The 72089-nt window shown below is 38.4% G+C and overlaps 1 protein-coding gene, 1 long non-coding RNA gene and 1 pseudogene across 2 annotated transcripts; 1 reads left to right on the top strand and 2 right to left on the bottom strand.

Annotated features, from left to right (window-relative positions):
• Positions 1 to 23876: 23876 nt before the first annotated feature.
• Positions 23877 to 28960, bottom strand: LOC132059715 (protein SIEVE ELEMENT OCCLUSION B-like). The gene is made up of 7 exons (XM_059452449.1): positions 28452 to 28960; positions 28236 to 28352; positions 27496 to 27944; positions 27004 to 27113; positions 26756 to 26898; positions 25320 to 25814; positions 23877 to 24729 (listed from the first exon to the last, which is right to left on the bottom strand). The coding sequence occupies exons 1-7, from the start codon at positions 28797 to 28799 to the stop codon at positions 24112 to 24114; spliced, it is 2280 nt and encodes a 759-aa protein (XP_059308432.1). The 5' UTR covers positions 28800 to 28960; the 3' UTR covers positions 23877 to 24111.
• A 9877-nt stretch (positions 28961 to 38837) lies between these two features.
• Positions 38838 to 44230, top strand: LOC132061317 (uncharacterized; annotated as a pseudogene).
• Positions 44231 to 44692: 462 nt separating this feature from the next.
• On the bottom strand, positions 44693 to 46839 carry LOC132060778 (uncharacterized). Its single transcript, XR_009416021.1, has 3 exons — positions 46688 to 46839; positions 46397 to 46448; positions 44693 to 45053 (listed from the first exon to the last, which is right to left on the bottom strand). It is a non-coding gene; the product is annotated as an uncharacterized LOC132060778 (long non-coding RNA).
• Between the last annotated feature and the right edge of the window lie 25250 nt (positions 46840 to 72089).

Genomic DNA, 72089 nt, shown 5'->3' with positions numbered 1-72089 from the left:
ATGTTATACCCCGCGTTTTCAGAGCATGAGTTTGACATGTACCTCATCGTAGTAATGGGATGTTTTGAAAGGCACAAGCAATGGAGAGTACGTAACAACGAAGAAAAAGGGTGAATTACGATCTCGTAAGTCGTAATCGGGAAAGAATATTTTGAAACATGGGAACATGGCCATTATTAGTGTAATCCATTATTAGTGTAATAAGTGATAAATATCATGTATGGAGAATTTCGGAAAATTTCGGGATTGAGCAAATTGAAGAAAATAAGTTCAACGAAAATTTGAGAAACGCGGGATGGATTTTAGTCAACTTTGGAGGCGCACATCTCATAGTATATATGGAGTTTTAAGGTGTTTCAAAATCCTAAAATGAAGTTCGTCGAGTCTAGTTTGTAATGCAACAAACCGTTCATTGATAGGACATCGGAGTAGAGAATTATAGACGTTACAAACTGAACTGTCGACGCAGAAACAGCATTCCCGCGGTACCGCTACAGTACTGTAGCTACAGTAAAACCGACTTCAGCATTCCGTTTTAAGGGACAAAAATCTCATTTTTTCAGCACAAAAGTTCCCAATATTTCCAGAAAATTCAGCCATCAAAAGGGCCTCTCATGCCACCTAAAATTGAGGATTTTGAGTGAAATTTCAAGCTACGAAGTACTAATCGGCCTTGCAACGCATAGTCACGAATATAATTTCATTTGGAATTAGAGGAGCATGGGAACAAGAAAAAGTTGAAGAACTAAGTGAAGAAGGTAAGTTTTAATCCTCTTTTCATATGTTACGGATGGTTTATATGTGTTGTGGTGTGTGAAAATTCATGAAATATGGTATGTTGAAGTGAAGCCGTGTAGGTGTTGGTTATGTTGGAGTGATGAACTAATTTTTATTTAATATTTTGGTTGTTGTTGATATGGATTCCATAATGAAAATGATGGTTTAATGATTTAAATGAAAGTTGGAGTCGTTTGTAAGTTGTTAGAGAAGATAATGTGATTTTAATGTAGTTTCTTGAATTTATGAAAATGATGTCGTTAACGTGTGGATTATGGGTATAGTTGGTGAATTTGGAAGGAAGAAATGTGTTATTGTTGGTCTTGTTGAATTTGGGAAGTTTCGGGTGGTGTTGCCCATTGGTTGGGCCGTGTGAATGTTGTGTGGATTGTTTGAAATATTCTTGAGTTTTGTTTGAATAGTTTCGGATCGGTATTTGGATGTATGAGCATTGAAGTTGGCTTATTGGTATGTGTTGATTTGAGTGAAAATGGAATATCGTCGAATTGTATAGAAAAGAGTTACTAATGTTAGAATGCGTTTTGAATTCATTATTGATGTTGTTGGAATGGTTGTTGGTATTGTTGTTGAAGATTTGGCCGAGTTAAATTCTCGGGGTTGTTGACTTTATAGGGGAAATGCTGCCCAAATTTCTGTAAATAAAGAGTTGGCTTAGAATTGGATTCCTAAGTGCCTATGGCTAATGTTTGGTGCCCAATGTCCTTATTGTAGATCTTGGAAGGTCCGAGACTTAAATTTGGATTAGCTTTGAGAGCGATCGAGGTATGTAAAGCTTACCTTTCCTTCTTTTGGCATGTCTTAGATGTGGTTAAGCTATGATATGTTACGAGCCTTGGGGGTAATTCTATTCTTAAAGTCCGAGCATGTTTACGATGCTTATTTGCTTTTTGATGTTGGCATCCTTATATGGTCAAGCTATGGTTTATATGTCTTTGTATGATTGGTTTTCAAATGTTGCATAAAAAGTTTTGTTTTCAAAAGAGTTTTGTAACTACGAACGTCCGTAACTTTCACAGACAGAACCGGATGGCTTTGATATGCTCGTAAATGATTCTATAACGTATAATGAGTTTAATTTTCATAGGCGGGCTCGGATTGGGTTGACGCTCGTCCGTGGGTCCCGCGACTTTCCTTTGTATAGTGCTTACGACTTTTTGAAAGAACTTAATATGACTATCTTTCCGAACCCCGAATATGATTACTTATTTATCTGTTGGGTCTGAAATAAGGATTTTTATGTATGTGATTTTGATACGTGACTATGGTTTCGAAGTTCGGTTTGATATGTTCCGAGTAATATTCGGAAGAAAATCGATTTGGCTATTATCTTGGTTTGTAAATAATAGTTCGCTTTGATTATCTTTGTTGGGTCTTTGTAAGTGTTTGTATTGCACGTGATTTCCCACGATTCTGCTCGTGCATTCGTTATTACCTCTTTCGCGAGTCCCCCGGGTATGTTATCGTGCGCACTATGCTATATTATGAAGTATGATGTGATATGATATATGATGTGATACGAAGTATGATGTGTTTTTCGAAGTATGATGTGATATGATATATGATGTGATACGGAGTATGATGTGTTCGGAGGTATACAATATTCCGAAGTATGATGTGTTGTGGCGCCCAGATGGAGTGGTGACCACGTTCGTCCATGGGGTCCCATTACGGACCATATGTGATATGATATGATATGTGATGATCGATAATATGATATGATATGTGATATGATATGTGATAATATGACGATATGATTTGATTTACTGAGTCCCTCACTAGAGGGTCGGGTACAGTATATATATGATTATTATATTATATATGGATCGGGCCGTACATTCCTCGGCATTATTATATTATATATGGATCGGGCCGTACGTTCCTCGGCATTATTATATTATATATGGATCGGGCCCGTACGTTCCTTGGCATTATTGTATTATATATGGATCGGGCCGTACGTTCCTGCGATTATTATATTATATATGGATCGGGCGACGTTCCTCGGCATTATTATATTATATATGGATCGGGCCGACGTTCCTCGACATTATTATATTATATATGGATCGGGCCGTACGTTCCTAACATTATTATATTATATATGGATCGGGCGTGACGTTTCTCGGCATTATTATATTATATACGGATCGGGCCGTACGTTCCTCGGCATTATCGTATTATTTATGGATCGGGCCGTACGTTCCTCGGCATTTGGTTAATGTCAGCTCATATAAGATGTTTGATTTTCCGTATATATGAGACAGAAATGTTTTTCAGAGAAAGCGAAGCATTTTGGCATTTTGATTATTATATTTGTCTTCTGTACCTCTTATGTATGATTTGTATGTCAGATGCAAGCACTTTGGTATTCGGGCTATTGTGCTCACCTTCATACATGCTCCGTACTTCGGTTATGACCTCGTTTTTTCGTATGCTATGCTTTTCATGCTCGGTACGTATTCGTCATCGACCCCTTTCTTCGGGTCGCGTTTCATGCCGCGGTATATACGGATGAGTAGAAGAGGTTCCACTGGATTGGCGAGCTCCATTTCCCCTGAGTGTTGCCGAGTCGAGTGCTTTTGTTATGGTATCCGGAGTTATGGTAGAACCTTGCGGACGATGTCGTGTGTATAAGACGTCGTTTGTAAGCGGCCGTATAAGCGGTGTATTATTATGCATTATGTTACGATTTGTTTGGCAAGCGGCTATATAAGCCGAAGTATTGTTGTGCATTATATTACAGATTTCATACGATTGCAGACTTTATTTGATTTGAAAAAGATGAAAAGCATGTTTGTTTCCGAATTTTTTTTTATTATGTACTTATGTCATGTTTTGCGGGCCCAGTATGGTTATGAGTATTACGAGAGTCAGCGGGTTCGGTCGACCGTAAGTAAGGGTCGGGTGCCCATCACGCCCTATCGGAAATTAGGGTGTGACAGTAGAAGAGGCTCACATTAGACGGAGATGGCAATCATATTTCCACAAACTCTTGAATGAAGAAGGGGACAGGGACATTGTGTTAGGAGATTTGGAACATACAGGGAGGCGTCACAATTTTGGGTATTGCAGGAGTATTAAGGTTGAGGAGGTTAAGGGTGATGTTCGTAGGATGCTCAAGGGAAGAGCGACAGGACCTGACGAGATTCTTGGAGAATTTTGGAAGATTGCGGGCTCGGCAGGTTTAGAGTGGCTGACTAGGTTGTTTAATGTCATCTTTAAGACAGCAATGATGCCCGAAGAATGGAGGTCGAGTGTAATGATCCCTCTATACAAGAACAAGGGTGATATCCAGAGTTGCAACAACTATAGAGGTACCAAACTGCTAAGCCATACTATGAAAGTGTGGGAAAGGGTGGTGGAGATGAGGGTAAGGAAAGGCGTATCTATTTCAGAGAACCAGTTTGGATTCATGCAGCCATCCATCTTGTAAGGAGACTGGTGGAGCAGTATAGGGAGAGGAAGAGGGACTTACACATGGTATTCATCGACCTAGAAAAGGCTTACGACAAAGTTCCAAGGAGATCTATGGAGATGCTTGGAAGCTAAAGGTGCACTGTGGCGTACATTAGGGTGATCAAGGACATGTATGAGGGAGCCAAGACGAGTGGTAAGGACAGTAGGAGGAGACTCAGAGCACTTCCCAGTTGTGATGGGGTTGCATCAAGGATCAGCTCTTAGTTCGTTTTTATTTGCCTTGGCGATGGATGAATTGACGCGGCATATTCAAGGTGAGGTGTCATGGTGTATGCTTTTCGCGGATGACACAGTCTTGATCGACGAGACTCGTAGCGGAGTCAACTCTAAGCTGGAGGGTTGGCGTCAGACGCGGGAGTCTAAAGGATTCAAACTGAGTAGGACCAAGGCAGTGTACATGGAGTGCAAGTTCAGTGAAGCACCTCAAGAGGCTGGCGTGGAAGTGAGGCTTGGTATCCAGGTCATCCAGAAGACAAGTAGTTTCAAGTATCTTGGGTCTATTATACAAGGCAGTGGGGAGATTGATGATGATGTCACACATTGTATTAGGGCAAGGTGGATGAAATGGAGGCTCGCTTCCGGAGTGCTATGTGATAAGAAGGTGCCACCACAACTTAAGGGCAAGTTCTATAAAGTGGTGGTTAGACCGACTATGTTTTATGAGGCGGCGTGTTGGCCAGTTAAGATCTCTCACGTTCAAAAGAAGAAAGTTGCCGATATGAGAATGTTGAGATAGATGTGTGGGTACACTAGGAGTGACAGGATTAGGAATGAAGCTATCCGGGACAAGGTGGGAGTGGCCTCGTTCGAAGACAAGATGCGGGAAGCGAGACTGATATGGTTTGGACATGTGAAGAGGAGAGACACAGATGCCCCAGTGCGGAGGTGTGAGAGGTTGGCCATGGATGGTTTCAGAAGAGGTAGGGGTAGGCCGAAGAAGTATTGAGGAGAGGTGATTAGACAGGATATAGCGCAGTTACAGCTTACCGAGGACATGACCTTAGATAGGAGGGTATGGAGGACTCAGATTAGGGTAGAAGGCTAGTAGATAGTAGCGTTTATCCTTTCATATTAGTAGTCACATTATCGCGATATAAGTTCTTGTGCTTTGATTTCTGCTACTATTTGCTATTCTGTACTTTGATTATCTTATTTTATCTGTGATAGCTACTGCTCCTTTACAAACTGCTTCATCATGGCTTAGTCGCTTTAGTTATTTGCATTTCCATATCGCTTTGAATCTCTTGGCCTTATCTGACCTCTTTTTATGCTTTTATGCTTTCTATTGAGCCGAGGGTCTTTCGGAAACAGCCGTCCTACCTTGGTAGGAGTCAGGTCTGCGTACACTCTACCCTCCCCAGACCTCACGTTGTGGGATTTCACTTTGGGTTGTTGTTGTTGTTGTTGTATATGTCAATATATATATATATATATATATATATATATATATATATATATATATATATATATATATATATGTGTGTGTGTGTGTGTGTGTGTGTGTGTGTGTGTGTGTGTGTGTGTGTGTGTATCTATATATACATACATATATGTATATATGTATATATATACATATGTATGGATATATATAGGTATATACATACATATATAAATATATCTATATACATATGTATGTATCTATATATACATACATGTATGTATGTATGTATCTATATATATATACATATATGTATGTAGTATATAGATATATATGTATGTATCTATATATACATACATGTATGTATGTATGTATCTATATATACATACATGTATATATGTATGTATGTATACATACATACATGTACATACATATATATACATGTCTCTATATATACATACATATATGTATGTAGTATATAGATACATACATACATACATACATGTATGTAGTATATAGATACATACATATGTATATAGATATATGTATGTATATACCTATATATATCCATACATATGTACACACACACACACACACACACACACACACACATATATATATATATATATACATATGTATAAAAGTTCCCAGATGGGACTATTAAATTAAGATTTCATGAACCCCTACCTTTATTAGACCAAGCTGAAAATTATAGTACCAATAGTAGATCTAGACTAGCTAGATCAAATTCTTCATGTCATTCTTATATTTCACCAGTTGATTATATTGTCAAATCTCCATCTAGAGCTTCTACTTCTCAGATTAGAGAAACTAACACTAATAGAGTCAGCGGTCTTAAGATTGACCAAGATAATATTTTTACTAGTATTCCAGACATAGAATTGACTGCGTCTGAAATGGAATTTAAAGATATTTAATGGATCAAGATCAAAAAATTGATTTTAGTCGGGGGTCACCCGCAAGACTGAAAATTAGCAATGAATTTTATACGCCCATATGGGAGCCATTTAGGAAATGGTTTTTTGCAAGTTTTACTAATAGTGAAACGACAAGTTTTCAAAATGAATTTTATAAAGATCTTTGTCGGATTAACCAAATAATATTTTTTGTTCCTTGGTTTATATACAAATATGTTGACAATTATATCTCTGTTTTGGAGCGCAAGTACGAACTGACTAATGGAGAAGTGGTTAGTGCAGTATTTCCTCCACAACAATCTTTTCAAATTAGTAAAGATGATAAGAATCTTCATTTTGCAGCATTTTCAAAATTATTTGAAAATGATACTTTACAAGTAATTGTTAAGCATCTTAATAATATGCTTAAACCCCAAAACTATGCTAATATTTACATAACTATCTTGGGTGAACAGATTCTTTCACTAAATGATAGAATTGATAAACTATTTTCTCAAATAGAGACATTACAAAGTTCCACCCTTAATAAAGGGAAAAAGCAGGAAGTTGTTGCTACTCCAAGTATACAGCCTCAACCTGAAATAAAGGATTTTAAATTAAAACCTTTTTCAGAATTATCTCAAATGCTTGATGAGAAATTTAAAGATTTCCATATCAGTCCTTTAATAGCTGAGGATGATGATTATAAGGTCAAAATAGCAGCAGATATAAATAAAATAGATGAGTATTATGTTGTTAAGCCATATCAAAGGATGATTTATTATCCTAGGCCTACTCCCCAAGATGTCTTAATAGAAGAAGAGCAACAAGTTAATAATACAAGCTATAGTGGAAAAGAAATCTATGAATGGAACATAGATGGTTACAGTGAAAGGCAAATCTATTGTACAATACATAGAATGTTGATGTATAGTACGATTAGTAAAGTTAATAAAAATAGTGAGTGTACTATCGCAGATATGATTATAGCAGGTTTCACTGGCCAATTAAAAGGTTGGTGGGACAATTATCTTACCCAAGAACGGCGTGGAAGTATTCTTAATGCTATCAAAAGAGAACCAGGAGAGAACCAAGAAATAGTCTTAGTTTCGACTGTTGTTTATATACTAGTTCTTAATATTATTGAGCATTTTTCAGGACGATGGTCAGATAATAATGAGACCATTAGGATATTACTCCAAATCTGAGATGTAAAACTCTTACTTCATTCAGATGGTATAAGGATATATTCCTTTGTCGGGTTATGGAATTACCCGAATGCAATGATAACCATTGGAAGTCCAAATTTATAGATGGATTACCATCCCTTTTTGCAGAAAGAGTAAGGAAAGCTCTTAGGAAAGGGGAAACAAGTATAAATTATAGCAATTACACTTATGGGAGTCTAATAGGCACATGTATGCAAGAAGGCTTGGCTTTATGTAATGCGATTAAGCTAAACCAGAAAATTAAGAAACATGGTCTTATCGAAAGACAACAATTAGGAGAATTTTCGGATTAGAAATGCCACAAACAAAAAAGCCTCATAGGCATAGAAAGAAAAAAGATTTCCAGGCATGGAAAGAAAAACGCTTGAAAAAGAAATCCAAGAGAAAGAAAGATTTCAAACAGAGGAAGGATTTTATTAAATCCAAAAATCCTAAGGCCTGTTATAAGTGTGGTAGAGTTGGTCATTTTTATAAAGATTGCAAAGTCAAGGAAAAGATTAAGAACCTTGATGTTGATAATGACTTAAAGGAATCATTATATAAGATCTTGTTGAATTCAGAAACAGAAAATTCAGGTTTTGAGTCATATGAATCATGCGACTCTTCATCAGATGAAGATATTAGAGTTCTTGACAATGAAAGTTATATTTCAATCAGTTCAGATGATGAATGTCTTCCTTGTCAAATAGGACAACCTTGTACTAGCAAGGGAAAAGAAGAGGATGAGTTTTATAATCTCTTTTCACAATTTCAGGAAACCAGTATTAATGTCTTGGATGGTAATAACCTTGTGAATTTATTAAAAATTATCAAAGATCCAGAGCTTCGGTCTCAAATCATTGATAAACTTGATGAAGCACCTAAGGAACCAGAAATCCAACCTAGTATCCAAATAAGAGAATCAACAGGTCCATACACCATGGCATAAGTTAAAAGACATCTCAGGGAAAGGAGAAATATCATATCTGCTCCTGCTACAATCCAAGATTTGGAAAAAGAGATTTCTAACCTCAAACAAGAAATCTCTAGTCTCAGACATCATTATAGAATCCTAGATGAAAGGATTCCTAAGATTGAGGACAAAGGAAAACACATCATACAAACTCCAATCAATCACACCATGGAAACAGCTGTGGAAGGAGAAACTCCCGAAGCAACTCAAGGAGGAAATTTCCTCACAACTATGGAAATAATTACTTCCCAAAATTTTTTCATAAAGGTTACTCTTTTAATTGATTACAATTTCAAAAAGGAATATCTTTGCTCTTGTTGATAGTGGAGCTGATTTAAATTGTATTCAAGAAGGACTAATTCCTTCAAAATATTTTTATAAAACTACTCATAGTTTAAGATCTGCTAATGGGCAGAAAATGGGTATTGCTTTTAAATTACCAAAAGCCTATATTTGTCAAGACAGAGTTTGTATACCACAAAGTTTTATCTTAGTAAAATATATTTCAAATAAAATTATTTTGGGAACCCCATTTTTTCAAAAAATATTTCCTATCCAAAAATGGGATACTAAAGGTATTATAGGAACCTTTGAAGGAAAACCATTGAATTCCAGTTTATAACCGAACCATTTTCCAGAATTATAAATGAGATAAAAGATAGGTTGATGAATAAACATCAACAAATCAGTTTTCTAAAACAAGAAATCTATACTCTTAATGTTGAAGAGATTTTGCAAAATCCTAAATTACAGCAAAAAATAGATTTCTTAAAAAACCAATTTTCATTACAAATTTGTAGTGATCATCCTAATGCTTTTTGGGAAAGGAAAAAACATATTGTTTCTCTTCCATATGAGGAAACTTTTCTCTGAAGAAAATATTCCTACTAAAGCAAGGCCATGTCAAATGAATTATGAATATTTGGAATTATGTAAAAATGAGATTTCTTCTTTATTACACAAGGGTCTCATCAGATCTTAGAAATCTCCATGGTCATGTACAGCTTTTTATGTTAATAAACATGCTGAACAGGAACGAGGAGTTCCTAGATTGGTTATTAATTATAAACCCCTTAATAAGGTTTTGAAATGGATTCGATAACCAATCCCTAATAAAAAGGATTTATTGGATCGACTCCACAATGCTATTATATTTTCCAAATTTAATTTAAAATCGAGATATTGGCAAATTCAAATTGCCGAAGCAGATAAATATAAAACTACTTTTAATGTCCCTATTGGGCAATTCGAATGGAATGTCATGCCATTTGATCAAAAAATGCCCCTTCAGAATTTCAAAAATCATGAATGATATTTTCATGCCTTATAGTAATTTTATCATTGTTCATATTGATGATATTTTAGTATTTTCGAATACTCAAGAAATGCATTTTAAACATCTTGATGTATTCAAGAATGTAATTATACAAAATGGATTGGTTATATCCAAACCAAAGATGTCTCTTTTTCAAACCAAAGTTACATTTTTGGGTCATAATATTGAAAAAAGAAAAATTATTCCTATTAATAGAAGTTTAGAATTTGTTTCTAAATTTCCTGATATTATTACTAATAAGACTCAACTTCAACGATTTCTTATAAATTTAAATTATATTTCACCATTTTATAAAGATTTAGCAAAAGATACATCTATTTTATATGATAGATTAAAAAAGATTCCAAAACCATGGACTGATGATCATACTCAAGCAATTCGCAGGATTAAGGAAAAAGTTCATAATCTTCCTTGTCTTACTTTAGCCAATCCTACTTGGCAAAAAATTATTGAAACAGATGCTTCTGATATTGGCTATGGAGGAATATTGAAACAGTATTCCCTAGAAGATAAACATGAGTATTTAATACAATTTTATTCTGGTAAATGGAATAATAGCCAGAAGAACTATGCTATCGTGGCTAAGGAAATCCTTGCTATAGTAAAATGTGTTCTTAAATTTCAAGGAGATTTATATAATCAAAAGTTTTTAATAAAAACTTATAGCCAAGCTGCAAAATTTATGTTTTCTAAAGACTGCAAGTATAATGTTTCTAAACAAATGTTTGCAAGGTGGCAAGCATTATTAGCTCCATTTGATTTTGAAATTCATTATAAGAAAGGGACAGATAATAGTCTCCCTGATTTCCTAACAAGGGAATATTAGAGTTCATAACTCTTATTCATCTTATTTGCAGGATGAGGCCACAATTTAACCCCAACTCTAATAGAGGATGGGGAGGAAGAGGATCCACATCAAAAGGAACAGGTCGTGGTACTGTTCTTGCTCAAATGGGCAACCAAAGGCTAATAGCCGCCAATATTGCAGAATCTTCTAGTAATACTAAGGAAGAAATCACATACCAACAATATTTGGATTTAATAAAATCCCAAAAACAGAAGGATAATATGCCTCCATCATACTCTAGTGCCCTTGCAGATGATGATCACGAGGACACGGATTCATATGAACAAAATGATAGCCGAGAATTAATAATTCTCATAGAAAATGATGATCTCCAATGGAGAAATGAACCTTGGCAAATAATGCAAAGGTATTTTGATCAAGCATCATATGGTACGATTACTTATAAATATCGTATGAATTATGAGATGGTCCTTTCATCTTTAGGATTAGCAGAATTTTTGCATTTTTATCCTGCTACTAGCAAAAAAGTTTATAACTTTTCCAAAATTATTATAAAAAAGATTTTATCTCCCAATGAATGGGGATTAAGTACTTTAAAGGAAAAGGATTATACCCATCCTGAACAAAAAGTTCCAGTTAAATTTAACTACTGGGATTATGTTGAAGCTTTTAATAAAGTCTTTTTATACGAAAATCCTAATAGAAAGCATTCTTGGTTTATAAAGGTCTGTGCCATTGTTTATAAACAAGGCATCCCGAATTGGTTTTGTCAATGGTGAATTAATTATGGTCCAACCATAAAGATTTTACCCGAACCACTCAAAAGTCTATATACTGAATGAGTTGAAGTCTCTCCAAAAATCATAAATTTGGAAACTAATAATATTTTCTTTGAAGGAATTGCTAATATGTATTTCTTCATTGAATTATCTATTCGGTGGATAATGAAATGGTCTGTGGAAGTGGGTCATACCCCGTACAATATCCCTTGTCTTCATAGGATTTTTTGTACAAAATTCTGGAAGAAATTGATCCAAAAATCAAATGATAGAACCATTCCAGGACAAGAGTTAATAAACCAGATTGAAACTACCATTGCTAGTTATCGGGAATCAAATAATTTCAGACAAAGGGAAGTTCCTAGCCTTTTTCAGCACATTGCGCGCAGAATGCAGATGAAAAAAGGGATTATATCCCAAGAAGAAATGATAGCTCTTTATATGGAAGAATTTAAAAGGGACTTATCCAAGAATCTTGGAATAGATATCTCTCAAATTTCGCCAGACATATCTATGGCATCGGTTGGTCATACCACCGACAATGAGAAAATGAGGAAGAAGATGAAGAAGCAGGTGATAGCCATGTTTTAGCTAGAGAATCTCAAAGTCCTGATCATACGGAGGACTTTTCACAGTTTTTGGCACAATTCAACAACCAAAAGGAAGAATCTTCCAGCACCGCAAAAGACAAAGGCAAGACTAAAATGAAGTGATAAGGTGGACCCTGCCACATAAAATTAGCTTTTATAAAAGCACAGCTTTAATAAAGCAAAGTAGTTTGTTTTATTTAATTATTGTACTTTTTACTTTATTAAAGATAGCTTTTTCTTTTTCTTTGTCGGCCAAACTTGTCGGCCATTTTTATCTTTGTTTTTTGTCGTTTTGTCTTATGATCCATTATAAAAGGATCACTTGTAATTGAGAAGAGGAAAGCTTTCATACACTGCCTTCTCTCTCTTGTAAAAAAATCTACTAAAGAAAAGTTTGAAGTTTGCTACATCTCTCTCTTCTGGTTACGACACAACTCACTTAGGTAATTTCCTTTTCTTTTCTTTTCTTTTATTTCATTTAAACATTTCCTATATTATCTTTAGCCTAAATGATAGGCTAAACATCTTGTGTTGAACTATATCACACTAGACTACTAAGTATTATGGTGAAGATCTATAATTAGTTAGAATTCACCAAGGGTGGTGTTGAGGTCAGGCAGATAATATCCCAGGCGGACTGTTCAAATTCAGGCGGTGGTCCTGTTGTTGTGCCCGTTTAGCCGAGGTGACGTTTAGGGCTGTTTTTGGACTTATTCTGAGATTGGACAAACCCATCGCGCAGTTATTAACCTATAAAAGATCTTCTATAGCGCCATCCCAAAGTGTGATCCTGCTATTTATATATGTATGCATGTATGTATCCATATAGATACATATATATATATATATATATACATGCATACATATGTGTATGTATGTGTATATATATATATATAATATATATAATATGTACATATATACATATGTATGGATATATATATAGATATATGTGTATATGTATGTATATACCTATATATATCCATACATATGTATATATGTACATATTATATCTATATATATGTATGTATTCCAGTCCATTTAAAAAATATTTTTCCATAAGAGTATTCTCTTTGTAATTGGGTCTACTTCTCCGGCACTTGAGCCGAGAAGCCAAACTGCAGTAGTTAAATCTGTTCAATTCATATAGCTTTTGGTAATCCATTTCACCAAATTCTTATTTACTAGAAGCACGATATATGCACTTTTCCTTAAGGAAAGATTATTGATTTTAGTATTTTACTCAATAAAGTTCATATTTTCTTCCATCTTTTTATGGATCAAGGTATGATTTTCCAAGTCAATTGCTTAACATATATTGTTAGGTAGTTCTTGTATTATTTTGCATAGCTTTTGAAATTGGAGTTTTGTTTCTTTTCTTGTTGTAGTGCCTTATTCTTGTCATATGCTTTATAGTCTAGAAAAAGCGAAATGTAACGGCTATTTTAGGTCGGAGATAATAATATTATGTAGTTTTACAAAATTTGAACTACTTGATATGGGATAATTCAATAAACATGTACTTTTATTTCAACATATCCAATATAATCGATGTACAACGGAGACAACAAGATGGAAAAATAAATGACAAAGGAAGAAGAGACGAAGGTGCTTTTTCAGATGAATAAAGGAGATAATTGGTTATAGTGTTTGGCTATATATATATATATATATATATATAAACTGGCCAAAATCATTCGCCCATTAATACCTTAGACATTAAAAACCTACTACTTAGAAATAAAAAAATTTGTAGTAATAAAACAAACTACTACAGTACTAAACAACAACTTGAAAACTAATTAGAAATAAGCTAGATGTAAGAGTTGTTGGGACGTCTAAAATAATTGCTGGAACAACTTAAGAAGTTGTTGGGACAACTACGAAAGTTGTTGGGACAACTATTATAATTGGTGGAACAACTTAAGCATTAGATGGGACAACTGAAGTAATTGTTGAGCAACTACATAATTTGTAGGAATAATTAAAGTAGTTGTTGGGACAAGTACGAAAAAAATTATAACAACTAAGTCAAAAATCAACAAAAGAACTAGTTGTCCATTAACCAAAATGTCCATTAAATCAAGTACTAAGAACAACCCCATACACAACCAATCCCCTAAGGTTTCAATTCCTTCTCAAGCACTGCAACAACATATCTTACCTAAAATTGTCCACCGCATTGTCATTGAGTTGTTATATCAGAACAGGTAAGAATGTGATCAATAAATGTATAAGAGTATGGTCCACCAGCCTTACTAGACATGTTTCTTGGGACATCCTTTAGACGCTCATATGAATCAAGGCAAGAAGTTCACTTGAATTCCACAAATGAATAATCTTCATGAATTCATTGGAAATAAAAGGTTCTACAACCAACAATGAAATCCACCATCATATGACTAAACTAACATTAGATTCTACCTAAAAATCTATCACTCAAAATATGAGTATCTCTCAAATATTCATCAGCAAAGTCTAAGTGTAAATGAGGGTCATCCTCCTACTTATACTTCTAAGAAATAAGAAGAAACCTAACTATTACATTATTGCCCTTAATGAGGCAAGATCCTTGTTTGGCTAGTTGGATGTTGGCTTAAAACTTGAAAAGACTCCGTCTTCCACATATAGCCATCATCCAATCCTCAAAGCTTGCAATTGTGACCATTTGCATCTATGCCCCTTCTTTTGCACGTCTAGCCACATTTGCATTTCTACCCCTTTGCACTTCTAGCCACTTTTGAGTTCTAGGCCTCCTTTCTAGTAGCTTCTTCTCCAAGCCTCGCCCAAGCTACCTTCCACACATCGTAAGCCATCTTGTGTGGCTTGTAGGAGCCTCCAAAGGCCTTCCATTCCATCCTTGTCATCCACGCCGCTTGTAGAGTTTGAAGTTCCATGACTTGGCCTCAGGTTTATGTCTTGAAATGAAGTGTGCCAAATAGGATCATATCATCCTCCCCTACTTCAAAAGGATTCGTCCTCAAATTCGAACCTAGCAAAACCCAAGGGAAGACATACGAAAATATACTCCTCAAGGATTGAGGGTTAGCACACAAAGCAATAATCACATATTCATGCCAAGGATGAACAAACTTGTGGTACAACCACACATCTATGACAATCATGACTAACATTTTCACACATGAGGTATCAAGAAGTTGATTCCTCCAAGGTTCATGACATAAGGATAGAGTAATAAAACCAATGGATTCAAAATACGAAGTATGCAACTCGACATTGGTTCTATTTGACATTTAGCACAATGTCCAAACAAGGACACTCTCATTTTTCAAACAAGGACTCCCCCAAGATAGTGCTCTCAAATCACACAAGGTGTCACCCGATCAAATGGGAAGAACATCCACTTAGTATGGTAAAGAACACAATCCGCTAGATCATAAGAGCCTTCTCCCACATAAGATGCACTCCCCATATGCTCAAGAATGTCATTATATGCAAATAAGAAGTAGAGAAAGGTATCACGTAAATTAACTTCCTCATCAATATCACTTTCCAATGTAACCTCACCATATGGTTCAAGGACAAGATTATCCAATAGGCTACTATGACATTGAACATGAAAGGAAGAATTAGTTATTTCTAGACAAGACTCACCTTCCTTTGCAACACTTTCCCTCCCCATAAGTGGGTTACAACCCCTCAAGGGAAGATTTCCATCATATGGAAGAGTGTCGTCATCCCATAGTGGGTTACATATCACATTATAGTCTCCAAAGGAAACCAAACGTTCAACATTACCAAACACTCCACTAGGTTCATCACTCTTAATAGTCATGTCAATTTCAAATAACACATTATCTATAAAGAGAGAAGAATCAAGAATCAATGAACAATGAAGGATCAAAGCATGTAATCTCACTCTAAAAAAGACAAAGGTCATTTTTCAAGGCATTTTCATTCTCATGACTAACTACATGACATATAACACCATTAAAAGCTTGAGTCTCCACAAATGACAAGTCAAGGTGGGACTCATCTCCATATGTATCAAACACGGGTGGTGTGTCATATTCAAATTCACTATCAACTTAGTCAAAGTTATCACTAAATTGAGATTCATTAGGCACATCACAACATTTCTCAATTAGTGGACTATCAATACAAGCAAGCTGACTAATACCATCACCCATACTAGTTGGACACAAATCGATCTTGCTAGAAGATTCAATTCGGTCGTCGCTAGGATCAACTAGTGGGTGCACTATCAATTCACATGACAATGTACTAACATGCATATCAAGAGGATCAACACTAGGTGGACACAACTTGAACTCAAAAGAAGAGTCAAGATAGTCATCAATAGGATCAACTAGTGTTGGATCATCCATTTCAACTACATTGTCAATTGTCATTATAGCACTAAGCTCATCACAAGGCAAAGACTCATTAAGCTCATTTATGGAAAAGCTATCATTCACACTCATTTCAACAACATAGTCATTCACATTACTTAGAGAGTTAAGATTAGCTATTGTACCTTGAAATCCGCATTCATTTTCTTTGCCTCGGGTTTTAACTTTGGAGCTCGTTTGCTCCTCCGAAGAGCTCACAACTACCTCAAGAACCTTCAAAGGTTGAGGTTCATCATCCGGCTTGCTCCCGAGAATACCTGCACTATCATCAAGACCACTAGAAAAGAAAGGAAAGTTACAAGGGTTAGATAGAGTTTGTGACAACTCTCTCACAACCTCTCTTTTTTCCTCTCTAGAGTTGTCACTTTTCGCTCCCTTACTCCTCTCAATCTTTTCTCTTTCAATTTCATTGGAGTTGGGACAAGTGCCAAGTATTTCTTTAAAAAGGTTGGGAAAACTCTCCACCTCATTCTCTTCCTCTTCACAAGGGTTGGGTTCATCTTCCTCCCAGCGTCCCAACATTATGCGGTGCATTTCTTCTAATTTCTCCTTGAGCCTTAGTGAAGGGTTGGACCCTCCACCTATAGCAAGTACGGTTGGAAAGAGAGGCATTCCTTCATTGTCCACTACAAACTCATGCCACCTTCGCCCAAACGAAACCCTATGCTTTTGGAACCAAGGATTACCCAAACACATGTGACAATCGTCTAGTGGGAGTATATCACACCAAACCTCTTCTTCATGGTAGTCGCCACGAGTAAAGAACACCTTCGCGCTCCTATCAACTAAGAACCCTCGTGAATCATAGTAAGGGTCTTGTTTCATCATACACTCTATACCCAATTGTGCAACCGCTTGAGGTGCAAAGTAATTTCCATAGCTCCAATAATCCAACACAAAAACATACCCCGAACTACCAAGCAAAGTGATTTTTATCTCAAGTATTCACCTCTCCGGGTCATTTCTAACTTGAGATCTTGCATTTTCCCTACTTCCTCCGCCTCTCCTTACATCACCCCTACCTTTCATACCATGACCATATTTGACACATGGTAACTACAGATTAGGATAAGAGTAATGATTCGATGTATTTCTTGGTGTGGGGAATGTCTGCTCTCTTCTCCTCTTCTCCTTCTAGGAGGACTTCTACTCGGCCCAAACCACACACTTATACCATTTTTCTTGGAATGGAAAGTATTACAAGGTGATGTACGTGAATATTGACTAGAAGACCCCTTATAAGAACCATATGCAACTTCATTGTCTTCACAAACATATTCACCATGAAATGCATAGCCACTAGGCTCATCATCACCACATTCTTCCCACTCTTGCAAGTTCCCGCCAATTGGTTCATATCGAAAGTGTGAGAAAGGAGCATACCTCAATTCGCCCCCATGTCCATGGCGTGTAGGATGAGACTCTTCATGCTTGTATCCACCATAGGACTCTTTGTCATACTCATCTACTCCTTCTTCTTCATAAGCCTCATGAGGTGTTGCCTCACAATTGCCCTCGGAGTAGTATTCTTTACCCTCATACTAGTTATGATCATATTGACCATATTCTTCATTCGGTCTATAAGCACCATCATATTCATTATAAGAATAGCAATGCCCATCATCATGGTCATACCTCTCGTCAACTCCCTCAAAGCCTCCGTCACCCTCATAGTCATACCCTCTATTGCTATAGGCATAACCTTCAAAATCATCTCCACAAGACTTGAAAGCTATGGATGACATCCTTATCTCTCCTTCTCCTTATGTCTCCTCTTCGTGTACCTACAAAATGAGCAAACAAGATTAGTAGCAAAAGCTCCTCACGTCACTCGTATTTGCACTCAAACTTACCTCTCAACCTAAGCTTCTTCCAAGGTTGGTTAAGAACCCTTTGAATCCAGATAAATTCACAAGATTCCTAACGGACTTTCGATAAAGGAAAAGACTTGTTAATCGAAAGATCGATGATATCAAAAAGAGAAAAGCTTAAAGAATTGGCACGAAAATTCAACGAGGTTAAAATCGAAAAAAAATCTTGAAAGAGTTGGTACGAAAAGAATTAGCTTGGAAGATCAAGAAAAAGTTAGCAACTAAATAAGATCGATTACTAGTTGTTAAATAGTTGAAGAATCAAAGAGAAGAGATTTTGGGAAAGATTGGGTGGAATTGGGCAGGTTAGAAAAATTTCTAATTTTTTTTTTTTTGATCAAGTGTTGGCCACGCGTCGCTGGCCCAACACGCAAAATGCATTTTATGCCTTATTCCGAACTTGTGCTCCAAACTCGAGGCGCGAGCAAGGTGAAAATGTGGCCGCCACTTGTGGCTCACACGATGCATGTGCAACGCACGTATCGTGACGTTTTGCCGAACTTTGGGCCGGATTTTCGACCTTGTTGAACAATGAGCAAGGGAGAATGTGGCCAAACTCAACCTTGGATCTTTAAGTTGAGAATGCGGAAAATAACTTTTCACAACTTGGGTGAATTTCTTTGGATCAAACTCCCTTTTTGGTCTTCTTCTTCACTATGAAGATATGAAGATGCTCAAGAATATGAAGAACATCCAAAATCCAATCCACCTCCAAATCAACTTATTTTTCCTCCAATTTTCAGATCTAAGTTCCTTTTGATATGGAGAGCAAAGCCCACTAACCAATTAGCTTCAATTTCAACTCAATCATCAAGACCCACTTTCAAGTTCTTCAAGTCCTTCAAACCTTCAAATCCCCAAAATGGTAGATCCTTCAAATAAGCTCCAAATTAACTCAAATTTTGGATCTAAATTCTCCATGATGTGGGGAACAAAACCCAATAGGTTTCAACCTCCTTCAACAAAACCCAAACTTGTTCTTCAAGCTTGAAGCTCCAACAATGATGAAATTCTCAAAACACCTTCAAACTCCGCCAAACTTCGGATTTAGATGTATTCCACCTCAACAAACTCAAATCCAACTTCAAAAACAACCAAATCAAACCACAAAAACAATTTTCGAATATTTTTTGAATTTTTGGTTTTTTTTTTTTTTTTGAGATTTTCGAAATACGAACCTAGGATTAATGATTGTGGAAATAAACCTATAGCCTAAGCTCAGATACGAAATGATAACGAATCGATTTGGGGATGAAGCTAAATCAATTCAAACGCGAAAAATTAAAGGTTACAAAAAAAAGGGATGAGAAATAGAGGGATAGATATTTGACCTGAATGGGGGAACCCTATAGACAATCTAGGTATTAAACCTAAACCCTTCTAATTTGAATTCAAACACCCAAAAGAACCAAAGCAATATGAATCAAGGGAAGAAGTTCACTTGAATTCCACAAATGAACAAACTTTATGAATTCATTGGAAATAAAAGGTTCTACAACCAACAATGGAATTCACCATCATATGACTAAACTAACACTATATTCTACCTAATAATCTATCACTCAAAATTTGAGTATCTCTCAAATATTCATCATCGAAGTCTAAGTGTAAATGAGGGTCATCCTCCAACTTATACTTCTAGGAAATGAGAAGAAACCTAACTATTACATTATTGCCCTTAATGAGTAAGGGCCTTGTTTGGCTAGTTTTCTTAGTGTGGATTCAAGGCTTGAAACTTGAAAGGACTCTGTCTTGCACATATAGCTATCATCCAATCCTCAAAGCTTTCAATTGTGACCATTTGCATCTATGCCCCTTCTTTTGCATGTCTAGCCACATTTGCATTTCTACCCCTTTGCACTTCTAGCCACTTTTGAGTTCTAGGCCTCCTTTCTAGTAGCTTCTTCTCCAAGCCTTGCTCAAGCTACCTTCCACACATCGTAAGCCATATTGTGTGGCTTGTAGTAAGAGCCTCCAAAGACCTTCCATGCCATCCTTGTCATCCACGCCGCTTGTAAAGTTTGAAGTTCCATAACTTGGCCTCGGGTGGATGTCTTGAAGTGAAGTGTGCCAAGTAGGATCATATTAGAGGTCAATACATTATACCTGAAATATAAAAGCAAAAAATTATTAAGAATTTAGAATACAAAAGACTGCAGGTTTTCCAAACAAGTATTGCAATTTCTGGAACAAATGTCTTTAATTATCCATAACTACTGCAGTTGTTGGAACAATTGTTGGAACAACTATTTAAATTGTTCCACTAACTGCAATAATTGTTCGGGACCTGCAATATTTGAATTTGAAACCAATAAGAAAGTCAACCTGTTTCTTGGGAAGTATGCTCTACCCTTTTTATGAAAGTCAACATTCTCAGAATAATCGGTGACTCCTACATTGATATATATGATTTGTTCAAAATAGTCATTGAACACATCTCTCCGGTATGCTTTTGTTGCATGACAAAAATGTCCAAGGAAATCTGCACAATGAAAATTTTATTTTGCATTTTCAGCAAGATGCCTCCTGCAAAATCCGTTGTGTGCTTTTGAGTAAAACTTTGATATCGTTTTTCCTATAGTTGGATGTCTATCAGAAATGATGCACAACTCTGTAGTATTGGGGACTATGTCTAGCAATTTCTTAAAAAAAGTATTGACTTGAAGCATCACACTCCTTGTCTACTTCACAAAATGCAACAAGACAAATATGACTCTCCGTATCTTGTGCCATAGCAGACAACAAAACTCCCTCGTAAGGGCCCCTTAAAAATGTCCCCTCAGCGGTTAAGACTTTTCTCATATGCATAAATCCCCTAATCCAAGCTCCATAAGATACGAAAAAACCATTTGAAACATGTCTTTGTCATCAAGCTCCAACGATGTCTTGCTTCCTTCATTTCCAATAACTAATCTTACAACCTAGTTCTACTTGAATTGTATTTTTCTTTTTCTTTTTTTATCTCTTTTGTGGATGGGCCTTTTCCATTCAAGAAGCTATGTTACATGTATTGTCCTATGACATCCGCGCTGAAGCATGTGGATGATGGCTTGTAGGATGTTGTGCCGCGCTTGGGTGAGTGTTGCTGTAAATGACAATTTCAAACCTATTGCAACTTTTAAGCTTCGTAGCTCCCAACCACCAATCACCATCCAGATCTCTACATCCAACACAATACAATCCCGAGCATTCTTCACTGGTTTGAATCTTTGATCTTTCTTCAGGGAAAGCTTCTACACACTAATTAATTGGTGTTTGTCCCTGAAAGTTTTAACCTTATAAAAACTTGTGCCTTCATCATTTACGTGGCTGCCTTGCATTGGTATAGGATGCTGTGTAGCTTCCTCATTTATCGGAATACTCATATTGACAAGATGCTCTTCATCATTTGTTCCACTTGGACTGAATCCATTTCCTATACCATCTTTTCAACCAAAATTGTCAAGTTTTATATACTTAAATGACTAAAATTGATAAGTGCATGTTTAGAGAGCCATCATAAATCTACCTTCAAAGATAAGAGACCATTTTTGTCAGTTTTGTCAGCTATATTACTTGTCCAATATTCTGGAACATCATTGGGCTCATACTCCGCAAATCAAGCAGTCTAGATTTCAAGTCAAATATGGAGATACTCATGACAACTAGAACGCCAAATCTATTTTGATGTTTCAGGAAAACACTAATCTTAACAAACTAGTCAGTAATAGCAATCAAAATTGTTGTAAGAAATGTTTCAGAACAGAAGCAAAAGTAGACATTGGCGCCCAAATCCGTTGAGTGGTATATGAACCTTGACGAGTGAGTAGCACCAATATCAGGTCTACCGTGCTTGACAGGCTTATATGAGATAGAGAACTCGGCCAGATAGCTATTTCCAGATATCTTGGCTAGTTGGAAGTAGCTATTTCCAACTAGCCTTCCATTCAGAGTTAGCTCCGCAGTCCAGCATTTTCATCCTCTGAGTTATAAATATATGATCAAAGTCAAGATTTTCTTTTTTATCCCGCTAATTCAGCAAAAGTAGCTATTACGTTCAACAAGGGTCAACTTCCTGCATGGTCATGCCACGAAAGTGATGTCTTTCTCCAATTGAAGCTAATATAGTACACCACACATCCTGATTGTCTTATTCTTGTTATCCCATCTCTCAAGTTTATTTTTTTTTTTCTTCCCAAAATTGTTAGGAATACATATTAAATCCATTAGAGAAATCTAACTTGCACTGTCAACAAAGGAAGAGAGCAAGGGTTAAAGCATTCAGCTAGTACCAAGAGGAACTTCAACAATCTGTTCTTGAGCATCCCCTTCACTTTCACAATCTTCCTATATTAGAAACTACTCGAAGTTTCCTGATATACGATATGCAAGTAAATTGGTCAAGCTAAAAGCTGCAAGTCCTTAGCATTTACTTGACTCCTCGTGTAATCGGGCAGCTGCTTTTTCTTTGCTAACTTCAGTGGTGTCAGAATCCCCAATAGCTGAGATTTTAGCTGCTAACAGAACCTCTTCTTTATTTGGTACCATTATAGCTCCAGGACGCCATTGATCCTACATGTCATTGATGTCAATCTTGTGAAACGTGAGAGAAATCTTAGTTACGCGCTCAATAATAATGCACCTGGCCAATGAACAACGATCTGTTGGATCAGACTACTTCCCATAGCAGCTTCTTCGATCTCTGATGGTTCAACATTCTCACCTAGTTTTCCGCAGGAGGTAAGTATCATAACAAAAAGTTCAAAGCTATGAATTGCAAAATAGCTACTCCCTTTGTCCCAATTTATCTGCATGTTCCGTACATAACACATTGTTGATTTGTAACCACTATAGCGGATATTCAGAAGTTCGTAAACAATCCTAATCCGCAATAGCTGACTACACTTGTGTTGCCACATGTCGACTTTCAAATTGGCCATGTATCTTATCCGTATTTCACCAATATAAATAGTCCGCCCATTTTGCTGATAGTTCCAGTGAATTGTCCGGGAAGTGGAAGAACTTTTAAGCGGGAAAAAAGACTGAAGACATCTGACACCTCTAAAGTGACGTGCGCCTCATTGCATTTAATGCTTGAGGCACTGTTGAGTGTCGATTGGAGATAAAATTACCTCCAAAAATAATATAAACTCTTTACTTTCTCCACTTCAGGTTTTTATTTCCATTTTCAGTCCTTCACCTTCTTCTTCTTGGACTGCAACTTCATGTTAATCTTCTTTAACTTCTCTTTGAGCTTGAGCACTGAAAACATTTACTTTCATGTTTTCTACTCTTTGTATAATCTTATTTGTTAATCATCAAATCACTTCAAGAGTCAACATGCTTTATGATGCAGCCCAATTAGAGACTTATAGTACTCAAAGATCCAAACTTCACATTGAGAATGAAACTAATTTATTTGTAATAACATGTAATACATTGCATCACACATTCAGAAATCATTTAAAAAAAAAAAAAAGGAAAAAACAAACAAAGAAAATCCAACAACAACAATGTCCCAAAAGTACATTGCATCTTATTCTTGGTTGGTGGTAACTTAATCAAAGATTCTCAAAGGCTCTGGTACAGAATTTTACTCCAGAATGTGATCCTCTAGGATGTGATTCTTACTCATTGCAGCAGGTGTACATGATGAACTTCTCCATGTGACGGCCACATTCAGCACAAACAACTCTCTCAGGGATATGGCCACTAATCCCCGGCAACACCAGGCGGGTGCAGTGATGAGGACTATGAAGAGCACGAAGTTGGCGATCCAGTGCTGGAACAAAGACAGTCCCATCGGTAACTTCATGTTTCCAGTGTTCAAAGTCTCTCAACACCTGCACCACCAGGTCACCTTTTCCCCTAGTCATCTCAGCCAATCCACGACTAAACACAGCCCATCCCTGATTACTACCATCGAAGCTCAGGATTGAGACGATCTCTTGAAGAATTGGATCGGTTTCTCCAATGTCTTGTTGCGTTCTAGAGCGCCACATGCTCTCTAGCCTTTCCCAGAAGAACCATATTAGAGTCTGATCAGGCACCACATGGCTTAAATTTTCAGCATGGATCACAGCATTGTTTCTTCGGATTCTTTCTTTTGGGTTTCTTTTTCCGATGTACAACATTTCTAGTGGAATACGAGCTGCATTTGCCACTGCTCTTGCCATGGTCGTAAATGATCGGATCCATTCCATGTCTTCTCCTCCATATAAACATATATATTTCCCTTCCCCAATCTGCATGCATTGAATCCAAAAAAGAAAAGAGGTAAAGAAATCATTACAAAATGACCAATTCTGCTTAAATACTTGTCTAGACCGTGTCTAAATCATAAAGGTATGTATAGCTAAGACATTGACTAGAATTATGGGGTATATAAAACCGCAAATTAAATTCAGGATTTAGAGTCATGGTTTAGAAATAATGTGTTCCTATATTTATATAGACTTCGGTAGAAAACAATTGGTTCTGTTGAATTCACACAGCCCGTCCCAGATGCTTGTGTAGCTAAGGACTCAATGTAGACAAGAATTTTTCAAAGGAAGTAACTCAACATATACTCCCACTCTTTCAATTTGTTTATCTGGTTTTGACTCGGCACAGAGTTTTAAGAAGGAAAGAAGACTTTTGAAATCTTGTGGTTAAACTAAAGATATGCAGAATTTCCAAAATGCCCTTTAATCTTGTGGTATTTACTCTTTAACATGTCATGTGAAAAGTTAGAATTAAAGTGTTGCTAACAAAAATCATTGTTTTCTAAATGGACAAGAAAGGAAAGTAAGAAAAACAAATTGAAACGTAGGGAGTATGTTTCACATTATCATACCCAAGTGAATATGTTTTGATCAATGGAGTCTGCTAGTAATTCAATGTTCCAGGTCTGTTCCCTCCAGAGTGCTTCTTCCCTGGATTTGGTGAAGGGAAAAGACAAATTTCCCCAAATCCACAACATATGGTAAGCATTGTTGTTTGTTTCTTTCCCTTGAGGATCCAAAACAACAAGCTGAGGTTTTTTGTTAAACCCCCATATCTCTTTGATGTACCTGATGACTGCAGGATCAATCATAGAAGGGTGAGCTACTGAGTACCATGGCATGGAAGATTGGACTTCTTCAAATTTTATTTGCTTAGCTTCAGTCCATGGGCTTAAGTTTTTGTCAAAAACTGGCAACCAAACAACCTCATACTGGCTCTCAGTCCTATTTGGTTGTGCTTTAGACTCCTCATACATATGATGAAGTATAAAGAACTCCTGTGTGGCGATATCAAGGTCCGACAGCAGAAGTAGCACATGTTTCCTTCTTAGGACATCGAGTCCTACCTGTCATCAAATACAAATATGAAAAGGATTTAACTTATATACGCTGATATTGTTACAGTTATTTTTATATTGTTAAATTCCACTTTTTATGGACAACAGTTAAAAATCATTTAGGCATGTACAAATAATGTAGTAAATTTTTATTTACAATGTTAGTGTATAGAACTTAAGTCTAGCATTAATAGTTATAAGGATTTTGAAGATTTTTTATTGGTGAAAGAGCCAAGGAATGTTAGGTGTGCAAACAAAGTCCCCTTAGGTAGTTGGGAAAAAAAAAGTATGTTACATATAAGGTGTAGGGATACTCTTGATGGTGTGAGGTCTTTTGGGGGGAAAACCATGCGGGCTTGATTAGAAACAAATAATTCGACGCCATGTTAAGAGTATCTTTGGTTTATTTTGACCAACAACTGATATGAAACCAATTTTTTGGTGAGACGATTATAAATATAGCAGAGTGCTGACGTCTTATTGATTGTGCCGATCAACGGGCCAGTTTACATTGTCGTTGCTTCGGAGACACACAGACAAAAAAGAAGTCAGTGGGCTTTGTGATCATGAATAGTTGGTTGATATGGGTGGCACACAGTTAATCTCCAAATAAGTCCATGATGTGGTTGGTCACGCGGAACTTAGTTCCCGGTGGGGGGTGGGGGAGAGACTATTGGATGTGCGAATAAAGATCTCATGTTGGTAGCTGGAAAAAAAAAAAAAAGTAAGTTACTACTATGGTGTGATAGTGTCCGCTTTAAGATGTTGGGATACTCTTAATGGTGCATGTGAGGTCTTCTGGGAAAAAATTCATGCCAGTTTAGCTTAAAGCGGACACTATCACACCATGTTAAGAGTATCTTTGCATTGTTTGGATTGTTCAAATCAAGTACTCCTGTTAAGTTACTACCATCTAATATTCCTCATCAGTGATAATTAGAACTACACACCCTTCTCTTCTGAGTTCCATGAAACAGAGGCAGCTGGTCATCCTTAGAATAAATCAAGGCTGAAAATGTCTTCATGTTATCGATGTGGGGTGTCTTGAGAAGTCGAACTAATGCTTCAAATGCATCTTGTTGCCTCTTTTCCTCTGCAAAAAATACAACAAAAGATGTACTCAATGCTTCATATATTGTGCTTTTGCAGCGTCACACTTGAATGTATACAATATTAATATGATTCAGCTCTGACTTACCAATTTTTTGGTAACAAAGGTCAAGAACCTTTCTCAAGTGGTCCATTATATTAGCAAGCTTGTGGGCCAAACTAGATATCTCCCAAGCCTCGGATGTAGAGGAGATATACCTAAATCCGCCAAAAATCAGCTTTCATATGCAAGCATATATCAAGTGTGTTATATTTGTTAAAAGCAGACGAACCATTCACAAAATAAAGAATTTCGAATAAAATGGAAGAAGTTGCCTCTAAATTTCAAAGATTTATTACTTTGTTGTTCAACTTGATATCTAGTTTGATTAGCTTTGAGTTTGACTTATAAACACTTTCAGGTTGTCTAAATGACAACTACAAGTAACCATTCATAAAATAAAGTGAGACAAGTAACGTGTAAAATAAGACAGGTTACCTGCTATAATAAGTTAATAAAGGTAGTGTAAAATTGAGGTCGAATATGCATTAAACATTTTCTAGTGATTGCTTGATATTGATAAGAGTTAGAAAAACATACTCGTGGCCAGTGGCAATAAGATTCAAAAGCAGTGCAGCACACATGACAGCGCTCCTCATAGTCCAGTAAGCAGCAGTGGAGATATGGGCTTTATTAATCACCATGTCCAGTTCTTCAGCATACTTAGACGTCAATCGAATGTCCTTGAATTCAATAATGCATTTCGTGACATCCAACATATTGTTAATCAGATCGGTTATTGCATCAAACTTTGGCTTAAGAACATCGGTCCGCTCCATAATTTCTGGAAGTTCTTTCAGAATTGACACTGATTTGGCTAGTGGATCTGTTGTGCATTGATGAATAAGTAGCCCGAATTCACCATATTGCTTGGCGAAGGCTGCAAAGGTTATTACCACCTTTACATCCCATGAGTAATTTGCCAGTGAATGAAGCAATGCCATTGTTGTTGTGTGTACATCTTCTTTATTGGAACATTTGGATATCAACTGTCATAAATCATGTTTAACATATCAACATCAAATTCATTTTACAATTTGCTTACAATTAAAAACAAACAAGTCTAGCGAGATTGGAATCTAAAGGTTTTGTATGATTTTATTTTTATATAATAGTAACCATTTAATTGTTGACAAAATTGACTAGGTTTCTAATGTATGTATGGCGTTATGAATTGAATGTAAATCTTTAATTTTCTCGATAAGCACTTTACGAGAAAAGTTATTAGTCCGTATATATTAGAAATTTTCGACGTGAATTACATCAAATGCTAAACTTACCTCAGTTGAGATAGCATGAATAGGATATGCCAAATAGCCAAGTACTTCAGTAAGACCAGCGTGGGGGACTTTATGTTCCAATCCTTCTAGATGTGCGTGTGCTTGAGCTTGACCTCCCTAAATATAGATCCAACAAATATAAGTCAGTTATAATAAAGCTACTGTGTAAGAATAATAGGAGGGAGTAGTAATTAAAATGCAAAAGCTGTATGTTACATGAAGATGGGCAGGAAAGGCAGGAGCAGCACGAAGCATGATATCCTCAATAATATGAAGAAGAGGTTTGACATTAAGGTCACGGCCATCTGGAGAATGAGTGTCCTCAATGTGCTTTATCATTGCATTATCATCTGATTTTAAGAACACCTGATGATGATCACCACCCCTTCGATGACTGGCTGCAAGCGGTTTTGGTACTACTGGATTGATGATCCTGGTATTCAGAGGGTTGATGTGATGCTCAATGTTATCATGACTCATAACTGGATTATTGACCTTAGTATTCATGTTGTTGGGAACCATTTCATGATGGGTTACTGGGTTAGTATTCATGTTGCTTGCCATAATAGGAAAAAAGTGCTAGTGTTTTCTGAAAGGGGCTTGGAGACAAGGAATGACTCAGTGCGATTTCATAGCAGCATGAGAAGGCTTATTTATATACTAGCAGAGGCGAATTTACTATGCAATTTACGGTGCACATGAATTCATGTTCTTTTCGCATGCAATAGGTATAGGGGCGGACCCACTAGCAAATTTTGGGTGCTCCAAAGACCTATCGAACTTAAATCATCGCGGAATGTATAGCTGCATAGAAAATATAAAGGAAACAAATATAAATAGTTTAACAGAGCACCCATGAAGTGATAAGTCTGATAGGTAATTTGGTTAGGGGAGGGTACCGGAGGCTTTGCTACTAAAGGGTCAAGAGTTCAAATCTCACTAGGAACTTTATTTTTTTTTAATGCTAGATTATTTTTTCTTCTCTATTATTATCAAGCACCCCCGAACTCAAAATTCTGGATCCGCCACTGAATAGGTATTTTATGTACATATTTCACTAGGAACTTTATTTTTTTTTAATGCTCAATTAATCTAAGATTACCGCATCCATTCTACAAAAAGGCTTAATGGTGCGCCAGGTTGAAAACTGAATTATTTACTTAGAGGAATAATGATCAATTCTCACTTAATATGTTTTTTCTCATTTCGTTAGTAATGCACCTATATTATAGAAATCCTACATCCGTTTCTGTATACTAGCATATACTATTGGGATGGAGTAAAGGACGAATGAATCAAGTACCTTGCTTCCAATCAGGTCCAAAAAGTTACTGTGAAGAGGTTAAAAAATTGTTCCGTGAATGAATCCTATTTAGGAAACATCTTTCTCCTTCAAAGGTTAAAAAGAAAATTCAAGGCCGGAAACAGTTTAGTAGGCCGCTTTATCAACAAGATTTTGTTTCTTCTTTCACGTGATGCATGCTATACTAGGAAAACCTTAATCATGGAGTAATTCATGTGGGTTGGCAAATTTTTTTTGATTAATAAGCATAATTTTTGTTTTCTAGTCTAAGAAAATTCTAGACATACACTTCACTTACATGCCTAACTTCCAAGGGAAATATGAAATTTGAAATGCTGGATAACTTGAGCTTCTTAATTAGAGTTGTAAGGTTCTTGATCAAGTGACAAAACTTAAAATATGGTAGAATCAATTAATCATTTAGTGAAGATATCTCTTGCGCATAAACCAAGAAAGAACATTGAATTCCGAAAGAACTAAAAAAGGCACATCCTTCAACTATTAAGGGCAATTATTGTCCAATAAGTGGAAGAAGGATAAACGTAAACCATTTTAATACGTTAGGGACCATTTTGACCCCTTTCTGTTCATTATAATAATCTTTAGGCGACTATATTGATAGCCTCTTAAACTTGTAAGTATATTTAACTTCATCTAAACACTTGAACTACGGCCTATTTCAATTGAGTGTTTAACGCATGATAACGTGTTCCTATTAGACACTTTCAACTCAAATTTTGAAAAAAGTTATTGCGATTGTTCTCAAGCATCCATTACGTAAATAAGTTAATCATATACAATATATTACCTCTTTTAATTATACACATGAGTCTTAGTAAGCAATAAAATCGCTTTGTCCTGAAAATACGATGTGTATAATTAAAGTGACTTATTTTATGTGGTAAATTTATTTATGTCAGACGCTTGGGAACAAATGCAAAAGCTTTTTCAAAATTTGAATTGAAAGTATTTAATCGAAACATTTTATCATATTTTCAAGTATTTAATTAATTGGAACAAGTTGTATATCGAATTTTTAAATGGAATATACTCGCAAATTTAGAGGGCTATCCTGCATTCCGCCTAATCTTTATTTCTACATAAAGCAGGGTGGGACATGTAAATCATTGGGACGTCGTTAACCAGTAGGGCTAGAGCCCTAAAGCCAAAAGCAACAAAGACACAATGCATCAAACGGCTTTTTGCTGCTTCATAGCTTTTATGCCTTTATTACTGCTGAAAGACTATTGACTTTTGAACCCCCAATGAATTATATTTACTCCCTCCATCTTATTTTATACGAGTGTGTTTGACTTGATACGAAATTTAAAAAAAAATAAAAATTAAACTTATGGTTTAAAACAAATCATAAAAAATTGTGTGGCTACAAATCATCTCATCAAGGGTAAAAAGAAAAATTTAAAGTGAAATGTTACTAAATATAAAAATATGTCATTATTTTTTAGATTGACTAAAAAAAAGTGTCACGTAAATTGATACAGAAGGATTAACATATACGGTTGGTACATAAAATTTGGACTAAAATAGTACTCAAGCAAAATCATTCGAGTTGCTTTTTCGTAGAATCAAAATTTCCCAAGCATAAGAAGTACGAAGTTGCTTCACATCTTTTCAATTGAATTCTTAGCATAATAGTAATAAATCAGTTATAGCCAAAAAAAAAAAAAAAATGTTTGAAACGTAAAGTGCTTGTTCGTACGAAAGAAAGCCAAGAGTCAAGGATCTTTGCTTTTTCTCTCTAATTTTTGTTTCTTTTAAATGAAAATCTTGTGGGTCCTACTTTAATTGATGATTTTGTGGGTCCTCTGAAGCTTTGTCGTATTACAAAGTATTCCTAACAAAAGCTAAAAAGCACTCGAAGAGAAAATAAATTAAATGCATAATATTTCGAGATTCCAGAATTTGACACCTTTTATTTATAAGTACTTAAATTATCTTTGGTTCTAATTGTCCCTTGTATTTAACTATTTGGTAGCTTTCATCCCCAGGATGATCTCAACCAAAGAGATGTGATGCACTAGTTACCACGTGGTGTTAGCGATTGTGTTTTTGTGGTGAAAAGTCTGGATATGCTTCAAGTCGTATATCTTACTTGGATCATTTTCTAAAAAGAATTATTTGTCCCCTACAAATATTTTCCCGGGATAGAATGAAGCAAAACCAAGAAATAATGAAACAAGTCTCTGAATACACAAGAATTAATGCTGTAGTCACTAAATTTACGTAGTTTTTCTTAAGAAAAAATGTTGGTACTTGAAATATTTCTTAGGAATGAAATATTTTCAGGATGTTCCTCTATTTATAGAAGATGTTTTAACCTTTGAACCTAAAATGACGCAACCTTTGGGGAAGAGATGGACTATTTCAGGAAGACATGTACTCTTTCATAAAGAAAAGTACTTTTTCTTTATGCAAAAAGAAAAGTATTTTTCTTTTTCCCTATTTCTCTTATTTTCTCTTGAAAACTCCAACAATCACCCACCATTTTCAAGTGAAAATAACAACCCGACACTTCCTTTAGAATTTAAGAGACAAGTGAATCCATGCATAAATAAAGTAACTAGCGATTGAACTTTATATTAGCAGAATATAATTTCTATTAAATGGAATAGTCAGGTTAGACAAGTCTTTTGAACCGACCACCATATTGTAAAATAGGATGTATCTTTAACATGAATTCTATTACATTATTCTTTTATAACCAACACCATAAGGCTTTGCGTTCCAATCCTCGCAAATGCATAGAAACCAAACCCAAACTTCTTGAAGCGGCCCACTTCGCATCCACATAGGTAGACCCTTATTAATGTGCTCTTGTAAGAGCATCCACCAATAGGTCTATTAAGAATTTATAAACTCAACCTCCTTTTATCAAATTGCATGACAGAACACTTACTTTCGGACGGTAATACCAAGCGCTATCAAGCATTAAAGAATGTTGTCACTCATTGAACTCGAGACTGGACGTTGTATCAAGCGTCGAGGTTTCACCATTAATGGTCTTTCTTAATGGGTTTTAACCCCATCCCCTTCATGTTCTCAACACCAAGCCCCTTGCTAATCCCTTAGTTAATGGGTCAATAAGATTATTAGTCAACTGTGATCACTCTATCTTTAATTAATTGATTTATATAACTGTGTCTAAGGTCAATATGTCTAGACTTTCCGTAATATATATGACTGTACCCTCGGGGTAAGGTGGCCTCTCTATCACAATGGATAGAAATCGGTGGCATGGTCTTAGGCCATAATGGAATATCAAAAAGCAAATTTCTCAACCATTCCCCTTCCTTAGAAGCGGATGACAAGGCTACAAATTCTGCAGCCATAGTTGAATTTGTAAGACACGTTTGCTTCTTAGATCCCCAAGATATCACACCCCCCACCAAACAGGTATACCCATCCATTTGTTGAGGAATAATCCTCTTGATCAATGATCCAACTTGCATCCGAATACCCTTCTAGTATAGCGGGATCACCACTGTAATAGATGCCATGATCTAGTGTTTTCTTGAGATACTTTAGTACTCTTCTTATAGTATGCCAATGATGCTCATTCGGATTGCAAGTATATCTACTCAACTTACCCGTTGCGTATCTATCTACTCAACTTACCCCTTTGTATACGCAATATCGGGTCTCGTACTAGTCGTAGCGTACATCAAACACCCGATCAACTTAGCATACTCAAGTTGAGCAATTGACCTTCTGCCATTTCTTTCCAATTTAAAACATGGATCATACGGTGTAGAAACGGGATTACATTCAAAATGATTAAATTTCTTTAACACTTTCTCAATATAATGAGATTGTGTTAAGGAAAAACCCGCCACTATTCCTAATAATTTTTATATCGAGAATGACATCTGCTTTTCCCAAATCTTTCATGGAGAATGGAGCAGATAGAAATATTTTGGTGGTCTCGACCTGTTCTATGTCGGTCTCAAAGATCGACATATCGTCTACATACAAGAAAATGAAAACTCCTTTTTCTTTTTCAAATTTTGAGTAAACAGACTTGTTTGATCCATTGATTTTAAAGCCCCTAGATAAAATTACTTTATCAAATTTTTGATGTCATTGCTTAGGGGCTTGTTTTAACCAATACAATGATTTTACATGTTTGCATACTTTCTTCTCTTGTCCTTTCACTACATACCCCTCAGGTTGTCTCATATAGACTTCCTCTTCCAATTCACCATTCAAAAACGCAGTTTTGACGTCATTTGATGAATTACTAGATTATAAAGGGAGGTTAGTGCAATAAGCACACTTATCGTGGCTATTCAAGCCACTAGGGCATAAGTATCAAAGTAGTCAATGTTACGGTCCGCTTTTGCGCTCGCACATAAAAGGTTCTCATAACTTTGGCTCTTTGTTGTGAACAAACAGAGTTGCCTCCTAATTTATTGAATGAGAATTAGAAAATCAATTTAAAGGTTAATTTTTGAAAACCTTTTTAAAAAATTCAGAGAACGCGTAAGGGTTTACGGTGATCCCCCGAGGAAGGCGTTAAGCATCTCTATATCAATGATCCGCCCAATGCGGTTTACCTACGAATCTAACATTTTATGGCTAAAAATTGTATAACTTGTTTGTAAAATGTGTTTAAGGGAGTATATGTTCAAAGTTTTGAAAGAAGCTTATTCATGGCTAATTAATTAGAAAAGGAAGTGTATTTTATTTGGAAAACAAGCTTTAGGGATGTTGTACTTTTGCAAATCATATTTAGCGTTTCAATCATATCTTTAATTCAATTAATGAATTAAGTCTATAATTTGGCTAATTATGAAGGAATAAATCCCTTCAAAATGTGTACGGTTTATTACTTTAAAATATAGATATAACTCAACTTCTCATTCCGTTAACGGATTTCCTTGTTTATAACCAAAGAGAAAACCTCTTAAGATATTTGCAAATCGTTTTAGAACTTTACTAATTTTTTGCAATTTTGTAGAACTTTGGAGAAAGTATTTGGACTTTGATGCCCCATTTAAATCACGTTATTTCTCATGAAAAAAGGGAGTATCTCCCATTTTAATTCTGAACACACTCCGTGAACTTAATGTAACGACCCTTCCGGTCGTTATGGAACATGTAGGATCACCCCACCAAATAGAACCTTCCCAAGGGTAGAACGAGCTAATAGAAACTCGGTTGTATAAGTCTAAGAACTGAAAACTTGACTTATTTGTGATTGTTGTTTGATTGTGTTGAGTCCATCGGGGGGTGATGTGGGGAATTACAACTCCGTTGGAAATTCCGAGGCCACGGGTGGATTCGTATGATGTTTTCATGCATATGTGCTTGTTTTGTTTGTGTTTGTGAGGCCTCGGATAAAATGTTGGGTGATAGAGTGAAAAATTAGGAAAAATTGCGAGCTTACTGCCCAAATGGCACCGCTGCGGCGGGGTGGGTACTGCTACAGCGGCACCGCTATAGCGGTGAGTCCCTCGCCGCCAGTGATTAATCCTTGTTTGTGTGTCCGCTGCGACGGGCAATGGCCCGCTACAACGGGATATGGATCGCCATAGCGAAGGCTTGTTTCTCTTTGGTCCGCTATAGCGGGCATTTGGCCGCTATAGCGAGACCGCTGTAGCGGTGGTTTGACCGCCGCAGCGGTCGACGGGGAAAGAATTGCAGATTTTAAACACTTAATTTCGAATTCTTTATTCATAAAACTCCAACACAATTCCCCACAAGCACCTAGGGCGAATTTTCAAGCTAGGGCAAGAATATTCTTGAGAGGTAAGTCTCATCCATCCCTTTCAATCTTTACGTATCATCTCTATGATTATCATCCCCCTTTATGGGTCTTCAATGGTGAATTAGTAATAGTAAACCTAGAACCTAATAAACCTTCTATACTTGATGGGTTATGATTGTTATCACTTATTCATCATCTAACGGCTTGGGTTAACTCCTTTTAATCATGAATTGAACATTTAGAGCCATGAACTAAGTGAAATGAGACTTAGGGTTTTATAAAAATGGTAGCTTGACTATGGAAACTGCTTGTAATTGATGTTTTGATTAAGTATCCTTAGTAAATTGATGATTAGTGGTTACTAAGGTCATTGTTAGGTTGTTTATACCTAGAAATTATTCACCTATTGAAATGGGGCTAAAGGGAAGGGTGTCTTGCATTGATTTTGTGACTAGAGTATTTGTAATTCATTAAACATTCTAATTTCTAGACTGTGAGCGTTCCGAAGCTTTACGTAAGGGAAAAGTTGTAGCGGAGTGATTTGCGTTGTTCCAGCTCTACGTTTGAGGTAGGTTACGGTCTATTTGAGTTAGACTTTGATTTGTTGATTGTACGTGTTGTGAATTCAATAGGAGAAAGCATGTCTAGTCTTCAAACATGATGTGTGTGTATGGTTGAACTCCTATATGAAATGATTGAGTTGTGTGAGCTTCGTGCCACTATTTATTGTGTTAAAACCTACTGTTTGATGTTGTTGTAATGGGAAGTTAATATGATCTTCTCAGTGAAATTGTGATACAAAAGGATGGTTGATCATTGATAACAAGAGGATAAGAAATACTAAGGTATATATACATGAAAAGGCACAAATGTGACCTAGATTATGGGCTCGTGGTCTGAGGTTGGTTCCGAAAACGAGTGAGACATTGATGTGGACCGAGTCCAAAGTTCTTTCCGAAGCAGAGAATTTATGGCTCGGGTCCGATGAGTATCCGGAATGAGTGATACATGGACACCATAGGTTCCCTGCGCAGTCATGACTGCGAGCAATGACATCGGTTAGCATGTGTGTACGAGTGAGTATATGGTTGGTTATTGTTGATAGTCTTGTTCCCGTTTGTTGTTCCCGCTGATTTGATTCTTGATATCTTTGGGTGACTTGATTAGTGATTTTCCTTGGTTGACTTGTTGTGGGTTATTGACTTCATGTTGTTGGCTGGCTTGTTTATTCCATTGGTTTTATGATGTATGCATGATATTAATCTTAATCGGCTTATGATATCTACCGGTACATAGTGTTTGTACTGATACTACCTTGTTGCATTCTTTTGAGTGCAGATTGTGATATAGAGACTGCTACCCGTCCTCATATCTAGCGTTGAGGCCATTGCTGACAGATCTAGGGTGAGCTTCTATCCATGCCAGGCCGCCCGAAGATCTTCCTTTTATGATGTCTATTTCCTACTCCAGACATTATTGTTATTTGTTAGACAGCTTTCATTCCTTAGACATGTTTTAGATTAGAGTCCTTGTACGGTGACTTTCGGATTTTGAGGTTTGTAATAGTTAGAGCTTCCGCATTCACTTCATTATTTTTATGGTATGATTTATTCTGATTATTTTGTGCTCAAATGAGTAATAACTGATGGATTTTTCTAATATAAAAATGGACTTGAATGAATAGATGACTTATGTGTTGGTTCGCCCACTAGGAGTTAGTGTGGGTGCCAATCATGGCGGGTTGGGTCGTGACAGAGTTGGTATCAGAGCTTTAGGTTCATCGATCTCGTCGTACAAGGACATGTCTAGTAGAGTCTTGTGGATCGGTACGGAGACATCTGTACTTATCTTCGAGAGGCTACCGGACACTAGGAAAATTCCCTTTTTCTTTATTTCTTTTGTGCTACTTGATTTCAATTGGTATCTGGATGATTCAAGTTGGTATCTGACTATCCTTCAATCTCTCGCAGATGGCGAGAACACTCGCGGCAGCAGCCAGAGGCAGAGGTGGAGGCAGAGGAGCTGGTTGAGGGGCGGGGTCCCAATAGTTAATCTCGTGCCTTCAGTGGCTCCTAATGAGGCCGCGGGAGATGCAGCCACACCGGCTAGCCGGCGGCGATGCCGTTCGCCGGGGGTTACAGCGCGCTCCGGTTGTACCGGATCTTTATGGCACGGGTGCTGAATTGGTTGCACGGGTTAGCACGGGCCGGGCTATACCGGCCGTTCCGGCGGTAGGGGTGCGGTGATAGTAGCCCCGGTCGGATAGGTTCGGGCTCCGGGGGTTCGTCGTCACCGCTGTGGCACCTCGCTTGGATGAAGTTTCGGGTTTTGAGGCCTTTCTGAGGCCAGTTGCAGGGCCGGTAATGACTGGTGAGGAGCATGATTTGTTTTGGAGGTTCACTAAAATGAAGCCTCCAGTTTTCTATGGTACTGAGTCAGAGGATGCGTACGAGTTCATCATAGACTGTCACGAGAGGCTCCATAAGATGAGGGCTGTGGACAAGTATGGTGTAGAGTTTTTGACCTTCCAGTTCTTGGGTGATTCCAAGCTATGGTGGAGGGCATATGTGGAGTGCAGGCCAGTTGGGTCACCTCCGTTGACTTGAGTTTAGTTCTATTCAGTGTTCTTGGATAAGTATGTCTCGCGTACTCTGAGGGACCGAAGGAAGGATGAGTTTGCTAATATTGATCAGGGGAACTCGTCTGCTGATGTGTACGAGTCCCGTTTCCATTCCTTGTCCCGTTATGCTCTTTAGTTGTTGCCTATTGAGGGGGAGAGGATCAGGCGTTTCGTGAAGGGGCTGAACACTGGACTTCAGCTATTAGCTCTTCAACTTGTAGCCACTGAGGCTTCATTCCAGGAGGTAGTGAAGCACGTCCGTGTTGTTGAGGGGATTAGACAGGAGAGTCATGCAAAGCAGTTAGAGAAGAAAGCCCGAAGGGATGGGAATTTCAGCAACTCATTCTCGAGGGGTCAGAGTTCGTAGGTATATTCAGGGCGTCCAGTTCAGTCCGCGATGCAAGTGTCTGGCGGGGGCCATCGGGGGCAAATCGTCGGGCTTCGGTCAGCATGGAGGTTATACTGCTTCATCAACTTGTGTTCGAAGACCTACGCTAGACCGTGCATGTTACGAGTGTGGTGAGATAGGGCATTTTAAGAGGTATTGCCCCAGACTCAAACAGGGTGGAAAGGGGACCCAGTATCAAGCTCCCCGAGCCCCATTTGCACTAGATGGAGGAGGTAGGGATCGCGCACCGGTAGGGCGGGGTGGCCACACCGCGGGTAGGGGTGGCGCCCAGCCTGACCGTCGCGGTCCTTCGGGAAGGCGAGAGGCGGACGGCCGGCCGGCGAGGGCGGGGCTCGGGCTTGGATGGGGTAATCGCGATGGTTCATGGAGCTACGAGGAGGGCATGGTCATTTGTACGCTTTTCGGGTGAGACCGGGGGCGAGGCCTCCGATCTTGTCATCACGGTACTTATCTCGATTTATATTTGGATGACTTCTATTTTATTTGATCCGAGTTCTACTTTTTTCATATGTGTCTTCATATTTGTTGTGGTTTTGGATAGAATGTGTGATACTCTTGATGTCCCTATTTATGTATCTACTCCGGTTGGGGATTCGGTGGTGGTAGATAGAGTCTACCCTTCTTGCGCGATTACTTTTATGGGATATAGTACTTGGGCAGATTTGATGATCCTAGATATGGTAGATTTCGATGTCATTTTGGGCATGAGTTGGTTGTCCCCGCATTATGCTATCCTTGATTGTTACTCTAAGACTGTTACCTTAGCTATGCCCGGGGCACCTAGACTTGAGTGGAAGGATAACCTTAGTCCCCTCCCTAAGAAAGTCATATCCTTCGTTCATGCTAGGAAGCTAGTGGAGAAGGGTTGTCTAGCTTATTTGGCACATATCCGTGACACTAGTGCAGATACTCCATCTATTGATTCGGTTCCAGTGGTACGAGAGTTTGCGGATGTGTTTCTCGCGGACTTGCCAGGTATGTCGCCTGACCTTGACATTGATTTTCGGATTGATTTAGACCGAGGGACTCGTTCTATCTCTATTCCACCTTATAGGATGGCGCCAACAGAACTCAGGGAATTGAAAGAATAGTTGCAAGATCTTCTGAGTAAGAAGTTTATTCGCCCGAGTGCCTCCCCGTAGGGTGCTACTGTGTTGTTTGTTAAGAAGAAGGATGGGTCTATGCGTATGTGTATTGATTACCATCAGCTGAATAAGGTGATGATTAGAAACAAGTATCCCATCCCCCGTATTGATGACTTGTTTGATCAGTTACAGGGAGCTTCTGTGTTCTCTAAAATTGACTTAAGGTCAGGGTATCACCAGTTGAAGATTTGGGCAGAGGATGTTCCTAAGACAGCTTTCAGGACCAGGTATGGGCACTATGAGTTCTTGGTTATGTCTTTCGGGCTTACAAATACCCCAACTGCGTTCATGGATTTGATGAACAGTGTATTTAAGCCCTTTTTAGACTTTTTCGTAATAGTGTTAATTGATGATATCCTGGTGTACTCTAGAAGTAAGGAGGAGCATGAGAAACATTTGAGGATTGCTCTTGGGGTATAGCGGGAGAAAGAGTTGTATGTTAAATTCTCCAAGTGTGAATTTTGGTTGTCTTCTGTGTCCTTCTTAGGGCATGTAATTTCGAAGGAGGATATTATGGTGGATCCTCAGAAAATTCAGGCAGTCAGGGAATGGGCTAAGCCCACATTAGTGATCGAGTTCCATAGTTTCGTGGGTCTGGATAGCTACTATCATCGGTTTGTGAAAGGGTTTGCCTCCATTGCTTCTCATTTGAATCGCTTGACTCAGAAAGAGGTACCATTTCAGTGGTCTGACGAGTGTGAGGAGAGCTTCCAAAAGCTCAAGACATTGTTGACTACAGCGCCTATTCTAGCATTGCCCGTGGAGGGCAAGGATTTTGTTGTTTATTATGATGTTTCACGTTCTAGTTTGGGTGCTGTTTTGACGCAGGAAAAGAAGGTGATTGCCTATGCTTCTCCGTAGTTGAAAGTGCATGAGAAGAACTATCCTACTCATAATTTAGAGTTGGCAGCGGTGGTGTTTGCATTGAAAATCTGGAGGCACTACTTGTATGGTGTCCACTGTGAGGTGTACACTAACCATCGTAGCTTGTAGCATGTGTTCACTCAGAGGGATCTGAACTCTAGACAGCGGAGATGGATGGAGCTGCTGAAAGATTATGACATCACCATTCTGTATCATCCTAGTAAAGCAAATGTAGTGGCTGACGCGTTGACCAGGAAGTTGGCTAATATGGGAAGTCTGGCTCGTTTGATTTCCTCGGAGCGTCCGTTGGCTAGAGAGTTTCAGGGTCTAGCTAACAGTTTTATGAGGCTGGATATTTCTAACACAAGCAGGGTGTTGGCTTGTATTGAGGCTCATTATTTCTGGAGCAGATTAAGGCTAAGCAGTTTGAGGACACTAAGTTGTGCAAAATATATGACAAAGTGTTGCGTGGTGAGGCCAAAGAGGCCGTGATTGACGAAGAGGGGGTGCTGCGGATTAAAGGGCGAGTTTGCGTGCCACGTGTGGACAATTTGATCAAGACTATTCTGATAAAGGCTCATAGTTCGAGATATTCTATTCATCCTGGCGCTACCAAGATGTATCGCGATTTTGGAGAAAAGACTTGCGGTGGACTAGGATGAAGCGTGATATAGTGGAGTTTGTTGCTCAGTGTCTGAACTGCCAACAGGTGAAGTATGAACATCAGAAACCTGGGAGTACACTTCAGAGAATGCCCATTCCTGAGTGGAAGTGGAAAAAAATAGCCATGGACTTTGTAGTTGGTCTTCTGAAGATGTTGGGGAAGTTTGACTCTATCTGGGTTATTGTTGACCGGTTGACTAAGTCTTCCCACTTTATTCCGGTGAAGATAACTTATGATGCGGAGAAATTGGCTAAAATCTACGTTTGTGAGGTGGTTAGGCTTCATGGGGTTCCTATCTCCATTGTGTCCAACAGGGGCACAACGTTTATGTCCAAATTTTGGGAGCATTTGCATGAGGAGTTGGGTACAAAGTTGGACCTTAGTACAGCATTCCACCCACAGACTGACGGGCAGTCTGAGCGGACTATTTAGGTTCTTGAAGATAGGCTTCGTGCTTGTGTAATAGACTTTGGTGGGCATTGGGATCAGTTCTTGCCTTTGGCCGAATTTGCATATAATAATAGCTACCACTCGAGTATTAATATGGCTCCATTTGAGGCGTTGTATGGGAGGAGGTGTAGGTCTCCTATTGGGTGGTTTGATGTGTTTGAGGTGAGACCTTGGGGTACTGATCTTCTGAAGGAGTCCTTAGTGAAGGTGAAGGTGATTGACTAAGCCTGCGGCGGCAGACGTAGCAGACGTATGAATATGCGGACCGTAAAATCCGAGATCTTGAGTTTGGAGAGGAAGAGCAAGTGTTGTTAAAAGTCTCACCCATGAAGGGTGTGATGAGGTTTGGGAAGAAGGGCAAGCTTAGCCCGAGGTACATTGGGCCGTTTGAGATCCTCAAGCGTGTGGGGGAGGTGGCTTACAAGTTGGCTTTACCTCCGGGTCTATCAGGCGTTCATCCGGTATTCCACGTTTCGATGTTGAAGAGGTACCACGGCGATGGTTCGTACATAATCCGTTAGGATTTAGTTTTGTTAGACTAGAATTTGACATATGAGGAAGAGCCTATTGCTATCTTAGATAGGGATATTCGCAGGTTGAGGTCCAAGGAAATAGCCTCCGTGAAAGTTCAATGGAAGAATCGTCCGATCGAGGAAGCTACTTAGGAAACAGAATCTGATATGCATAGCAAGTATCCTCAGCTTTTCGCCGAGTCAGGTAAATTTCCCTAGATTCCTCATCCTTGTCCGTTTTTGGGGACGAACGGTGTTTTAATTGGTATCTGGTGTAATGACCCTTTCGGTCGTTATGGAACATGTAGGATCACCCAACCAAAAAGAACCTTCCCAAGGGTAGAACGAGCTAATAGAAACTCGATTGTATAAGTCTAAGAATTGAAAACTTGACATGTTTGTGATTGTTGTTTGAATGTGTTGAGTCCATCAGGGGGTGACGTGGGGAATTAGAACTCTGCTGGGAATTCCGAGGCCACAGGTGGATTCGTGTGATGTTTTCATGTGTATGTGCAAGTTTTGTTTGTGTTTGTGAGGCCTCGGATAAAATGTTGGGTGATAGAGTGAAAAACTAGAAAAAATTGCCAGCTTATTGCCCAAATGGCACCGCTGCGGCGGGGTGGGTAACGCTACGGCGGCACCGCTATAGCGGTGAGTCCCTCGCCGCCAGCGGTCAATCCTTGTTCGTTTTTCCTCTGTGGCGGGCAATGGCCCGCTATGGTGATGTTGCCATAGCGGGATATGGCTCGCCATAGCGGAGGTCGGTTTCTCTTTGGTCCGCTATAGCGAGCACTTGGCCTATAGCGAGACCGCTGCACCGGTGGTTTTACCACTACAGCGGTCGACGGGGACAGAATTGCGGCTTTTAAACACTTAGTTCCGAATTCTTTATTCATAAAACTCTAACACAATTCCCCATAAGCACCTAGGGCGAATTTCCAAGCTAGGGCAAGAATATTCTTGAGAGGTAAGTCTCATCCATCCCTTTCAATCTTTACGTATCATCTCCATGATTATCATCCCCTTTTATGGGTATTTAATGGTGAATTAGTAATAGTAACCCTAGAACCTAATAAACCTTCTATACTTGTTGGGTTATGATTGTTATCACTTATATATCATCTAATGGCTTGGGTTAACTCCTCTTAATCATGAATTGAACCTTTAGAGCCATGAACTAAGTGAAATGAGACTTAGAGTTTTATAAAAATGGTAGCTTGACCATGAAAACTGCTTGTAATTGATGTTTTGATTAAGTATCCTTAGTAAATTGATGATTAGTGGTTACTAAGGTCATTGTTAGGTTTTTTACACCTAGAAATTATTCACCTATTGAAATGGGGCTAAAGGGAAGGGTGTCTTGCATTGATTTTGTGACTAGAGTATTTGTAATTCATTAAACATTCTAATTTCTAGACTGTGAGCGTTCCGAAGCTTTACGTAAGGGAAAAGTTATAGCGGAGTGATTCGCGTTGTTCCAGCTCCACGTTTGAGGTAGGTTACGGTCTACTTGAGTTAGACTTTGATTAGTTGATTGTATGTGTTGTGAATTCAATAGGAGAAAGCATGTCTAGTCTTCAAACATAATGTGTATGTGTGGTTGAACTCCTATATGAAATCGATTGAGTGATTGTGTGGGCTTCGTGCCACTATTCATTATGTTAAAACCTAACGTTTAATGTTTTTGTGATGGGAAGTTAATATGATCTTCTCAGTGAAATTGTGATACAAAATAATGGTTGAGCATTGATAACAAGAGGATAAGAAATACTAAGGTATATATATGTGAAAAGGCACAAATGTGACCTAGATTATGGGCTCGTGGTCCTAGGTTGGTTCCGAAAACGAGTGAGACATTGATGTGGACCGAGTCCGAAGTTCTTTCCGAAGCAGAGAATTTATGGCTCGGGTCCGATGAGTATCCGGAACGAGTGATACATGGACACCATAGGTCCCCTGCAGGTCATGACTACTGAACAATGACATCAGTTAGCATGTGTGTACAGAGAGTATATGGTTATTGTTGATAGTCTTGTTCTCGTTTGTTGTTCCCGCTGATTTGATTCTTGATATCTTTGGGTGACTTGATTAGTGATTTTCCTTAGTTGACTTGTTGTGGGTTATTGACTTCATATTGTTGGTCCGGCTTGTTTATTCCATTGGTTTTATGATATGCATGATATTAATCTTAATCGGCCTATGATATCTACCGGTACATAGTTTTTGTACTGATACTACCTTGTTGCATTCTTTTGAGTGCAGATTGTGATACAGAGACTGCTACTCGTCCTCATATCTAGCGTTGAAGCCGTTGCTAACAGATCTAGGGTAAGCTTCTATCCATGTCAGGCCGCCCGAAGATCTTTCTTTTATGATGTCTACTTCCTACTCCAGACATTGTGGTTATTTGTTAGACAGTTTTCATTCCATAGACATATTTTATATTAGAATCCTTGTACGATGACCTTCGAATTTTGGGTTTGTAATAGTTAGAATTTCTGCATTCGCTTCATTATTTTTATGGTATGATGTATTCTGATTATTTTGCGCTTGAATGAGTAATAACTGATGGATTTTGCTAATATAAAAATGGACTTGAACGAATAGATGACTTATGTGTTGGTTCGCCCACTAGGAGTTAGTGTGGGTGCCAGTCATGGCGGGTTGGATCGTAATACTTAAGCCCAAATTTTGTAATCACATAACTCAAAATGTATCCTCCTTTTAGCGTTCAGCACTATTTCCAGAAAAATTGCTTTGTTTATAAACACTTTTGTGACTGTTTAAAACGACAAAATTGTAATAAGACATCACTTAATCGTTTTGGCGACTATGTTCACACATTCCTGCCTGGGGATTCAATTGGGTTAAGAAAAGTAAAACAAAGTACAGTGTTAGTCATTTTTTACAACACAATTAACATAATGAAATGAAATAAAGTGAAGGAAGAATTTTAGCTAAGTGGATTCTTTGTCCAAATCATGTTGCTTCGATCTGCTGCTGAGTTGATGTTATAGGGCTGCTGGTTCTTGCCAATGGGCTGACTCGAGAGAGAGTTATGTCGGGCCCTAGCCCAACACCTAATGCTAGAGGAAATATAGTCCATTGGACTCGTTCGGGAAACTTCATGCATAAAAGAAAGGGAGAATAAGAATTAGCAATGAACAAAGAGATCTTAGCATTTAATCGAGTTCAACTATATCAAATACATATACTTCACTTTCAGGTACTGCAACGTATATTTGAGCAGATTTCAACAAATGAGGAGGTTCTCAAATTGCACACCGAAATTAAAAGACAATAAGATAACAAATGAGCTAATATTCACTAGATTTTACCAAGACCAATTACATTCTAAATTAGACAGAGCCAACTCATTTGAGGCTTAACCAAACTAATCCTACATAAGGCGTTTATCTGAACAAAGCTGGTCAAAACACAAATTGAAACATGTTACATCTCTCACAGAGGATCGGGACTTTAGAAGAATGAAATGGCAGGGAGGGGCTAATAGCATAATAATATTTATATGAACTTGAAAACATGGCTGCTATTAATAACCAAATCACACACCATTATCGGGCTGCTAATATTTAAGAACAAGATGGTTAAGGCAAAATAGGTGAACCTCAAACTAGGACCACTCATATGCCAGAGACAAACCCGACAACCATAAACCTCCGAAGACAAAGTACTTCAACTCGAGTCATGTTAATAATCCCAAATTAACCTCTCTTAAGAGGATAAACTAACTGGACACATGAAAATCTTAAACACATTTAGCAAGTAAAACACCAAACAAATTGGTTTCACAAATCCTAATACACTTAGCATAAGTAAAACAACTCTTCTTTATTTATCAAATGATGTTTCTGCAATGAACTAGCAAACTAAGACAGAGACAGGTTGAACTTTATATATTTATATATATGCTTTCTGTGTAAGAAGATCATTCATATCTTAAACTTAACTCATACTAACATACTCCTTAGCTGACCATTTAAGGGAAATGTTTCAACACTAATACTACAACCAACATTTCAAGTTTAGAATTGGAAATAAGCTCAACATAGGTGTATTGAACTAAACATGTACATTTATACACACAGAACCATATGAAGAAAGAAAAGCAAATAAAACACAAAACAATGCAATTTACTAAATGGAGATTAATTTTAACAGCAATGAACTTGTGAAAAACGAAGAGTAGAGAAAGGATTTCACATAGTAACAAAACCAAAAATTACTTTATCCAATCTCAAACAACATTTTAACTAAACTAATCCATACTTAAACTGAAAATGCATAGAACTAAGACATAATAAAGTTTACTAAGATAAAGAGGAAGAACTACTACAACTACCTAGTTTACTTACAATAAAGCAGCTAATCCCCTAAACTAATACAAAATCATAATATGCACAGAAATAAAATTATAAAAAATGCGGAAATGACGAGAAGATTACCTGTTGCGGAGCAGCGATCCTTTCGCCAACGATTTGAACACTTCACTTTGAGCTAGTGAAGAAAAAACCAATAGTGAGAAAAAAAAAAAAGTTAGATTTTTGGGGTGTCAAAACCGTTGGTCTGGAAAGATTCAATTTCTAGGGTTTGAACATTTTTTAACGATGTGGGACCCCTAGAAATCGGACTTGAACTCATTTATTTGAAATCCAGATTCAAATTTTGAATCGTGTACTGGAAATGAAAACAATTCGAAAAGAAAAGTGGAAAATCCCTGGTGAAAAACACTTTACCGTTAGACATAGCTGCAGAGGGAGAATGAGACGAACTCCCATTAATGAGTTGCCCGAAATGGTGTAGCAAAGACTGAAGATAATAAAAACACTGTGAAATCTCAGCCCGAACTGGAAAATTAACGTTGAAAGGGTTGGGGCGGCTCAGAGTCTTTGTTGCAATTGGGGTTCGTTTATTTTTGGAATCATGACTTTAAGAAGACAAAAATAAAAGTTGAGCCAAATACGAAAAAAAAAAAAAAATTACATTAGTAGTATTCGCGCGCGAGGGAATTCGTGCGTGGAAGCGATTAAATCAAAGAATAGCTATTTGGCCTTTCACGCACAAAATTTGTGTGAGGCCTACATATTTTATCAAATCTTTGTCTCTTCTTTGCTATCTTTCCTGCACCATCTTCAACCATTCCCTTCATTTTCTTCTTCTTATTAATTACTTTTCCTCCTCTTTTTTTTTTTATTTTTATTTTTATTTTTATGGTGAACAAATAAATGTTATCCTTTTTTTAAGTTGAGAATATTGAGACCAATATAGATTTTTTGACGGTGCACCTTTTTATTCTTTTTTAATTTTTCTTTTGTTTTCCTGTTATTATCTCGCTGTGATCTTGGTCTATCTAATCTTTTGTTTGATTTATCTTTCTCTGTTCCACAGTATAGTTCATTTTGGGGTCCGGAACCAAAATGACTCAGTAAAAAATCAAGTGAACCAAAATATCCCAACAAAAAAAAAGTTACTGAGACAGAGCCGTTAACTGCTTTAGCGCAGTATTTTACTACGCTAAAGATTTTTTTTTTTTTTTGTATAGCGCAGTATTTTACTGCGTTATAGCTAGCACTGAAGAAAAAAAAATTGGTAAACTTTTTTTTTTTTTGAAAAAACTTAGTGTTTTTTTCTATACTTTGATAACGATTAGTCGTGTGTAGACTCCGAAACGTTAATATTTTATATAGAACTGATATTTTTTCGTACAATAATGTAGGCCCAATACATGAGATACATAAACGTTCGGATATCATTTTAGGGGTTGAAAAGGTGCGAAGTAAGTTTTGTTTGAAAAAACTTAGTGTTTTCAATACTTTGACCAACCGACGATTAGTCGTGTATCAAGGCTCCGAAACGTCAATATTTTATATAACCTAATATTTTTATCTGATAATGTAGGCCAACCGTCAAGGATACATAGACTAAATTATTGTACGCGAGTAAAAAATATCGTGTTCTATATAAAATATTGACGTTTTAGTCTTGACACACGACTAATCGTTATGTCGATGAAAAAAACACTAAGTTTTTTCTTAAGAAACTTGCCTGCACAAAGTGAACAAAACACTAAGTTTTTTCTTACAAAACTTGCCAGGCACCTTTTCAACCCCTAAAAATGACTATCCGAACGTCGATGTATCCTTGATATATTGGCCTACATTATTGTACGCAAAAATATCGTGTTCTATATAAAATATTAATGCGTTTCGAAGTCTTGACACACGACTAATCGTTGGGAAAAAATGGAAAAAACTAAGTTTTTTAAAAAAAAAAAAATTTCCCAATTTTTTTTTTTTCGTTAAGTTAGCTATAACGCAAGAAAATACCGCGCTATACAAAAAAAAAAAAAAATCTTTAGCGTAGTAAAACATCACAACTTAAAGCAATAACTGGCCACCAAATAACTTTTTTTTTGTTGGGATATTTTGGTTCACTTGATTTTTTACCGAGTCATTTTGGTTCCTATTCCAAAATGAACTATACACAAGGAAACCGTAGAAAGATAAATCAAACAAGATGAGATAGACCAAGATCCTAGCAATAATAACAGAAAACAAAAAAGAAAAATTAAAAAAAGAATAAAAGGTGCACCGTCAAAAATCTATATGTGTGTTCTCAATATTCTTTGATTCTCAACTTAAAAAAAAAGGACCCATTTATTTGTTCCTACCATAAAAAATAAAAATAAAATAAAAAAGAGGAGGAAAAGTAATTAATAAGAAGAAGAAAATGAAGGGAATGGTTGAAGATGGTGCAAGGAAAGATAGCAAAGAAGAGACAAAGATCTGACAAAATATGTAGGCCTCATTCACGCACAAATTTTGTGCGTGAAAGGCCAAACTGTTATTTTTGCAGTTTGGTCTTTTCACACACGAATTTCGTGCGTGAATACTACTAATGTAATTTTTTTTTTTTTTTTGCATTAGTTTGGTTCAACTTTTTATTTTTTGTACTACTTAAGTCGCGGATTCTTTATTTTTGTGTTGGAGGAAAATGAAAGGCTAAATTGGTGTTGGGTGTTTAGAGAGAAAATGGGCCAGTTATATGTGTTATGGGCGGGACTGTTCCTGCAAGTGATAGGAAAGAGCTGGTCTTTGAAGATTAAAGAATGGCTAAAGATTGAATTTAACTTCTAGCCTCTTCACTAACAAAAATGACCAAGTTAACCGTGATTTGAAATGAATTGAGACGAACCATTCAATTAATTAATTAATCAAGCTTCTTAACTTTAACAAAGTAAAATACTTATTTCATAAATGCAGACTAGTTATAGTAATTAAGCTATAAATGACTTTGATTTGACAATTTAAAAATAAGTACTAAATTAATACTTATTCTGAACATAACTAATACTTAAAATTATATGTAATATATATAATATATATTATGATATTTTTCCACATGAAATGGTAAAATAACACCAAAACTAGTTCAAAATAATTTTGGTTTTTATAAACATGTATTTAACTCTGTTTGAAACTCAAGAAGCTCGACTAATTAATTTAAAATATGGAGGGCCAAAATTGGGTGTCAACAACTGCCCCTTCGTTGTCCAGGGATGACGAAGGCAAACCTGGGCAAGGAACTTTGACAAACCCGATTTTGTCTGACCACCAATTCATCTCTTTTGAAATTTGGCGCAAATTTTGAGGAACTATGACCAGACTAGGGAGTCTGGAACTGGATTGGGGAGGGAGTTGGATTATGGCCTAGCTCTGGTATTGAGTTCGCCTACATATCTTCGGTTTTGGGAATCAAGCCGTATGTAGTTCTTCTTGATCGGTAGAGAAGGATATTTCCTTATGCGGAAGTAACCTTTGATCTGAGAAAGATGACTCTAAATTTTCGAGTACGGAAAAGAGGCTTGTAACTTCCTACTTATGAATGTGGAGCGCTTCACACCCATGAATAAGAACTTACATGGACATAATTTCCATAGGTCTCAAGCGTGTTGTCACCTGTATTTGAAAAGAGAGTGAACTGCTCCTATATAAACCCGAAAATTATACTGGATACGAAACTTGAAGAATGGTCAAGTGACGAGTAACCTACATGCCTTCTTAAGTGTAGTTTGAATATGGTAAAAGGTAGATCCTCAACTCTCGTCCAAAGAGTTTGAGCCCCTCTTTTGCAATTTGTCCCAGTTCGCTGACTAAGAAAGAGTTCCACGTTGTGTGTTTTGATGTAATTCGATTTTGTGTACCACAAAATCTGAGATAAAATGGTTAGTAGCAAGTGCAATGTAAGAGCAAATATAAGCTGTAAAAACCTAGTTTAATATGCCATACTGACGGAGGTGACGATCCAATTTAATGTACAGCTGAGATAACAATATAATGCGTCACTTTGAACTAGGTGACGACCCAACGTGCCTCTTTGAAAGGCGGATGATAAAAATCTAAACTAAAATTGTTAGTAAAAAATGTAATATAAACGTAAATAAATTGCGCAAACCTTGGCTAACATGTGTCACTTTGAACGAGGTGATAGCCCAACGTGTCTCTTTAAAGGCGGACGACCCCAACTGATGCAGTATGCCGCTAACGAGGTGACGGCCCAACGTGTCTCTTTAAAGGCGGACGACCCAAATCTGATGTAGTATGCCACTTTGAATGAGGTGGCGTCCCAACGTGTCTCTTTAAAGGCGGACGACCCAAATCTAATGTAGTATACCACTTTGAACGAGGTGACGGCCCAACGTGTCTCTTTAAAGGCGGACGACCCAAATCTGATATAGTATGCCACTTTGAATGAGGTGGCGGCCCAACGTGTCTCTTTAAAGGCGGACGACCCAAATCTAATGTAGTATACCACTTTGAACGAGGTGACGGCCCAACGTGTCTCTTTAAAGGCGGACAATCCAAATTTGATGTATTGTACCACTTTGAACGAGGTGACAGCCCAACGTGTCTCTTTAAAGGCGGACGACCCAAATTAAATGCTGATGTATTGGAAAATCTGAAATATACTTGTTAGTAACAAATGTAACATATATGTAAATATAAACTGTGTAAACTTGGTTTAATATGCCACACTGAAGGAGATGACGATCCAAAATAATGTGTCACTAGGAATGATGTGAAGGTCTAGCGTGTCTGGATGAACATAATAAATATGTCACGTTGAACGAGGTGACGACCTAACATTATACCAAATATGATATGTCACCTCGAATGAGGTGACAATTCGGAGAGTCTGGAAGAATCAAATATGTCACATTGAACAAGGTGATAGCCCAACATTGTCCCAAATATAATAATAAGTCACCTCGAACGAGGTGACAGTCCGGCGAGTCTGGATGAATATAATATGTCACTTGAACGAGGTGATAGCTGAACATTGCCCCAAATATAATAATAAGTCACCTCGAACGAGGTCATGGTCCCACGAGTCTGGATGAATATAATATGTCACTTCAATGTGGTGACAACCTAACATTGTCCCAATTTTAATAATAAGTCACATCGAATGAGGTGACGGTCCGGCGAGTCTGGATGAGTATAAAATGTGACGCGTCACCTCGAACGAGGTGACAATCCGAAATGTCTGGATGATTCAAATGTAATAAATATATCTACTTCGAACGAAGTGATGGTCTGTTGTGTCTGGATGAAAAGCGGATGACCCAAATATAATATGATACATCACCTCGAACGAGGTGACGGTCCGGAGAGTCTGGAAAAATCAAATATAATAAATATTTCAACTTCAAACGAAGTGATGGTTTATTGTCTGGATGAAGGGTGGATGACCCAAATATAATATAATATGATACGTCACCTCAAACGAGGTGACGGTCCTGAGAGTCTCGAATGAATCAAATAAAATAACTTCGAACGAAGTGACGGTTTGGTGTAACTCTTGAAGAGCGGATGGCACAAATATAATATTTCCTACGATATTGGGAATAGGTCAGCATGAACAAATGTCAAAGATAGGGAGTAAGATAGATTGTAGTATAGTCGTCCGCTTTGTGCCGCTACGGATGGGCTTGTTGTTTCATATATCTGGTTGTCTTCAAAACCCTGATGTCTATTTCTGTAAGATCAAGGTAAAGTTGTTAAAGTATAGATAATGATAAAAATATTTAGTAAAATAAAAAGTAGAGTCGTAGCGTAGCCGTCCGGCTCACATAGTGAATGTACTCAAAGTTTCGAAAAGCTGGTAATATCTCTAGCTATCGTTTAAGACTTGATGATTCGTTATACTGGATCCTTAGCATCAGGAATCCTTTGTATTTGTAACAGAGGCTTGTGCATGCTTTGTGTCTGGCGATCTTCTAACTTGAACTTTGAACTTTCGGGAGAATCCCTTAGCATTTGCCCCAGTTCATGGTTATTGGGAGCAGAACTCTTAAAAGTATCACCTGTTGAATTCAAGTGCAATTGTTAATAACGTATCAAAGCTGTAGTAATTGTTACAGTTCGCATTTTGCGGGCGGGTTAGCGCTCGGAAAGCTACTAGGAGGAAGTTGGTGCTCTTTCGGACTTTGTTTTCGAAAAAGAGTCTCCACCTAATTTATGGGTAAACTAGGAAAACCGGGTCCAAAGGATTTATTCAAATGCAGTGAAAAAGCCTTTGTAATCCAAAGTTCTAGGTAAGGGTTCTGGTGATCCCCTAGGGAAGGTGTTAGGCACCCTAGTATTAAGGATCCATACTATACGGTTGACCTTCGAATTCCAATGTGTGAATTATGCATGAACTGTTTATGTTTGTGTTTATTTTCCTGTATTTATAAAAGACTGTCATTTGGCATATCATTTTTTTTAAAAAAGGATTGAATATATTCCCTTTATGTAAGGGTACTTTAGGTTTGGATTTATAATATCCGGATAAGAATAATTCCCTTTTATGTATAAGGATAGTATATTTTGTTTTGAAAAGTGCCAACTCATTTGGATTTGTAAATATATATATATATATATATATATATATAGATCCTTTTTATGTCCATGCATAACCCTCATATTGTTATTCTTGGTTAGACCATATACTACTCCAAAACATCCCATTCTAGGTCCTCGTATTTACAAGTGCGTTCCATTTTATTTGAATAAGTTCGGTATATAAAAATGATTTGATTTTTTTGCTTTTTTCTCGGATCCATATATATGTAAGCAAAACTGGTTTTGGTTTGAGCTGGGCTTGGGGCCAAAACCTGCATTTTTTGTTTTATGAAAAAATATTTTAGTTGGGGCTTGGCCCAAAATTTTCATTTTTTGTTTACGTTGGGCTTCAGCCGTAAATCATTTTTCCTTTCGATTCGGTCAATTCATATACTTGACCTCTCATTTTGAAAACTAGTTTGTAAATTTTTTAGAGAAGCACTCCATATTATTTTGTAATCCAAAGCCATTGATCTTCTTAAAATTCTAAAGACTTGTATTCAAAAATTAGTTTGTAACTTCTCGATTTATTTTTGCAAAAAATTGTTTAAGTACGTACCCGGGATTTTGAAAACCATTTTGGGGGGCCTAAAGTCTGCTAAACGGCATAAGCACCGTTGTCTTAAGATGACTAGTACCAATCATAAAAGATTGCAATAACAATGTGAGTTCTTTACAAATGTTCACAAACCACAATACAACATTTAAAGATAAATAATGAAATAGAAGAGTTAGGCTAGGGGCGTTCCAAGCCCCTAGTTATCCATTTTATCCCATGGTGGGGCCTTCAATGCGTGTTCATATATATATATATATTAGCTTCCCTTTCCATCTCGAACTGCCTTTGAAAGAAGGAAAGATCTGTTGGGCCTTGGCCCAACAGTTTGGCTTGACACAGGCCCAAGTGGCCAAAGAGGGTGAAGAGGATAAGAGAGGAAAAAGGAACCCGGTTAGAATTTATTTATTGTGCTTATCATTCACAAGAACGAACTAAATACAAGTATCTATACATATATCAACAAAGCATATACAATACCAGATTGCAGTATTGCCGCAACAAATTCAGGAAGTGGGTCTGGCAAGCCCCAATCACATATACATAGTAAAATCTCCTACTGAGACCGAAGGACAGGCCCAAACTTATCCATTTGTGCTAACCTGAGCCTGAAATGGGCCTTTCTATATCCATTTAGTAGTTTGGACACTATATTCAAGCTGACAAACTCCAAGGATTAAGCCCCAAGGGAATCCTATCTGATTTTAACTTTCTATGCACCTATATACATATGATATACCATCTAATATACACTTTGACATGTATATCAGTTGTGTATACCTGGTATACATATGACAAACTCAACTATCACTTACATAAAGGGTTAAGTCTTATGAAGGCTCATGTATATATCATGTATACACCTCTATTTTTAAAACTTTAGTGATTAATTAACCTGCCCATTTTAACCAATCTAATTCCAACTCTTTTATTTATTTATCCTGATTAAACTATATTGGGCTGGGTCAAAACAACTCTAATCCATCTAAGTATCACCTTAATCCTATGGTCCAATTAGAATTATCAGTCATTAACTTAAGTTGACTGTACTGAACTGGGTTGCAAGCAACTCCAAGTTTTTTCCAAATTCACCTTAAGCTTTTGACTCTATTAACCCCCTAATCCATTTTTTCAATTATCACTATGGTGCCAAACATGACCTAAGTCCTAATCTAGACTCTAACACAACCAATAGGATTCCCAACATGCATTATAGTTGCATAGCATGAATATACAGTCTCAAATGAGTCAAGGCATCCCAAACTTGATGCAAGTAACCTCAATCAACAAATACAACATTTGACCAAGCTAGGCAGTTGGAAACAACTCAAGTAGGCATCAGAAACGTGTAATCAAACATTCAACTATCAACAGAGGGCACTCAATACCATTCTTTGCAATCTAAAGACACATGCCATGATATAAATAACAAGGAACGAACTTGAATCAACCCATAGCTCTATTTTTAACTAAGGCCAAATCTGCCCAGGACTCTTACTACACCATTTTTCCCATGTTTTGGAGATCACACATTATAAGTGAATTAGGACAAACCTTATTGGAACAAGATCATTTAAAAAATACCTTTTAAGGAAACAAATTTACTTCTTAAACCAAAGCCCTAGTTACAATGAGAGAAAGAGTTGAATCAGTATATCAATGTGACATGTTTCACCCCATGAACTTGCAGGGCCTGTCATTACAACCTTTTATTTGAGATAGAGTAGTACTTCAATCAAGTTTCACTTGATTGCTTCCAAATCTCATTCTCTCCAAGGTGTCTTTAAAAAGACTTCCCATGTCAAGTGGTTTATAACATGCCCATCCATACACATGAACCTCCTCATACTATCATTAGGCTAATTAAACTAAAAGTGAGACAATTTTAGAAAACCATATTGACCACATTTTGACTTGTCAAGATCAAATTAACAACACCAAGCCAGAACAGACCTAGTTCTATGTGTTTATTAGACTTGCCACCTTATTGTTGAATACGTATTCCAACTAGACTCCTTAATACCCTAAGCCTCACTTGGTTAGGGACTGCCTTCTTTGAAATAAATAAATTATGTACTAACAGGTTTAGAACAGATCCCTTAAGGCCATTCACTCTCAAGTTTGACAAAGGGAGTTAGTCATTCTGTCACACCCTTAATCCGATAGGGTGTGATGGGCACCCGACCCTTACTTAGGGCCGAGCGAACCCTCTAACTATCATAATACTCGTAGTCATAATGGGCCCTTAACCAGATCATGAATGCATAATGAAAAATTTTCAAAAAAAACGAACATACTTTATATCTTTTCAAATCAAACAAACTTGCGACCGTACAAAATTTGTAATATCATGTATAATAATACGACGGCTTATAGAGCCGCTCACAACTGACATCTTATACACACGACTCTGTCTGCAAAGTCTCTAACATAATCAGATACCATAACACACATATACGCCGACTCGGCGCAGAAGAGAGAAAATGGAGCTCGCCAATCCCGCCGGAACATCTTCTCGCTAATGTCTTCAGCTCACACCGGGTGTACCGCGCGCATGAAACGCAGTCCCCGAAGAAAGTGGGGTCGCACGGAATATGTACTGAGTATGTAAAGCACGGAATACAGGAAACAAGATCACAACCGAAATGAGGAGTACAGAAAATGTACATAATAGTCAGAATACCGAAGTACATGCCTCTGTAATACAAATAGTGCATAAGGGTACAGAAGACAAGTATAATAATCAGAATGCTCAAAACACTTAGCTTTCTTTTGAAAAAAAACATTACTGTCTCATGTATATATAAAACAGAGCATATCATAGTAGCTGACATTAACCGATGTGGGATTCGCCTAAACCAATGTGGGATTCGCCTAAACCAATGTGGGATTTGCCTAAACCAGTGCGAAATTTTGCCTCGCCACTGGGTTTGCCCCACCATTGGGTTTGCCCCACCACCGGTTCTAAAACCAACTGATCATATTCCAGAATATATGTATATATATCTTATAACGTGTCCCGGCCCTCCAGTGAGGGACTCGGTAAACAGAATCCTTACATTATCATATCATCACATTAAACAGAATCATCAGATTATCAGATTAACACATTAAGCAGAGTCATCGTATTATCGTATCATCAGATTATCATGTCACCAGAACAGACTTATTATATTATCAGATCATCACATTATCAAGTCAACATGTCATCGCATCATCGATTATCATATCATACCCTACGCGGTCCATAATGGACCGGCGGACGAACGTGGTCGCCCTCCCCGCTTGGGCGCCACAACTCATCATACTTCGGAAGTTTTCATATCTCCTGCATCTCCGACACACATCATCACATCATATCATAATATCAGAAACTCATCATACTTCGGTAACATATCATATCATATTAGGCACTCATCATACTTCGGAAGCTCATCATACTTCGCATTGGGCGCACGATAGTAACCGGCCCGAGATCCGGCGAAGGAAGTCATAATAGTGGCACGAGCAGAGTCGTAGGATCTATATGACATTCAAACATTCATACAGATTCCATATAATAATCAAACAAATTATCATTCACAAGCCAAAGCAATAGTCAGATCAAGTGCCTTCCGAACGTTACTCGGAAACATATCAAATAAAACTTTATCAATCATAGTTACGTATCATAATCATATGCATACGGATTCCCATTTCATACATTTACACAGACTTAACAGAATACTCGGACAAATTTACAAGTCGATGGCATTGGCCAAATCGATTCTCTTCCAGATATTACTTAACTCGTCGATAGAACTTTAGGCATCATAGTTACGTAGTTAATCATATATATACGAATTCTTATTTCAGACTTAACAGATAAATAAGTGATCACATACGGGGGTCGTATTGTTAATTCTATTAGGTTCCTTTAATAAGTCGTCAGCACTACATAACAGAATATCTTGCGGGCCCACGGACAAGTATCAACCGAGCCGATCCCGCCTATGAACATTATAATCTTAGTACGCTACAGAACCTCCTACGGACATATCGAAGCGATCCGAGCCTTCCTATGGAAGTTACGGGCGTTCGTAGTTTCAGACTCTTTTATGAACAATTCTTTCCATGCATATTCATTTTTAATCATACAAAAGGCATAAGAGTCACAATTTGATTACATTATGAATACGGATATCAAGAAACAAATAAGAATCACGGACATGCTCGGATCGCGGGAGTAGAGTTACCTCGGGAATCATATCATAGCCTATTCATACTAAGACATGCCAAAGAAAGAAAAGTGAGCTTCACATACCTTGGCCGCCCTCTAAGCTAATCCAAACTTGCGTCTCGGCTTCTCACGATCCACAATAATGTCATAAGACATCCGACATTAGCCATAAGCATTGGAGGAGTCGATTCCAAGTCTTTACTTTATCCACAGAAATTTGGGCAGCATCTCCCCTATAAATCCATCATCCCCGAGAATTCAACTCGGCCAAATCAACAACAACCATACCAACAATCATATTACCAACATTAAGAATCAATTCCAAACGCATTCTAACATTAACGATTCCTTTCTACATAGGTCGACAATATTCCATTTATTCAAATAAACTTCGTACATTCAAACCAACACCAATGATCATACGTTCAAATATTATTCCGAGGCCATTCAAACACGATTCAAGAACACCTCGGACAATCCATAAAATGTTCAATTCAGCCCATTCATCATACAACACTACCCGAAATCCTCCAAGTTCAACAAGGACAACGACAACACATTTCTACCTTCCAAATTCATGAACTACATCCGCAATCCCATACATTACAACATGATCTTTACAATTATGAGAAAACATATTAAAATCATATTGACTTTCAAAACAGCCCACAACAATTGCAACACCAACATAAGTCATTAAACCTTCATTTCACATTGTAGAATTCACAATACGACAACCAAATTATAACAAATAAAATTAGTCTATCTCTTCCACACAAACAGCCACCATTCGGTCAGCCCCTCAACACACACAACTTCATGCAAATCCCATGGTTTTTATCCATTTCTACACATTACAACAACACCCAACATGCTAAATACAATTAGTTCTTCACTTCTACACAACAACACACACATACACGCCTACAATGCAATACACACGACCAAGCCTCAACATGCAACCCTTCATGAATTTCATTCATTTCTACATCTTACAACGTGCATAAACTCCTATGAAACATGTAAAGAAGATTGAACCTCACCTTTTTCCATTCAACTTCTTCCTCGGCTAGGCTTGATGAATTGCAACAACGAATGGTTTTCTCGTTCCAACAACCACTCCACGTCTACGAGGGCCATCCAATTAGTAGAGGGACAAGGAGAAAATATTTTTCCATGATCAAGAATGAGGGGCCAAATTCGGCCAGCCCCTATGGCCGAATGCCCACTCTCTCTTTTCTTCCATTTTTCTTGAGTTTCTAGAGTTGTGAAATGTTGGCTTGTGTCTTGTATGCCATCACACATATATATATTTAATTATCATCTTATGCTTCCATAATTAATAATCACATGTGGCCCTATGGCCCACTCCACCTTGGCCTTTAATTTCATGAACTTTTAACTTTCCAAAATTCATTTTTAACCCCAAATTTTCTTTAATATTTCCATCCAATAAAATCGCGAACGACTTGTACCTTAAAACAAAGTTGGAAAATAGCCCTGTCGTTAACTTTTCGCCACTAACTCGGAATACCCCAAATGTACAAAATGCGAGGTATAACACATTCTTTGCACATAAGTTCACCTTATTAAGCTATTATACTTGTCAAGCCCTTTTGAAGTTCTCACCTAATCCCAGTTTGTTAAACTAAGGTTCAAACTCGAGAGAACATCATCATAATTAACACCATTCAAATTTACAAGTTAACAGATCATTCCCACACATTTACTAATCAGTTTGAATTTAATCCTAGCATTTTTAGTTTCAATCTTAAACTAGAATCTACTAAATCTTACTTCAGATAACTAGAAATGATAGCTAAACTCAACATTTGACAAGCAATAGCTCCACAGAGTCATGTTAGACTCAACCATTAATCATAATCAAGAAAATACAAATACACAAAAACAGATAACTAATCTGAACAGTTAACAACTAATCAAACATTACTAGAGCATCCAAACTAATCATGAACTAAAGAAAAGCAATAACAAGATAAAAAATTACCTTTTTAAAGTGCAGCCGGCTTCAAGAATGAATTTGGAGCTCCTTTGTGCTTCCAAAACCAAGAACTCAGCCACAAATAAAAAACAAGCAATTAAAATTTGAAACTGAAGACTCGAACTTTGAAAGTCAAGTCAAAATTTTAAACTGAAACCCTAATTTTAAGTCTCAAATACTCAAAATCTGGGTGTATGCCTATGTCTTCCTTTTTTTTTTGTGACTTTGGGGGGTTCTATTTATAGAACCCCAAATCTAGATGAAACCCTGGCAATTTCGATCTGGGAGTTTGTAATTTTCTGAGAATTCCTCTCTTCCACAACAAATCAAAGGTCCAGATTGAAGGTATGGCCATAATTAGCCTAATCAAACAATTAAAGACTAGGTTTTTGCAATAATGACCTTAATTGACTTAAGCCCTGAATTTGGCCACAATTAAGGCTAGGGTTAACTAACAATTAATTGTTTCAATTGTAGCCACAATTAGCCACATAATGAACAATTTATGGAATTAACCACAATTACATACTTGATTAATTATGATTAGCTCTAATAAATTGTACAAATGCATATTGAATATGTAAAATTAAGAATTGAAGGGTAAACTGATTAATTCATTTAATTAATCAGATTTCTTGAATTAAACAGAGTAAAAATGCTTGCTGATCGATCTTCTGATAACTTTAACAATTGGATAAATAATTGTTTTAAAAATATCTTTCCGATTAAACTTAAAAAAATGCTCCACATTAATGACAAAAATATGTAAATTGATTTCTAAATGATTTATAATATTATCGAAGTTATTTTGCCAAATGAAACGGCAAAATATTATCGGAATAATTTTATAAAATCATTTTGACTTGTAACAATGCATATTTCACTCCGTTTGATATCCAAGGACTCTGGGTAATTAAAATAAATTATGAGAGGTCAAAAACTGGGGGTCAATAACTGCCCTTTCGGTGTTCGGGGATAGCAAAGCCATCTGCGGGCAACGAAATTTGACAATCCTGATTTTTGGCCGACCAAAGTGATTTCCTTTTTTATGCAAATTTTCAAAGTGATAGACGGACCCTTATCTTTGGGTTTCCTACATATCTCGGGCTGTACGAGAATTCAGGCTATTTGTAGTTCGACTCATCTGGACTCCTAAGTGATATAGAGGAAAGTCCCGAGATTTTCAGACTGAGATATCTCAGGATGGCTTGTTAGAATGTGACCGACTCTCTGGTTTTGAGCCCGCTTACATATCCCTGGGTTCTGGGAATCAGGTCACATGTAGTTCGACTCGCTGGGAAAAAGAGTATCCCTTATGTAGGAACGCCTTCGGATTTTCTCGGTGTGTATCCGACCGGTTGTAGATTTTTTAAAATTTTTTATAAAGGAAAATAAACAGACAAACTGTGGCTGAATCTGAGATTGGATGGCTTCCAAATCCTGGCCAGAGAGCTTGACTCTCATGGGCACCTTATCTTAACCAGCTGCATAAGAAAAAATTCCATGTTTGCTCCGCAAGGGTCTGGATCTGGTTCAGTGTGCCTGCTCCTTCTCTGTGGCTCTGTACCTGCTTCCATATATTGATAGCATTGCAGATGTACCACGTGACTTATGCATGATCCCTTTGATGAACGACCCTTTTGTCTTGCTATTCTTGAATGAATGGCCTTTTGGAAAAATGTGTTTGAATGAATGGCCCTTTTGGCAAAACCGTTTGAATGAATGGCCTTTTGACAATGTCTTTGAATTAATGGCCCTTTTGGCAATGTTTTTTATATGAATGGCCCTTTTGGCAAAATGTCTTCTAATGAATGGCCCTTTTGGCAATGTTGTTTGTATGAATGACCCTTTTGGCAATGTCATTTGTATGAATAGATGGAACTCTTGGAAAGGCCCTCTTGGCAGTGCTTTGTTTGTATAAATGAATATCCCTCTTGGCAGTGCTTTGTTTGTATGAATGAATGGCCCTCTTGGCAGTGCTTTGTTTGTATGAATGAATGGCCGTCTCAGTATGCAGATGACATATATGGCCCTTATGGCTGGATAGTCTTTCTTTTGTCTGTAGTGTTGGTTATGACCCTTGTCGTTGGGTACACCCTTTTGTCATGACCCTCTTGGTCGGATGTGTCCTTATGCTTATTCATGGTGACCTTCTTGGTTAGATGTATTTTTCATTCATTCACCTCGTGACCCTCTTGGTCCAATATTTTGTTGAGCTGCTTTTCCTTTTCTTTACGAGCGAACACGGTTAATGATATAGTCGTCTTCCTAATGACATTGGGGAACCTGCGTCCACAAAAATAGGTTAGCTTCCTAAGAGGCCGATTAGAATCGTCTCTCCTCCCAGTGTTCTTTTTTTGGACTCGATATTTCGAGAGATGGTTTTTTAGGATAAACTTATGCTAATCGTTGTTTGAAAAATCTAAAAACAAAGTTATAAAATATGTATCATTTTCTTTTAAAATCTTATTTTAATTTGCATGTCATGATATGCGTTTCCGAATGAGGTTCTCCAGCCTTTCAGGAAGTTCTGATGTTAAATTTCTGAACTAGTAGATTTTTTAGACCCTTCTCAAATAATTTTCTTTGAAAATCTTGTGTCTTGTGTTGCTTGACTCAGGCATCGTCTTGACGCAAAGGAATTTTTTAGGTTCCCTAAAAATTTTTGCCCCAGTATGTAGCCGGTGCTGATCGCCTTTTTCTGTTGATTGTTTTGAAAGGAATTTATGAGGTCCCCTTAAAAATTCCGCCCCAGTTTTCAGGTTGATATTGCTGACTCTTGCATCGCTCCTAGTATTTCGATTTTGCAGCTTCCTTCCGAATTCCATGTCTCTGAGGCTTCCTAAGGGTTTTGGGTTTTTCTTTTGTGACGACCTAGCTCGAAAGCGCCTATGTATCCCGTCGCAGCAGGAATCAGGTCGAACGTAGTTCAGAATAAAGTAATTGAGTTTTTTTTGTTTTTACTAATAATGCGACCGGGTCCGATGTGGACTGCCTACGTATCCCACTGTGGGGAAGTCAGGTCATTGCGTAGTTCATATTACATAGAGTCATTGTTTTTCCTATTCTATTACAAAAGTGCGATTACAAGCAAAAGTACTGTTACAAGTAAAATATAATAATGCGATTACAAGAAAATGGAAGTCCTAAATGTAATATCTCTTGAGGGCATCTGCATTGATGGCTTTGGGCCACTCTTGTCTATCCATCTCGGCTAGGACTAAGGCTCCTCCGAAAAGTGATTTTCGGGCCATGTATGGTCCTTACCAATTTGGTGTGAATTTCCCTTTGTATTCATATTGATGTGGGAAGATTCATTTGAGCCCGAGCTATCCTATTTGGAAGAGTTGGGCTCTGACCCGTTTGTTAAAAGCGCGAGACATTCTTTGATAGTATAGTTGTCTATGACATACTGCGACCATTCTCTTTTCGTCTATTATGGTAGCTGCTCGTACCGATTTCTAACCTATTCTGCATCATCTATCTCAGTTTCTTGGATGATTCTTAGCGAGGGAATTTTCACCTCTTCGGGTATGACCGCTTCAGTATCGTTAACAAGAAAGTATGGAGTTGCTCCGGTAGATATCCGGGTTGTAGTTCTATATCCCAACAAAGCATAAAGCAACTGATCGTGCCAATTCTTGTAGTTGTCAATCATTTTTCGAAGGATTCTCTTAATGTTCTTGTTGGCAGCCTCTACGGCTCCATTCATCTGTGGCCGATAGGCAGTAGAGTTCCGATGAATTATCTTGAATTGTTCGTAGATGACGTTTCAGATTAGCTCTATTGTCCGTAATGATGGACTCTGGCACACCGAAGTGGCATATGAGGTTGTTCTTCACAAAGTCAGCCACGACCCTTTTGGTTACTGACTTGTGAGAGGTGGCTTCTACCCATTTGGTGAGATAATCGATGATGACTAGAATGAAACGATATCCATTAGATGCCGGTGGCTCGATGGGTCCGATGACGTCCATTCCCTATGCCATGAATGACCAAGGTGAGCTCATTGCGTGTATTTCTCAGGTCTCCGTGAATCTGACATTGATGACACTTTTACATGAATTTGCAGCAGTCATGCTCCACGGTCATCTAGTAATATCCTGTTCTCAAGATCTTCTTTGCTAGGATGATTCTATTTATGTGAGGTCCGCATGTCCCTACGTGTACCATTTTCAGCAGCTTCGTAGCCTCTTCGGTGTCCACACATCTGAGTAACCCGAGGTCGGGTGTCCTTTTGTACAATACTTCTTTGTTCAGGAAGAATCCATTGGCCAACCTCCTGATGGTCTTCTTTTAATTTTCTGAACTGTCAGGTGGTATTCTCCTTTCTCCAGGTATGCCTTGATGTCGGCGTACTAGGGTTTACCATCTAGCTCTGCCTCGGCGTGAGCACAGTGAGCCTGTTCCTCTTTTAAAGTTATCTCTAGTGGATCAATGTGACTGCTTTCGGGGTGCTGAATCATGGATGCTATGGTAGCCAAAGCATCGGCGAACTCATTCTGAGCCCTCGGAATGTGTTTGAAATCAATATTCTTGAATCTTTCGCACAACCTTTGTATTAGATTCACATATGGCAGAATCTTGTCATTCTTGGTAGCCTAATCTCCTTTCACTTGATGGATGAGTAGATCGGAATCTCCGATTACCAACAGCTCTCGTATGTTCATGTCCAATGCCATCCTGAGGCCGAGAATACATGTTTCGTATTCGGCCATGTTGTTAGTACATCAAAATTGAGTTTTGCAGCCATTGGGTAGTGTTGTCCCATCTCTGATACCAGTACTGCTCCTATTCCAGGCCCTTTGTAGTTGACTGCTCTATCGAAGAACAGTTTCCATCCCAAGTACGGCTCGGTCACCTCTTCTTCTACGACCATTACTTCTTCGTCCGGGAAGAAGGTTCGCAGTGGTTCCAGTTTATTATCGATAGGACTTTCTGCTAATATATCGGCTAGTGCTTGTCCTTTGACTGCCTTCTGTGCTACGTATATAATATCAAATTCACTCAGTAGCATCTGCCATTTGGCTAACTTTCCAATGGGCATTGGCTGCCGGAAGATATATCTCAAGGGATCCATCCTGGAGATGAGGTAAGTAGTGTATACTGACAGGTAGTGTCTCAACTTCTGGGCGGCCCACGTCAGGGCGCAACATGTTTTTTCTACGAGGGTATATCTCAACTCGCAGGATGTGAATTTCTTACTCAGGTAATATATGACATGTTCCTTTTTGCCACCTTTGTCGTGCTAGGCCAACATACACCTGAAGGCGTTTTTTGATACTAATAGGTCTAGAAAAAATGGACTCCCCGGCTTAGGTGGTACTAAGACGAGAGGATTGGAAAAGTATCTCTTGATTGTATAAAATGCCTGCTGGTACTCTTCTGTCTATTTTGTGGGAGCATCTTTCTTTAGCAGCTTGAGGATTGGTTCCACTATCACAGTCGATTGGGCTATGAATCGCCCGATGTAGTTCAGCCTTCCCAAGAAACTCATGACTTCTTTCTTGGTCTTGGGAGGTGGTAATTCCTGAATAGCTTTGATTTTGGTAGGGTCTAGTTCAATGCCTCTCCGGCTGACTATGAATCCCAACAGTTTACCCGCGGGCACTCCAAATGCGCACTTCGCCGGGTTTAGCTTCAGATTGAACTTGCGAAGTCTGTCGAAGAACTTGCGCAAGTGTGTGGTGTGTTCTGAGCTTTCCTTTGATTTTATGATGACATCGTCTACATAGACTTTAATCTCTCGATGTATCATATCATGGAACAAGGTAGTCATTGCTCTCGTGTATGTGGCGCTGGTATTCTTGAGGCTGAACGACATTACTCTGTAGTGGTAGACTCCCCAAGGGGTGATGATAGCTGTTTTTTCAGTATCTTCTTTGCTCATGAGTATTTGGTAGTACCCGGCAAAAAAATCTACGAACGATTGCAGTTCGTGCTTGGCGCAATTGTCAGGGGAAAGTATCTTGTGGACTAGCCCAGTTGAGATCGAGGTAGTCCACACAGATTCGGATCTTTTCGTCCTTCTTGGGTACTGACACTATATTGGCCAACCACGTGGGGTAGGATGTTACCTCCACTATCCCAGATTTTATTTGTTTCTCCACTTCGTCCTTTATTCGAACACTCAGATCTGGTTTGAACTGCCGGGCCTTTTGTTTGATCGGGGCGAAACCCTCTTTGATGGGTAGTATGTGGGCCACTATCTCAGTGCTTAGTCCTGGCATGTCAGCGTAGGACCAGGCAAAGATGTCCACATATTCCTTTAACAGAGCTACGAGCTCTTCTCTCTGTGGCGCTTCCAAATGCGCACTGATTCTTGTTTCTTTGACATTCTCTTCATTGCCGAGGTTGATCACCTCGGTTTTGTCCATATTGGGCTTCTCTTTGTCTTCCAATTGCTCTATCTCCTCTATGAGGCCTTCTGGCATCATCGTCTCCTCGTACTCTTGTTCGTCACTTTCCTCGTTCATTTCGCGACATGTCATGACATTTTCGGTTGTTTTATCGTTATTATTATTACTGAAAAGGCGAGGCAAAGTGAAGTCAGGTTATTATTATTATCATGCATAGTTATAAAGAGAGTTTTACGTAAATCGAGGTTTTTCATTAATTCGAAAGTAGCTGATTACAAACTGTGGTCCTGGTCCGGATCAATATCGGATCATTTCCATTTTTAAACATCATGAAGTAATTTAAAAAGGGTGATCAATTGGGCCTCGGCCGATTGCATCGATTTTTTGACAAAAGATTTAAGACCTATCTCTCTACCGAGGAGCCAGGAGGGGAGTGGACATCCAGTTGTTTAGGCGCTCTCTCGGCCTCAGGATGCGGATGGTGGGCGCTTCCTTGCACTCTCTAATGATGGCATGGCATTCGTCCTCTCGGAATAACATCTTCAGGCTCTCGTCAGCTTCCCCATCAGTTGGCAGCGGCATTTGGTTTGGGAATGACTAGTACAGACTCGGAATTGGTTGAGGCAGTTCCTCATCCCTTGGTTCTCTTTTGATGGCCCTTGTGAGCTCTCCCTCTCTAGGAGCGTACCCCAAGACGAAATAATAGTTCTCCTTTGGGATCGGCACAGGCTCTGCCACGCCATTCAAATCCTTTCCCAGGCCTTTCCCTGGTTCAAATCCATTTTTCAGCATCGTGGAGGCGATCATTTTGTAAACAGTTGGCATGAGTTTATGATTCATTTCTTCAGCATGGGTTGCCCCAATATATTCCACCACGTGGAAGTCCGATCCCTTGGGACTCCCTTCGATCATCGGCACTGTAGTGTAAGGATATTTCTGTGTATTCTTTTCAGCTTCAATCACGATCTCTTAACCGTCCCATTCAAATTTCATTGCCTGGTGCAGAGTTGATGGCACTGCCCCGGCAGAGTGTATCCACAGTCTACCCAAAAGCAAATTGTAGTTGGCCGTGATTGCCATGACTTGGAACTCAGTTGTGAAGGACTCGAGCCCCATTTTGATGTGGAGGTCCACTTCGCCTAGAGAGTCACACTGAGACCCATCAAATGCTCTAACATTGGTTCGGCTCTGGCAGATTTTTCCCATGTCGTAGCCTAGTTGCGTCGAGGTGGTCAAAGGACAGCCGTTGAGTCTTGCTCCGTTGTCAACAAGTGCTCGCTCTACCACCTTGTCACGGCATTCTAGAGTAATGTAGAGGGCCTTGTTGTGGGTGGTTCCTTCTGTTGGCAACTCTTCTTTGGAGAAGCAGATCTTATGTTCTCCAATCACATGGGCCACTAATCCGGCCAGATCTTCACTACTTGTGCCTACCAGAACGTGCGCTTTATCCAATACTTTCAATAGAGCTTGCCTGTGAGGCGGAGAGCTGACCAGCAAGGATAACACCGATATCTGTATCAGTGTTTTCTTCAAGTGCTCAACAATTGAATAATCTTTTGGTTGCATTCGCTGCCAAAAATCCTCTGCTTCTCCTTCAGTGATTGTCTTTTTCTTTTGGGCATTCAGAGCAAACTCCTCGAGAGTATAACATCTCCCTGAGCGAGTCATTCCTTACGCAATAGCCGCTTGGACCACGAACTCTTTCCTTGGAGCTGTCACCGCCTACTGAGTTATCTGGGAGACTACCGGGGTTAGAATCGGTGCTTTAAAATTTGGGATTGCTCGGGGATTCACCAATACTGGGACCAAAACTTTGAAATTCGGATGCTCCTGGAGTATGAGGAAAGCTATCGTCTGCTTAATTGTGTTGACGGTCCTGGGGTTTAGAGCTCTGCAGTCTACCCAATCTTTGTTCCTTTCAATCATGTGAATTCCGTTGTTTCTATAATTTGGCAATGGGTTATTAGGTGCTGCCCTCTGTAGGGTGATTTCTCTTTTGTCAATCAAATCCTGAATCTTGTGCTTCAGGTTGATGCAATCTTTTATGTTGTGGCCATTACCTCCTGAATGGTAGGCACAGGTTTGATCGGCTCTGAAGAATCTGTTTTCGGGCTGAGTCAGTTTTGGAGGGACCTTTTGAATGAAGCCTGCAGCATGCAGCCTTTCGAAGAGTTGGGTCCTTGACTCAAGCAATGTAGTGAATTCTCGAGCCAGTTTTCTCTCAAAAGTCGGACGTGGCGCGTTGTACGTCAGGTGGTGGTTAGTTTTGGTAATTTGGAGGTGGATGACTTTGTGTTAAGTGATAAGCAGGAGCCATTGCTTGGTAGTTTTGTTGTGGTAGTTAGTAAGTAGGTGCGGGTGCTTGGACATTTGGTGGTGGAGATATATAAGCTGGCACAGCATCCGTGAAACTAGGTTGTGCCTAAAATAGAGGCACAGGGCTGTGTGGGGAAGTTGGATAATTGGCAGAAAGTAGGGTTTGGTAAGAAGCTTGTGGTTCTTCTCGCCTCTTGGTATTTGGACTTGGTGTGTGGGATATGCTTGCCACATCCTCTTTCTTTTTGCGGAAGGCTCCCGCAACATTTTGGCTTGACACTTTTTTGAACACGCTAATGATTTTTCCAGATTTGAGGCCATCTTCTATAGCCTCTCCCATTTTAACAAGTTCGAAGAATGGCCTGCCGGCCATGGACAACATTCGGTCGTAGAATGACATCCTAGCCATGGACAATATTCGATCGTAGAAATCCAGCTCTTGGGATCGGATGAATACTGAAACTAACTCTTCTTCGCACATCGGAGGCTGAACACAGGCTGCTTCGGCCCTCTATCGACTAGTGAACTCACGGTAGTTCTCATTTGACTTTTGTTTGACCTTTTCAAGGTAATATCTGTCTGGCACTTTTTCGATATTAAATCGAAATCTTTCCATGAAGGACTAAGCCAAATCCTCCCAAGTGAACCAACGGCGTGTGTCTTGGGTTGCGAACCACTCGGCGGCTTCTCCGTTTAAGCTTCGGCTAAATATCCTCATGATTAAAGGTTAATTATTTTTGAAGTCGACTAGCTGGTCGCAGTAGGAACGGAGATGTGCCTTGGGATTCACTGTCCCGTTGAACATTTCAAATTTTGATATCTTGAACCCTTCTGGCAAGTCCAAGTCCGTATGCATGCATATGTCATCATAGCTTAGACCTATGAATTTCTTCACAGTCTGTTGGACTTTTCCAACAACTCCTCTATTTTTCGTTCCATGTCCTTCTCACGCTTGTTCTGCTAAGCTCTCCAAGCCTTCTCCATTTCCTCATAGTGGTCCAACTCTTTGTGACCTGAAGAGAACTCATTTGGGATGTTGGGATTATAGAAGGAGACGGTTTAATAGGTGGGGTGGTTTTGTGGGATTGGTGTTGTTTGCACAGTTGGCGAAGCAGCGATGTGTGGGCGACTTGTCAGGTTGAGGAAAATCGGCTGAGGAGCTTGGTAGAAGGGAACTGAATGAGTGGTTCCCATAATTTGAGTATATTGTTTGGAGGTGGGGTGTGGTACGAAGTATTGACGTGATGCGGGTTAGATGGATTTTGCAGAGGTGGGATCGTTCCCGGTGGGTAAGTTGGGAACTGTTTAGGAATTGGAGAGCTGAGCGAGCGGAAAGGAGGCTGGGGCTTCCTCTCCTTGGCAGACGTGTCCTTAGTGAAATTGGCTGTCTCGGCCTTAGTAATTTTGTCTTGCAGGGCAGTGATAGTGCTGAGAAACATTGCAATTACATATTCTTAGGGTGACGCCTCTTTGGGGTCTGGGGTATCTCTTTTGCGAAGGACGAGCTCATTTCTTTCGTTTTTCGGGGTACTAGTCATTTTTTTCCTTTCCTTTGTCCAATTCTGAGTGGGATACCAACGTAGCTTTGGATCTCGTAAAGTATGCCAGTTTGCATTCTATACTAATCGGCCTCGTTCGATAAGATAAAAATAACTCAAAGGCAGGTAAAGTTAGTTATTGAAAGTAATACCAAAGCAAGATATCACATATGTTGTATTTAAAACACATAGAGCACATAAATTCATGTATTTTAGCCTGAATAATTGATTGATCCTTTGTTCCAAAGGTTTGGGTATTGTGGGCTTTTTATGTTAAGTGGATCTTGGTCCAATGAGCTTTGCGATTGACTCACTTTGGCAACCCTTATTCTTTGTTTAAATTGGGACGCGGGGGGGGGGGGGGGGGGGGGGGGGGGGGGGTTAATAATTTATATTATATAGGGGCCGAGTCTTACGTAGACTGCCTACATATCCCTCCACGGGAAATCAGGCCCTGCCGTAGTTCAGCTTACAAAGGAGGATATATTTGTCCTATGTATATCCTTTGGCTAAACTTAATTAAAGATTCCCCGGACCAGGCCCGATAAGGGCTTCCCACGTATCCCTCCCTAGGGACGTCAGGTCGGCGTGGTTCCTTATACATTAATGGAGAAGGGGAAGGGGGGGGGGGGATGACATCTTTGTGCAAAAGAAGGGACACCTATTATCTACCCAAAATATAGCTCCGCGAATCGTTGTCCTTATGGACTCGCTCTCTCACGTCTTTCTTCTTCTTTAGAACTGGGGGGGGGGGGGTAAGATGACCAAGATCTCTCGATTCGATCAAATGCTAGAGTTCGAGCTTTACTCTTCAATATTATGTCCCATAGCTCCTGTATGGAACAAACATCTTTTGCTCCTGTTGGGCCCCACTGGGAGGGGTTTGTGGACAGGTTCCACAGGCCTAACCCTTTCTAAGATTGCCAGGGTTGAGAAGATGCGAGAGTAGGTCTCTTCAAACACTGTGAAGTCATACCGCCAGATCTGTGTTTCGGCGGTGACTCCTTCTCCTTGGGCGATAGGGTCGTGGACCAATAAGGTATGTGGTCCCCATAAAGTTTTGATTGTTCTGTCATTTATCAGGCTGAAGATTCTCCTTTGCAGCCCCAAGCACTCATTCAATATATGTCCAGGCTGATTCCGGTGAAATGGACACCTTTTATAGGCGTACACCAGTTCAAGAGCCGGGAGCCTAGCCTAAGTAGTACATGGTATTCTGGCGGCCTGCATCTTTTCGAACACGTCTTCGCAGCTGACGGGTCGAGGAGCCACTCGGAAAGGACACGAATGGGCTTTAAGAGCTACGCCCCACCAAACGGGTGACAGGGGCGTGCTCCTCTGAAGTTCTCCGATACTATAGTAGATGTGGCTGGCACCCCAGTGCGTGCTCGTAATAGTCGGATCTTTCATCTCCGCACGTATTCTATTTCATCGACATTGAACCCGTCTCTTTTGAAATTCGAGATCGTCTAGAGGCTCCATGTCCTCTTCAGCCTCTATGTCCACATGTTTGACTCTTCTGGTTCCATCTCTAGAGGTTCAGATTCCTCTGGTTGTTCATTCTCTGCTTCTTGTGGTTCGGGAGCCATCTCTTGAGGCTCTGACTCTTCCTGAGGATCTGACTCCATTACCCATGGGTTGGTTTCTATTTCTCGGTTCTCAGACTCTTTTTCTGGAGTTCCTTCCTCTATCTTTGGCGTCTCTGGCCTCCTTTGGAGCGGTACATAGTTTTGGACCAACTCCCTTATCTCTTCGGAGATATTCTCCTCATAATACTGTTCCTCGGGTATTCCTTCTGGCGGATTTCCCACCAACTCCAGCAACCTATCGACCTCCTTGATCTTTCGACCTATCTACTCAAGGTGTTCTTCTATCTGCTCAAGGTGTTCTTCTATCGATTGGACCTTGAGCCGCAACATCTCGGCGGTCTCTTCTAGAGTGAACATATCCTGATCTCCTTGGTTTACCATTGCAAGTCAACCTTTTTAGTGGAGATAAATTAAGGTAAGCTTTTCAATCAACTAGTCTTTCTTTTAGGTCTGTGGTTTAGAACGCTTGATCAATCGTATTCGAGCTTTAAATACATGATAGCATACAGAGCAAGCAGGCATGTGAAGCACGTAGCAAGCAATCACATATTTAGTAAGCAGTTATACTACTCGTGTTCCTAAGGCCTTTTGAACCAAGGTGACTTAATCATTTGAAACAGGCAAGTGCCATTTGTAAAGCCGAACCATTGCCTTGAAAATTCATAATTTCATT

The sequence above is a fragment of the Lycium ferocissimum genome, chromosome 6 (genome assembly GCF_029784015.1).
Source record: "Lycium ferocissimum isolate CSIRO_LF1 chromosome 6, AGI_CSIRO_Lferr_CH_V1, whole genome shotgun sequence".
Lineage (NCBI taxonomy): Eukaryota > Viridiplantae > Streptophyta > Magnoliopsida > Solanales > Solanaceae > Lycium > Lycium ferocissimum.
This window is presented reverse-complemented; position numbering and strand designations above follow the sequence as displayed.

What these genes read in the sequence shown, in the direction of transcription:
- LOC132059715 (XM_059452449.1), bottom strand. Translation starts at nt 28,799, where the DNA reads ATGGCAAGCAACATGAATACTAACCCAGTAACCCATCATGAAATGGTT. An exon ending in TTCATGCTATCTCAACTGAG is followed by an intron (nt 27,945 to 28,235) that starts GTAAGTTTAGCA and finishes GATTTATGACAG; the next exon opens with TTGATATCCAAATGTTCCAA. An exon ending in CCTTTGTTACCAAAAAATTG is followed by an intron (nt 26,899 to 27,003) that starts GTAAGTCAGAGC and finishes TATTTTTTGCAG; the next exon opens with AGGAAAAGAGGCAACAAGAT.